Source organism: Ptychodera flava, chromosome 13 (genome assembly GCF_041260155.1).
Source record: "Ptychodera flava strain L36383 chromosome 13, AS_Pfla_20210202, whole genome shotgun sequence".
Taxonomy (NCBI): domain Eukaryota; kingdom Metazoa; phylum Hemichordata; class Enteropneusta; family Ptychoderidae; genus Ptychodera; species Ptychodera flava.
The window spans coordinates 17,885,024-17,956,651 of NC_091940.1; the positions used below are offsets into that span (position 1 = coordinate 17,885,024).

Consider the following 71,628-nt stretch of genomic DNA (forward strand, 5'->3'; position numbering starts at 1 on the left):
ACAGGTTCCTACAGATTAACTAAATGATATTTATTGAAATTATGATGAAATCTGCAATTTTGTAATTTTGGGGCAATTTTTGCCATTTTTGGTCAAAACATGTATTTCTCAAAAACTACTGGTCTGATAGCTTTGAAATTTGGTATACAGGTTTCTACAGATAAGCTAAGTAATATATATTGAATTTCTGATGAAATCTGTAATTTTGTATTTTTGGGGCAATTTTTGCCATTTTTGGTCAAAAAATGTGTATATTCAAAACTACTCATCTGATAGCTTTGAAATTTGGTATACAGGTTTCCATAGATGAACTAAATGATATTTATTGAAATAATGATGAAATCTGCAATTTTGAATTTTTGGGGCAATTTTTCCTATTTTTGGTCAAAAAATGCGTTTCTCAAAAAGTACTTGTCTAACAGCTTTTAAATTTAGCATACAGGTTTCTATAGATGAACTAAATTTGATCTTTTGAAATTATGATGAAATCTGCAATTTTTATTTTTGGGGGCAATTGTTGCCATGTTTGGGCAAAAAATGTATTCTCAAAAATAACTCATCAGATAGCTGTGGTTGACATGTTCCTAGGGATGATCCTATGTGATACATTCAAAGTATGATGGAATCTTCAATTGTGTATTTTTGCAGCTTATTTTAGCCACTTTTTTCTGGCCACTGCATCGAGCTATCAAAGATTTCCACCTTCTTCATCAACATGTGTCAAAAATAGTTATTCTCTACATAAACACAGCGGAGCTATATCGGCCGCTAGGTCGCTTGTCATTATGTCACCAACCTCGTGACAACCATCAAACCTAATAATAGTGTCATGACAATTAATGCCAGCTTTCATACGACAAACGATAATTTTTAATGGGCCAAAATCATAAACATAGTTGGAGTTTTTAATTTCAATAAAGAGAAAGGTAGTGTCCCTGTCCATGTCCAGTGCGGGAACTAATTCAAAGATAACGGGAATGTCAATTTACTTTACTTGGCTTGAAGGGCCCTGTATTTTTAACTCTCGATAACATTAACTGATTTTGCTTTACCTGTCAAAGATAGTTTCTATTTCTGCTCCCAAAAGTATTTCGAGATACATAATATTCAGCTTGTTACCTCAGCTTGTACATTTTATTTTTACTCTTGACAAGGAAACTATTGTCCGGCCCATGATTCAAATGTAAATAATGTGATTAAGAAAATAAAAGTATTTACCTCTACATTTAAGTGAAGTAGATAGTGTAAACTTTTTAAAAAGTTTGTCACAATTATTTATCACATGAACAAGTAAAATGGGTCGTTTCTGAACAGAATACCCTGATTTATACTCTTCGTTCTACGTCACGAACTCTCAAACTTTCACAATTCTTTTCTGATATACCAGTTGTAGTGGCTCTTTTAAAGCTCTTGGTGTAAGAAAATTTTTCACAGTCTTAAATTTTCGACGGAAAGATTTTATAAGAGACGGTAAGTTGACAAGTCCTTGACCTCCTTTGTACACTGGCAAATGTCTGTATTTTCTCTGCCGGAATCCAGTGCCTGTCTTGCCATAGAAACCTAAGATGAGCGCCAGAACGAACAATATTGTGCTATTTGAGGGATAAAAGCAATGTTGCAGTGACCGAGGACCGTAGCTTGCAGCCTGTGGGTGATATGAGAGAAACACCCAATTCTTTGACACCACACTGCCCGTGAAACACACATGACCACCTCTACTAGTTCTTTAACCTTTCAATTAGTCCTTGGCAACTTTTATGCGGACAATTTTCAAATAAACCGGAGACATTAGGATATTCTTGCATGGACAGCGTAAATATACACGATGTTGGCGTTGTTCAGTGTACACACACACACAGAGTTTGCAAGGGACACCAACCTGAAATCGATTGCAAAACACGACACAGCAACAAACTTTTTGACGAAGGCTGATTTGTCGTTCATTTCTATTTAAAGAAAGCATGGACTCTTTTTCTGGAATTTTCTGTTTTGAATACATTTCAGTATCCAGATCAGGTCCCATCGTATATACAGGGGACATTGGCTATCAATGACTATGGAAGAGCTATAAATAAGACATTAAAGAACATCAGTGACTATGACTGGCACGTGCGTACGTTCATGTCACAAATCTACTGTTAGCGAACCTTACAGCGCTGTTATTTTTTTCCCTGTGTAATCTGATCGCTGTCACGTACAAGCGTCTCCATTGGTCTACTCAAAAAGTATATTTTGACGTCATTTGCATGTACATCCGGGAACTCTGAGTCGAACAGTCAGCCCGATAGGAGATTTCTTTAACAGAGTTATTGCCAGGATACTTTTCGTTTCAAAGATGGAAGATGGTGAGCATTCAAGGTTGGCTGCAGCGACCGATATAATCGGCCACGCAGGCACCAGCATGAGTACAAACGACGTGAGAGATTTCTATGACCAGTGGTCCAGTAGCTACGATGAGGTAAATATTGACCGGGTTTCTTGCTGATAGTATAGATTTATTAAGCCTCAGCGCCTTTTTTTACTTTGCTGTGGAGAAAAGTATTTCAAAGTAGCATTCAGATTATGAATGCTTTCGTGTTTTGAAGAAGAAGAGCCGAACCGGTGAGCAAAGCAAACTGAAAGCGCATCCGTATACTTGTAGTTGGACGTGTTGCATCGTTTTCACTGTTCAAGGCTAGCTTGCAGGATGGTAACGATACTGATACAACCTGTTTGGAAGTTTTTAGCAGGTTTTTAGCAGGGACCGTTGCCATCGCACGGCACTTGTCTACAGAGATTACAGAAAGAAGGACATAATTTACAGGCGTGAGGAGGGCCAGTGTTTTTCAAAACGAATAATAGTGACCACTTCAGTTTTCATGTGCAAAAAAATAGTTATCCTTCCTGCGTGCCACAGTCCATATCAATAGTATTTTAATTCACATTTAATTTCTCATTTGACCTGTGATCTTTCAAAGAACTCTTTTCAATTTTTGCAAATTAGCACTTTTATGGAAGTTTTCAATTCGATGGAAATGAGGACACATTTCACTTCTATTAACTTCTTGAAATACAATACAAATACAGCTATTCAAAATTTTAAAGGACAATAGCTGAAATTACCTTCATGTAGTTTGGCTTGTAGTTGCTCATAGAGCACTATTGATGTCAAGAAACTTACTACAGCGTAACAGACAATATGTAACAATATATGCACATATGTAGCAAGTTTTGTAGGGGGACATTGTTCATAATTTACCACTAGACTACCATGTACAGTGATTTGATAACTTGTGGTAAAATTCCAATATCATATTTATTGTTCACATCTGCACTTTCAATCACTCTATTCTGATTAAAAAATCAACTGTTAACATCTATTAATGCACAAATTTAGCTAATTTTGTCTTGTAAAAAAATCATTCATAGTTCGCTCATACACTACCGTATGCAGTGAATCAACATTTTCGGTTAACTTTCAAATTCATACTTCTTTATGTGCACTTGTAGCCAACGTATTCTATTAATTCAATTCAATTCAATTGCCAAGCTTCTACAAATGCACTTTGCTAGTTTCATGTTAATTTAAATAATTTTCTAAGAGATTGCCGTGTACATTCAATCAGTATTGTCCCTGAAATTCCAAAAATGAATGAATGTATGTATGTATGTATGTATGTATGTATGTATGTATGTATGTATGTATGTATGTATGTATGTATGTATGTATGTATGTATGTTTGTATGTATGTATGTATGTATGTATGTATGTATGCATGCATGCATGCATGCATGCATGCATGTATGTATGTATGTATGTTTGTATGTTTGTATGTATGTATGTATGTATGTATGTTTGTATAATTACAGGGAGGAGTTTTTTGATATTTGAGTTTGAAACTCGTTTTCACCATATCGGCCACATCTTGCTTCCTTAAAGTTGCGCTAAAAAAAGATGAACCGTCCAAAAACGCTTGACGCAAAATTTCATGGCACTTCAAAAATGCTTGCACGAAAATTGGCGACCCATTCCCGAAAAAAACACCACCTTCTGTAATTTCTTTCCAGTCCCTAATGCGTGTTCTTGCAGATTTGGAATTCTAATTTGAAAGCAAAGCTAAAGCATAGACGTTAAGCTTGGCTTTGCAGTCTCAATTGTGGGTTGACTGAACCGAATATGTACGAACATTCAAAGATGTATGACCGTCATGACTTTGACTTTCAATAGCCTGCATATATTCAAAAAGCGCTCTTGTCCTTGAAGTGACATTCTTCAGTGAAGGTCAGTAGACACATGCGACCTTCCCTGGCGGAGCCACAGGTGGATAATATCAGCTGAGGTAGACTGCATATGGAAAGAACCGTGGATCAGTTAATTCATTCTTCACTGATGATCCATATACACTGATACAACCTCACCATGAGTACGTCTTATTGGCGTGCTGATCCATCTTTTTTTTTAGCTCTCCCGTGAAAACGTTGAAGAATAATGAATGTTCTAAATTAAGTCAGAAGCATATGCTTTTGCTCGTATACAAAGCTATTGAGTGATTGATTAAAAAGTGCTCAGAGGGTAGATTTTAAGTAAATCTAGTCGATTCTATGTAGAGTATTTGTGTGCCTTTCAACAAACATGGAAAACTTATCAAGCGATTTGCCCAGCGATTTTTCTCATTAACGAATTGCGAAAATCACTGGGGATAATTGATAGCCATGCAGCTAGAAGAAAGGCGCTTGTGGCACACTGTCAAAGTCTCGGCCACAGATCGATAGCAAGAGCTATCTCGGAACTGAAGGCCGCACCACAGTCGCGAATAGAGGGACTGTACGTGGCCGCACTGAGTAGACAAGCCTCGTAGCGCATTGAGCTATGTGTGTTGTTTAGAGTGGCAAGAAGCGTTCTTGTCGAGGTGACATTCTGCAAGGTCAGTATAGATATCAGATGACTTTCTAGTTGACCTGAATACCTGGCGAAGCTACTGGTGAATTATATCAGCAAAAGTAAAGAGCCGCGAATCACTGAATTCTTTTTTTAACCGATGATCCATATATATTTATACTGTCACACTATGAACACAACCTATTAGCGTACCGATCCATCACCTGTTGGCAGTTTTTGTCGTATAGACGTTGAAGAACTGATGTTGAATAATGAATACTTTGACTTAAATTAAAAGCAAGCCTTTCAAAGTAAAATAAGCCAGAAGCATGCGCTTGCTCTAATGTAAAGTTATTATGTGATTGGCCAAAAGTGAGAAAGGCGTAGATTTCCAGTCACTTGTTTGCAGTTTTCTTTTATCAAGGTTGGATAATTGATAGAGTAATATTAAATGCTTGCATTGATATACTAAAGAAGCTTTTCAAATTGAATGAAGTTTAGCGTGTGCTTACTCGTGAGCAAAGCTTCCATTTTTGTGATCGGCTAACAGTGTCCACGGGTTAGATTTTACGGTATCGGAGATAGTTTCTAGCCATGCTGTTCAAATACGGTCACTAGAAGCGAGACATTGCACTTTGTGTGAGTAGACGAGCCTCGTACAGGTCGTCAATGTTCGATTAGTCAGAGCGGTGATAGCCATTCAGCCTTGATCATCAGGGAGTCTCATTTCTTCACGAGCATACATGTATACGGCATATTCCATGGTAGATCTGTAAATCAGAAAACATATTTTCAAATCAAGGATATGATTATTTTAGCGAGCATAGAGAGAGCGGCCGCAGACCGCTCGTAAAGCGAGCATTCAGACTAATGTGTGTACATGAAATTTAGAATGGAATCTCTATATACCTACGAGTTTGAAAAGATTGCACTTCCGGTTGTTTACGCGGAGGTGGCCATTTTGACTACTTTTACACGGATTGCGTGGAATTAAAGATGTCCTCTACCACAAATCCTACACGAAAATGTGTTTTTCCGACAAAAGAATCTCTCTGTAAAAAGAAAGGGGGAAATTTATTTCAAAGTGATCATTTTCGATCACTTTTGAAGGCCAAAATCGGTAATCGCTGTGCGCTGCCATCTTTAAACAAGACAACTCTCGCGAGAACGAACGGTCAACTCACGCGGGATTAAAAATCGTGTGCTTGAGAGCTACCAATGGGAATAACAAGTATTTGTTTTGCATCAGGCGGCTTCTGTTCCAGGCCCTGTTACAATAAACTTATGTACTTTACCTGTTTTAAATGATTTTCGTTGGTGAACTTGGCATTTCCTAGTTAAATTGCTGTAATAATCTATCATTGATATTCTAGAAAATAATTGACGGCATTGTAAACTTGAGACTTTGACGCGGCCAAGTTTCCTGGACCGGCTCCGGCGACGCTATCATTTCCGTACTTTATTAGGCTGAGCATGAATTAATGCGATTCTAGGGAGTTTTGAGCGCGGTGTCTCACGAACAGACGACCGAGTCGAGAGGATACAAATATCGCACCTTAGTTTCGAACTAGCTTTAGGTATCATGGGCGCTGCTGACGTGTCTGTTATTGACTTTACCATCTTTACTTTGGCAGACATAATTTGAGTGGAAGCCTGGTCCTATTAGATTAATTGATAACCTGACATCCTTTCTGTTTCAGAGACTAGAGAATGTCTATTGCGCACCTCAGGACGCCGCGAACGCCTTGATTGAAGTAGTCACAGACAAAGCTGCAGCCATACTTGACTGTGGCTGCGGTACTGGACTGATCGGAGACACGGTAGGGTAGAGTGCCCGTCACTGTTTCATATAGCCCAGTCTGTCTGACTGTCTTGTCTCTGTCTCTGTCTCTGTCTCTCTGTCTCTCTGTCTGTCTGTCTGTCTGTCTGTCTGTCTGTCTGTCTGTCTGTCTGTCTGTCTGTCTGTCTGTCTCTCTCTCTCTCTCTCTCTCTCTCTCTCTCTCTCTCTCTCTCTCTCTCTCTCTCTCTCTCTCTCTCTCTCGTACTCCTTCCATTAGTTCGCGTTTTTCATCAATTCTGACCAACGATGTCATTGAAGTGCGTTTTTCATCCGGATTACTCAAACTTGCTCATCAACGGAGTAAAGAAAGCTTCGAGAAATTTTGAAAACGATGAATAAGAGCTATCGCTTCATTTATTGCCCACATCATCCCTGGTCCTCAGTTTTGTTTTACAAGTTGTGTCATTTTTATGATTAAACTGTGAAGAGTGTTTGGTTTGATGGGTTGTTATTATGGAAAGACATACAGAAGTTTCAACGATTGACTTAAGTTTTCAACTTGAAGGCGGTACATCATGGACCTGTTTGCAGTAGTGTGTTATGGCTCCTACCAGAGTGACGTTACACCTCCATCGGCCAAAGTATCTGCTTGCTAGAGTCAGTAAACTGACACTGATGGCGGGTTGCATGACAGAATATGAAATAGCATATTGACAAAAGATGTAGGATAAAATGCACGCTGGGTGCAGATTTCTCCCAGATTTCTTGAGTCTCATATTTCTTGATTCTCAAAATGATATGATTCCCTGGTTGCCTAGCTTGTAGAGACACAGCTTTGTTTTGTGAAATTTCAAAATATGATGTTTTTGCATTTACCCATTAGTGCAAGATACGGGGCAGATTAGTATTAATTTATACAAATTATATTAATGAGCATTGTTTCGGTATTGAAATTTTATGCTAATGATTCTTTATCAATGTGGAATATTCATCTGCCCCTTATTGTGCATGATATAGCATTTACATGTCAAAAATTGATCGCCTTCAGGTAAATTGTTCTCTAATCTAAAGTGTTCATGTAGACCCGTTTAGGAAATAATAGACGAGATTTGTTTAAGGAAAATTATATCGAAACACATTTTTAACAATATTAAAAGTCTGATTTTAGGGAGTGCTTTCTCTTTCATTGTAATTCAATATTTTCTTGTTTCTTTCTGATATTTTTTCCTTTGGACAGCTTCATAAACGAGGATATGTCAACATCCACGGCGTTGATATGTCAGAAAAGAGCCTTCAGGTTGCACGTGACAAGGGGGCATACGTAAACTTGATGGCCGCTAAGATGGGACCTGAGCCACTTGAGGGAGTCAAACAAGGTGATGGCAGGCATAGCGTATTTGCTACAATGGCGATCTTGATACGGATGAGTTTTATTTGAGTTGTACCGTAAAAATGTAACTCACGCGTTTTAGTCGTGTTTCCTTTGCTATAATTTGCTCTATTTCTGTGCCCTTCACAGTTATTTGGTCAAATATGTGCGCTTTCATTTTTTTAATGTTTGCCCCATACCATCCGAGACAGTCGTTTGGCTTTTCTCGGCCATCGCGTTTACCCCATGGCCATGATCTGCGCAACAGCAAGAGTATAATTGCTTCAATTCCGCGGTCACCTGACCACTGACGCGTTATTCTGCTGAAGTTTTTTTCCTTCAATGTCATTCTTTATATATTTACTGTATTCATACGCCCACAGACTTATGGCAAATCTGATGAATAGCCTAAGGGCATATGTTCCACGCCATGCGTGTAAGTTGCACTGCAACGGTTTGACCTGATATTGAGTAAGATGAATACTATTCTACTGTTCTCGTTGTCAACGAGTATGATTTTGTGTTGGACCAATTTCCTAGAACATAAATTAAAGGCACTCTGCGTTCTACGGACTGAGTGACCATAGACCTTATCTACGGACGGGTTGAATTGCTGTTGATTTGCTTTAATTTTGTAGATAGTTACGATGCTGTTGTGAGCAGCGGTTGCTTCATTGGTGAGGGTCACTTTGACGATTGTGTTCTGACAGAATTGATGAGAATCGTCAAACCAGGTATGGCTCTTGTTTCCGCTTTGTTCTATTTCCTCAGAGTGGTTAAAATTTCAAGCTCCTCACTCGTATGAACTGAGAGAGAGAGAGAGAGAGAGAGAGAGAGAGAGAGAGAGAGAGAGAGAGAGAGAGAGAGAGAGAGAGAGAGAGAGAGAGAGAGAGAGAGAGAGAGCATACTATTACGAGAAACATAAAATATACTATTTCAGAAAACGACGTCCAAGCAGAAATTTCGTGAGGGGACAGGTGTATGGAAATGTGTCCTCCCAATTTTGCGAAGGACTTTATTAAAACTGTTGCAAAAGGGGTCCATGGTATGACATTGAAGTGAGCATGTCTCATGAAAAGTTGTCGACGTGTAAATAAAGGTACGGCAGTACTACCATAACACCAGTTCAAGTTGGACGACACAGTGATTTTGAATGGGAAAAAACACGTTGGAAAATGAGAACTATTAGTCCTAAAGCGTGAGTGTGACCCACATTGTTGTCAGATTGTGCATCTTCTAAAGTTCCTTCACGTGATAAATTTCGGAAACAGTGCACTGCAGACTTCTTCCTTTCCGTATTTACTTTTTTCATTAGGCGGCTATATTGTCATCGTTAATAAGCCTTGTCCCAGTTCCGTACGCCATTTTGAATAATTAAGAGGTCAAGAGGTCAAGAGGTAAGAACCATAACAAAGATTGCGCAACACGTACGTAGATCTGTGCAGCAGACAGCAAACCCGGAAGCAGAAATTTGCCGCTCTCAAAATTTTTTGGGTAAGTGTTCACTGTTTGCATTCTACAGCCAGTCTTGCTTGTCAGCTAGCATAGATAACCAGTTGTCGACGTGTGACGATGAAATTTTTTGATATTTTTTTCTGGCGACTGAGCTACGCTATGTGACTGGTACAGCCTATGAGCCGCTGGATATGGCAACGGTACAGCCGTACCAACATTGAGTAAGGTTGCAGATGTATATGTCCCGCAATATGTATGCAACACGGAAACAAGATCTTGGGAAACTATGTCAGTTATTGAAATTTTAATTATAATGGTTACGTTTTTTTTTCAATCCATAAACTTGAACAAGTGTAGCTTCATCATGGTAAATATTGAAATTCGTTTAATAGCAATGTATGTAAGTTTTGCATGATTGTTCATATGTGATGTCAAACATTTACAGCAAATGATCTTCATTTTGTTGCACAAATGTTTGGTTAGGTGCAATATAGTTTTTCTAACCTTTTTATATCTCACATTTGCAGGATTTGGACCAGAAAGTTAGTTTCATAGCTATCTTCAGGCAAGCTATAGCTGCAACTTGTTACAGGTAAGCTGTTACTTCTTTAAATTTTGCAATTGAAAGATTACCCAGAGTTGCTAAGTTTAGAATAATTTTCTAGTTAAACATACTCTTGTGAAGAATTATTGGTGTGTAGATGTAGTATGGTATATATAGATATGGCTTTGTTCAAATGAAGATGATTGTTCCAAAACATGCAAATTGGGGAAAATATAAATATCAGCCAAAAGTTGGTAATCCAGCAACTGTTTGCCTGAACGTTTATGTATAGCAAGCAATGTTTCTGTTAAAAACTGACTTAACCCTTTCACCCATTTATCTGTATATTGGTCCAACTTGATCACTGAAAACGATGGGATAGGGCCAAACCATTGCATGAAAAGGGTTAAAGTCAATGTTAAATTCTTCAGTCAATAATACCAGTTGGCTTAGTGCATATAAATAGACTTTTTCTGCTTGTGATGCTGCTCCTTTAGCTAAATATTGCATGTCAACATATACTGGTGAATTTGACGCTGATACATAGTACGTATACAGATATATTGCCAAAAAATAATCACAAGTTTACAGTTTTGTACTTTTCAGATGACAGAGACTTTTTGCTGACTAAACTAACAACATTTTCTTTTCTCTTAGAATGCCAACCTGTTCCTGTTCAGTGTATGGTTGCACAAACAATACCTTGAAAATCAGAGCATGGAAAAGCAGTTTTGTCAGAGACATCAGATTCATCATGGTGTTGGTAATTGCTTCTGTGCACCACCGTTTCAACTTTTCACATTCCCATCAAAGGAAAGAGAGTCTGATAAACATAAAGAATGGATTAGGCGTATGAATCTAATGGACTTTCAGACAAAAAAGAATGGATGCCTGACAAATACAGCAGAGTCTGTTCTGAACACTTTGTTGATGGGAGACCAACCACAGAAAATCCATACCCAAGCCTGAAATTAGGTTACTCTGCAAAACTTAAAGCACCAAGAAGGAAATTCAGAAGTTTCCAGCGGCAGTTCCAACAAAGAGACAAAAAGCTTCAGATAGTGAAGATTATAGTGACAATATGACCAGTGATAATAATAACTGTAATAACAACTCACAACAGTACATACACAATGAACATCCATTTGACTTCAGTGTTACTGATGAGCATAGTTACTCTTTTAAGTGTAAATGTGTTACCAGTTGCACATGTAAAGGTTGTGAAAAGAAATCAAAAACTATAAAATTGTTGCTGGAACAAATTGACGAGTTACAATCAAAATTTGATGATAAACCAAATCTGTCATACGTGAAATGTAGACAAAAATCAATGTGTGAACAACTTCTAACAAGTGATAAGAAAGTGAGATTCTATACCAACCTACCTAGTATTGCAATGTTTGATTTACTCTATGAATTTATAGCACCAAAAGTAGACAAAATGAGGTATTGGTATGGGAAGAAGGGTTTTGTTTCAACTAAAGTACCAAGGAAATTTTTACAGTCACCAAAGAAATTTGGACCAAAACGAAAGCTAAGCAGAAAAGATGAGATGCTCCTTGTTCTAATGAAACTTAGGCTTTGTCTTTTGAATGGCGATTGAGTGATAGATTTCAAATATCCATTAACCATGTAAGTCGTATTTTTAATACATGGATTAGGGTTCTTTCCACTGAGCTGCGACCACTGATATCATATCCTCCTAAAGAGTATATTCTGCCAAATCTACCTATATGCTTCCAGCGTCACTTTCCTAGACTTGTGAGCATTTTGGATTGCACAGAAATGTTTATTGAACGTCCCAGAGATCTTAAGCTGCAAGCAAGACACCTGGTCTGATTAAAAAAAAACATAATAAAGCTAAAGTACTTGTAGCGTGCACCCAAATAGGTTTAATAAGTTTCATATCTGAAACATGGGGAGGGCGAGCTTCAGATGACCATATTGTCCGCAACTCAGGCTTTCTTGATTTAGTTGAACCTGGAGACCAGCATTTGGCGGACAAAGGTTTCAGTTTGACTGGGGACTTTCTTTTGAAACAGGCCCAGTTGGTAGTTCCTCCTGGTCTCAGAGGGAAGAACAACACACTGAGGTGATGTCAAATTGACAAAAAAAATTGCAAATCTCAGAATCCATGTTGAACGAGCAATTAATCGTTTCAAGGATTTCAGAATTTTACAGAATATATACCCAATAAATATGATACCAGTGATTGATGATGTGATTACTGTATGTGCAGCAATTTGCAATCTCTTGCCAGCTCTTGTCAGGTAATTTTTTGGTTTTACTTGATGTAGTTTTCAATTAATTTATCAAACACCACAAATTTCTGTGAATTTAAATGGACTTTGTCCAATATATTATTTATTCTGTTAAGATAAGTAATAATAATGATAGAATTTTCTATGGTATTTATTATAATCAGCCTAGCTGATTACAATGTCAATAATATATATACAACACTAATATTTATTCTGTAAAGATCATAAATTATAATGAAATTTAGTGTGTGGCATTTACATAATCAGCCCAGCTGACTACGTCAATATATAAAGTTACAACACATATTTATTATGTACAGATAATGAAGTATAATGATATTGTAGTGTCTATGGTATATTTTAATCAGCCCAGCTGATTTCTATGTCAATATATAACACGGTGAAATGATTAATTTAAATAAATGTTTTCAATTTAACAAATATTGGCACCATTGTCTGATGTTCCATGCAAATCAATTCATTAAATGTAATCAACAGTCGTTAACACATTGCACATTTTAATTGAACTATTAATGAGCATTATTTGATATCTTTTGTTGTATTCAACTTCCGCTAGTTGATATGTAAAACATAAACACTTCTGAGGTGATAGACTGTTACACCCATTGACCTGTGAAGGCTATTCCAGTTTGTCTTCACAATGTAATATAGACTGTCAACATGAACACAGTGTCTATACACACAAAATAAATTGTTCCTGTTTAGGGACCCTTCAGTTTTTACTGCCGGAGGGGGCCGGCAAAATCCAGGGGGTCATCGTAAGTTTGGAATCTGCGAAAGGGGAGGGGTGGGGGTGTCATCGCTTTTTAACTGGTAGGAAAGGGGGGTCAGCACATTTTCAAAAACATAATACCTACAATTAAGTTCACTTTATGCCGTGGCCATGATCGACCCTCTTTACCGGCGGCGATCCACTATAATAAATTGACTTTTATGTAATAGCCCATGACCCTCTTAAAGGTATACTGTCACCTGTTCCAATTTGCCACAGTTTCTATGGAAAGAAAAAATCTAACCAATCACAGATTTTAAGCGGGTGGCAGCTTATTAAAAACAGCGCCCTCACATGGGTATTTTGAATACAAAGGAATGCCCCTTTGGCCATATATGCACATATTTAGATTTCAGGTGATTGTATACCTTTCATGGGCAGACGCCTTAAGTGGCCGACTCCAATTAGGTTTACTGCATGCAATGGCCATGATCAACCTTCTTTACCGGCTGGCCACCTTCGGCGGCCCACTACAATAAATTGACTTTATGTAATGGCCCATGACCCCATAAGTTGTTAAAAATTGCCTTACAGTTGTCCTAATTAACAGACGTTTGCATGGACGTGACTGAGAAGTTTGTGCACTAGTTTCTCTGCTACATGAATAAAGTGCGCCGCGAACCGGAGTTCAAATCCAAACCATGCGGGTAAATATGACATATGAGATTTGGTTATTTTCCAGCCGCGGGGGGTGATCAAATTTTTTCGTCTGACAAAGGGTGGTCATCTTTTTTCACGAAAAATGCAGGGGGTCTATATTTTTTTGACCGGCAACAAGATTTTGCTGCCCCCCCCTCCCCGGCTGTAAAAACTGAAAGGTCCCTTACATTTGAATTCACTTGTCAACAACAAAATTTATAATGCAGTCTAAACATGTACAGGCATAGGTGACAAGATGAATACTGTATATCTCAACATGCTTCGTAGAGTAGAACAATAAACTATATGAAAATCAAACAGTAAAAAAATATCAAAAGTCTAAGTCACTGGCCCTTTAAAGGACTAGGGTGTTTGAACTTTGCAATCAATGTCAACTAGCTTCTCTGACTGTATTGAAATGTGTGTTTTAGTTTGACCACTTGCATGAATGAGACTTTAATTCAGGTAGCATATAATGGTCATAAAAATATCTCAAATTACTCTTGACAGATTTCCAGTATGAACTGTCAAAATCAATTCTCTCAAAGTGAAATCCGTATGATGAATACACAAAAAAGTCACACCACTGTTTTTGTGTAACAGCCATCTGGCCCTGTACCTGGGTATAGTAAGCGTGGTTGCGTTTAAGTTTTGTAATACCATCTGAAATTACAAGGTACTGTGAATTTTCAGCACTTGGTGATGCATGAGAAATGGACAATGGACATTTACATTCAAGCAATCCACAACAATCACAATTTACAATGGCATCTGGGCTTGCACCAAGATAAATATCTGACTTATCGATGAACAACCCACAATCATAAAGATTTACATTTTTGTGTCCTCTTTCTTTCATTATTTGAGATACTCTTCCTTTGCTATTGGCTCCATTCTCCTCCCATATTTCAAAGCTGAAATTTCAGGATTAGGAACGACACATCCTAATAGTTTACATGTTAAGGACTTGGTGTTAACAGACTCAGGGCTTTCAACACTTTGAAGTGTTTCACTTTTGTGAAAACTGAATGAAAGTTTGAAGCTGTAATTCGTCCATTTCTTTGTTCAGTCCAAAGTTCATTGTCATTCTGTCCTAGTGTGCTTCTTTCTATGCAAGTACCCATCTCACTTGTGTACTTTGGAAAATCTGCCACACTCTCAATATTTGACTGTGAAAAAATAACACTAATTGTTGGTGGAATAGGAGCTGGGAAAATCTGAGAGGCTTTAGATGGACTGTCAAATGCTGTATTTCGCTGTGGAGAATGTTCTGCAAATATGACTGATAAAGGTGACAACTCTTCTGCTCTCTCAAGAAACTCAGTGAATGTCATTCCTTTGCTCTTATTTCTCTTATGAGGCATAAACTCTGTCCTTTCTGTTGGGTTGATGACCTTGTTATGATCTGTTGGAAAATATGTTAATAAAGTTTATGCTATTAATTATGTGTACTTCTTCCTGCAATTGCTTTAATTACTGTATGAGGAAAAATTTGATCAGGGTTCAAATATCTAATATCACTCAAATTCCAGAACTTGCCATAAGTTTCTTCTGAGGGTATTTTAGATCAAAATTCTAATTTTTCATAGGAATTCCATAAGCAGTAAACATTCTAATCTTCCACAATATATCACCTTTTCAGTGTTGCAAAATATTTTCATGGCAATCATACTTCATCACTTACATATAAATTACAGTAACGGTAGAAATTAATGTCTTCCTTAGATCAATTCATTTTCTTAAAATTTCCATGATCACAATCATTTCTTCCTGGATTTTTCAGAAAGTCTAGAGATTTGAACAAACTCGAGGACTCTCCAAGGAGTCTCAGTATCATTCAAAAGAGTCCCAGAAACATGTAAATGAAGATATGAAGATTGCATTAACTAAGCAGCTTCGCCTCACTCTCTCTCTCTCTCTCTCTCTCTCTTTCTCTCTCTCTCTCTCTCCCTCTCTCTCTCTCTCTCTCTCTCTCTCTCCACTGTACGTGTGTATAGGTATTGCTAGGTGTGGAACTTAGGGCGTCATTTTTTATTTTTGTGTTTCTCATCTCCCGACTGACATTAAATTTCAGCTCCGACATGAAAATAAAAAATACTTCTTTATTTGCGCCGCGTCTGAGGTGATCATCATAGCACAGCACCACCATCATCAAATTGTGAGATTGCAGCGACTCAGACTGAAAGGACAGAGAGCACAGAACACTGAACTGAAAGACAAGAAATTGCAGTGACTGAATGGACAGAACATTGAACTGAAACAAATACCCCTTTTGTAGAGAATGAATGGACAGAACATTGAACAGAAACAAATACAGGTTTTTTGTTTTTTGGTACTTGTTTTTTTTTATTTCGACCGCCCGCCCTGCCCGAGTATTCCTCTGGAGATGAGAAACAAAAAAAGTTAACGGGTCACCCTTATTGCCATTATTTCATAGTTTTGGCAATGCCAGAAAGTTCGTAAATTTTAAGCATTTTGGGCCACAATTATGGATAATCGTATACATTATCAGTAATAGTCTTGCAATGACGTCACAAAATGTACTAGTATTGACAAAGCTTTATGATAGTACTGGTCAGAGCTACCAGTCCAATAAACCTCGTACTTTGATCGTCAGTGTGTGTCATCTCTTTGTATCCAGTCGATATAACACATCTCAGCAAACGGATACCCTGCATATGTCAGCGAAAGGCTAAGTATTCCAAATAAAGATGATACTAACTACAGAAGGAAGGCAGGGCCCGGATGTCTATCAACATATAAGCAAATCTCTACGGCCATCTTACAGATGGTGAGTGTTAATTGAAACAGTAAGATGGTGCTGGTGTCATCATAGGCCACAGGCGACCCAATAAGTTCTGAGTTTTTCACACTGTTTTCTCTATCATTTTCTCTTCTTTCTTCATGCTATGAATGATCGGAATAAATAAAATAAATGGTTTATATAACCTAACCTAGCCTCTGTGACTCTTTATTTATTTTACACTCCATTACAAGGATATATATCTCTCATACACACATGCTGTAATTAATTAGTCAACACAACTAATTATGCTAATCCGTGGACTTATCAGGGATTTTGGTCAACATCGCGAAAGAAACCTTTTTGATGTTAACCAACCTCTGATAAGTCCACGGATTAGCATAATTAGTTGTATTGACTAATTAATTACAGCATGTGTGTATGAGAGATATACGTCCTTGTAATGGAGTGTAAAATAAATAAAGAGTCACAGAGGCTAGGTTAGGTTATATAAACCATTTATTTTATTTATTCCGATCATTCAGAGCATGAAGAAAGAAGAGAAAATGACAGAGAAAAACAGTGTGAAAAACTCAAAACTTATTGGGTCGCCTGTGCATAGGCGTGAGAGACCGTGATATTCTTATTCACCGACAGTATACCACCTCCTTCATAGTGATATAATTTCAATTGGTATAGTTTTAAAGAAGTTTGATAAGATGTTTACGGTATACTTTCTTAATCTCTTAGAGCTTTTTTCCATATCATTCGTAATTTTATATTTTCTTTATCGATCAAATATTTCTTCGTTTTTTCTGACGATTAGCGATTTGAATTCAGGCCCAGAATACCTCTTGAATTCCAGTCATACCATTTGTTCACCAATGGCCTTCCTAAACTCTCAGAAGGTCATATTCCTGATTCAAAGTACAAATTCACTTGAACAGGAATGGCGCCCCCGGTGATTTTTTGTCCTGAACTTTTATTTTCACCACATGTGTGAAGAACTCTTGAGCACCATGAAGGCATAGAGATTGCGAAGTGGTAGGTCAAAATGTATCTAATGCATAATCATGGTTTCAGTGTCCTTTCTAACGTATGAAAGTACTACTGATTGTAAACCGTCGCAAGCCGAGTTTTTGGTCGTGGACATAGAACACTTTCGCCCCTAAGAAGCGCTATCTGGTTCCTCACTACCGTACAATGTTATGGCCACTGGCGGCGTTTTGCATGGGGTAGTATATCATGTGTCACTTGCTTCGAGGAAAACCAAAAAGTGCATTAATATCTTCCCGTTCAAAAGAGCTCAATAGCACAAATCAGGACCAACATCACAAGGATGCATCACCATTTTACATAAATGGTCTTACAAGTCTTTGATTTTACGTTCAGGTGAAAGGAATACATAAGAAATCTAATTGTCTGTGCAAAGATTATTTCAAAGAAAATGAAATGTCAAGGTTAAGGCCTATTAATAATTAGGGTAAAGTGCGACGAATTCGGACGCGCACGCGCTTTCGAACGTTTCTGCGCAGATTTAACTCCAGCCTGCCGCAAATGGGTTATTTTATAGCGCATGTATTTAACATCACCTGTCATTGTTGAAATTGCGCTTTTACGTAATTTTTTGACCCAGTCTCTTAGAAATACATGTGACCTTTAACCTTGTCATATTTTGACCCCGTAGGAAGCTGGTTTTTATTCAATATGAGCGAAAAATTAACATTTATCTGTCATTACATGGCGCATATTACCCATTCACCTGGAGATATTGTAAAAAGTAGCGTGGTGACACCCTTTTATTAAAAGTGTAAACTAAATGGTGTTATGTCAGGATTTTATTCGCCAAGTTTGGTCAAAATGACACCATTCAAAGCGACAGGAAGAAAGTTCGAAAATTATGTAGTGATATAATTTCGATATCGTCATTTTGTAATCGATAATTATGTTAAAATTTCTTTACAAACATCATGAAAACTATACATTCGATAGATATGGATCTTAAGTCTTGGTATTTATTAAAATTAACTCATTTGCTAAGCGTTTTATAATTGCTTTCTTTAGTTTAGGTGAATTATATCATTTTTATTTATTTCTAACGACGCCATTTTAACGTCCGTTTCCATGGAAACGAGCATGGTGACCCCCATTTTTTATTTCATTGTTGCACTTGCACAACTTCCAAGAATATGTGTGCAAAGTTTCAAGAAAATGACACCACAACCTAATTTTGACGTAATTTGTAGTACTTCACCTTAACAGGGGTAGGGAGGAGGGCAGTGCTTTTTACTTCGTAAATTTATTTTTCGGCTGGACGTTGACCTTCTTTTGCATATCTTGATATCTTTCACACGCATATAAGCACAGGGGATGTAGTAATCCGGTGTTTAATGTTTAAGCGCGCGTAACGGCCATGACGTCATAGCTGGCCAACACAATGTTTATGGGTTATGTGATCGGCCCATTTAAAATCGTAGAGTGACGTCGAGCCCACAGTCATGACCGGATTATGGACTGAATTTATCTCGGTAAGTCGTGAAAACCATCTTTTCCCGACTCATTTGCTGGTGGTGGGTAAAATTTAAAATGAAGCCCAGATTAGATCAGTTACGATAATGTCAGGTCTTGTGTCATACCGTTTTTAAGTCTATCGCTTGCGGATGGGGTGTTTTTTCAATGCCTTGAAGATTTGATAGGTCTGCACTATCCAGTGGAAGCTTTTAATTTTTGTGTGCATATAGTAAGGGAATGCATGAACAACGGCGCTGCACTCTATCTCCTTGGCACCTCACAGCCTTCGAAAGCTCTATAATTATATTTTCCTTTACAGTTATTGAGAAGTTTCACGGAAAAAATGAATTAACAAAAAGAAAACACTTTTGTTCTTCAATTTTATCACCCAGCAGCAGCAGCAGCAACAACAACAACAACAACAACAACAACAACAACAACAACAACAACAACATTAAACACGCCGGTTACTCTATCCCTGTGCTTTGAGTTTCTACAAATGCCACACGCAGCTCTTTCCTTTTCGACTCAGTTCCTTTTAGCAAATACTTGACTCCGTAATGCTGCTTCAGGCTTAAATGATTTGTGGTTTCCAGCTTATAAAGAAAGCAAATCAAATTTATAAAATGTAAACACTGCTTTACAGATGCATGTTCTAAACATAAATGTTCTGGGACACATAAACGTCACAGAAACATTGTCATCGACGGTGACTTGTACTGTACCGAGCGTCTCTGTCTGACCATTCAACTGCTGTTACTGTATAGTGACATAGTCTGCATTTGTGCACGGAACTATGCATGCTATGAGACGAATGGGAGGCCCAAAGGGCAGTGTCCTTGTCAAAGTTCAACTTCAGATCAATTGAATTTCAAAGATGGCAGATCTTGAACGTTCCAGTTTGGCAACTGCGGCGGCCGATCTAATCGGCCACGTCGGCACCAGCATGAGCACAAACGACGTGAAAGACTATTACGACAAGTTATCGAGCAGCTACGATCAGGTAAACATGAACCCGGACTCCTTGCTGATAGTCTCGTTTCGTTAAATCTCAGCGTCTCTTGCACTATGTCGTATTCTTAGGAATCGCAGCCAACCCCGTGAACATAGCCAAATCAGATCATATCCAAGGTGAAATGTGTAGGGGTGTTTTCAGTATTCAATGCTTGATTTGCATAACAGAGATGGTACACTATTCAACGTGTTTCGAAGTTTTGCACTGTGCAACTGCCATAGGGATTTCAATGTGCATGAGACTGGTCAACAGTAATAAGCGTTCTTTCTGATTTCAAATTCTAAAACAAAAGCATTGAGGCTTACCTAAAGTTTTGACGTATTTTAGTACTATCGTTTTGTTCCGCAATCAGTTTATATGTTGCTCTTAATGAAGCTTGTTTGTTCAGAGTAGCTATGACAGGTTTTATCCGATTCTTTGCTTGTGAATAGCGTTTGACCTTAATACCTGGCCAATAAAAGAAAAGATGTGTTCTCACTCACGCTTGCGTCGATCTACTCCAGACGTGTCGGTCATTTTTTGTACAATTGCTTGAAAAAATCATTGCGAATACCTACAGTTTATTATCTGATCATGAGTAAAACAATTTCCCTTGTGATGTAAAATTGAAAAAATAACTCCCTCGCGTTACTTTTTTCGAACCAGTTGGGACTAGAATTTTCTTTATTTTCTAGTCACGTGACGTTTTCTGGTGAATGGCCACACGGAATGAGCATGAGGAATGTAAGATATGGCAGTGCACATAGCACATTAGAAACTTTCTGTGGGATTGCACATCACGCAGTGAACAGTTAGGCCAAAGTAATTAAATTCTTTGTTTTGCGTTCCTACCCGCCTAGGTTTTTTTATGAAAAAAACACAAAGTGTATTTGAAAAGGAAATTTTAGGACATGACCGCTTAGCTTTTCTGAACTGAAATTTTTATACAATTTTGTATTTGCTGCAATCAAATTACATTGTGTTAATTTTCTTGTGTGTGTTTTTCAGCCGCTTAAACGCGTACCTTTTCCCATTTAGAGTGGACGCAAAACAAAGAATTTAATTACTTTGGTCTTATGAACAGTCCATATGTCGGAAGTCGGATCTTGCCAGGTAAAAAATAAGTTTAAAAAACCGCGTCGCCGCATCATTTTGCAACAAACCTTTGATATGAAACCTATCACACCTACGTATGCAACTTGCAAGTGCTAAACAAACCGTGACGTCATATGTGCACAGTTTTTGAGTTCATGAGATCTGCAGCTTTATAAATCGACACATGTAATTTGACCGGAGGGTAGCTTTTATTCAGGGGCAGCCAACAACTTGAATCCCAATTTAGAAATTGTAACAAAGGTACTTTACATGTTAACATGCTTTGCAAAGGTATCTTGAACAAAATGAAACTTAAAAGGGGAAATAAAGGCAGTTCGCAAATGGCCCCCGCTATGATTTGAAAAATTCTCTTCATTAGATCAACCTCTCCAAACCAACTCCACACCTTCGAAAAAATCCCTCTTATTTTCCCCCGCCAAATAATTTGCCCCTCATATCCTTGAATCCCTGTAACAACCATTCGTTAGCTCGTAATGAACCGTCAACCAATCGCCGTTTCTGTTTCAGATACTGGGCAACTACTACTGTGGATCACAAGATGCCGCTAACGCTTTAGCGGAAATCGTCACAGACAAGGCTGCATTCATTCTTGACTGTGGCTGTGGTACTGGACAGACTGGAGAACTGGTAGGGTAGAACTCTCCCCCCCTCTCTCTCTCTCTCTCTCTCTCTCTCTGTCTGTCTCTCTCTCTCTCTCTCTCTCTCTCTCTCTCTCTCTCTCTCTCTCTCTCTCTCTCTCTCTCTCTCTCTCTCTCTCTCTCTGAGCTATTGAACAAAATTGTATCAGTTGCAGAATTCCAACGAAGGTTATAATTGAAGTTTCAGAAAGTAGTTTCACAATGTTGTGGAGAAAACCAAGAGTTTATCATGGTTTGAGTTTATCATGGTGTTGCTTTTTTGGTGAAATTCCAAAATTCGTTAGACTCAACACAGACATGTACCTTAGTATTTCATATTTACGCATCAAAAGCAGGTAAAATTCAAGAAATGTTTTCTTTAGTCCAAAATGTGTATGTTAACCCCTTAATAGTATCAAAAGAGAGCGTTTTAAAGAAAATATGAAGCAAGATTATAGTAAGAAAAAATGGTAAAACTCTGCTTTTAAAGTTAGCGAGCGTTCAGTTATAATGGACGGGGTGGGCTGGCAAATTCTACCTGAGCATCAGTCAAACTAAGTTAACCCCCTACCCATTGCACCTAAAAATTGATGACCCCCCTTTTAAGACGACAAAAATTTCATGACCCCCCCCCACATAGCTTGAGTAAAGTTGCACACACATACACCTCTGGAGGGGGGGGGGTTGAATCAAAAAAAATTCTCAGATATTTTCAAATGACCCTCCGTACAAACTCACAAGGTCTTAATGTTCAAATTTTCCCCTCTGACTTGCTATAATTTTGAAATTACCCCTCAAAGGGATTGGACAGAAATTACAGGTGGATCACAATATTTTTGCACAAGCATGTGTGTACAAAATTTTGATATTTGGATTTAATTGATAATCAGCTGTTGATAATGATGATTCACTTTACATGGTAGTCTATGAGAAAACTATGTAATACTTTTTCAATACAAAACTATATCTATGCATTTATAGATATTTGATAATTGAAATAAATGTACTTAATTGGAATAGGGTTGTTACAACTGGTATGTGGACAAAAAATTTGACTTTAGAATTTCACCAAAAATGTTCATCCACTATACATGGGAGTCTATGATAAAATTGTGAATAATTTTTTTCCAATGAAAAACTTGCTATACTTGTGCATATACAGACGTTGAATAATTAAAATAATTGTACTTGATTAGAATATGATGGTTAAAGGTGCATATTATGTGTACAAGAAATCTGATTTTGGAATTTCACAGAAAATGTCCATCCACTATACATGGGAGTCTATAAAGAAACTACGAATAATTGTTTTCAAATACAAAAATAGGTAAATCTGTGTATTTATGTACTCTCGATTATTAATATTAATGTACTTGATTAGACAAGGGTGGTTACAAATGGATATGTGTGCAAGAAATTGGATTTTAGAATTTCACTGAAATGCTGATTCACCATACATGGTAGTATATGATAAATATGAATAATTTTTTTCCAATTCAAAACTATCTAAATCTATGTATTTATGGACGTTTGATAATTCATTTTAAAGTACTTAGTTAGACTATAGGATGGTTAAAAGTTGATATATGTGCAAGAAATTGGATTTTGGAATTTCACCAAAATGTTGATTCACTATTGGAGTCTATGAGAAAACTATGAATAATTTTTTTACAATGCTAGACTAAATTAATTTTTGCTTTTATAGGTGCCTGATAATTGATACAAATGTACTTGATTCAAATAGGGTATTTGAAAGTTTAGATGTTGACAACAATTATGATATTGGAATTTCACATAAAAGTATAAGTTCACTTTTCATGGTACGAGAAGTCTACAGGTAAATGTTAAATAATTTCCCTGACAAAACTTGCTATATCTCTAATATGTAAGTAATAGGAATTATTCATTGCCCTCATTGAGCTCGATTTACAATAAGACAAGCCTCAGAGTTGCCAGTCAAGATGTTCATGTGACAGATTATTATGCTTTTGTTTGGATTTACAGTTAAATGACTTCAGAGAACGCAATCATGCAGCGAATCATTTTCATCTCTCAGAATATTTCTGAAAACTGAAACTGCTATTTGACGGGACAGATACTTAGGAAAATTACGTGACTCTCCCCTCTGAGCTGTTTGAAAAATACATGACCCCCCTTTGCAGTTTTCAAATTTTAGGTGACCCCCTCCCCCCCCCCTGGATTTTGCAGGCCCAGGCCCAGCTGTAATAACTGAACGCTCCCTTAGTGTAATACTACTATATGAACTCACATTCTTTGTCCAATCGTAACACACCATCCTCTATTGTTTCTTTCTGATATTTTATCCTTTCGACAGCTCCATAAACGAGGATATGTCAACATCCATGGCGTTGATATGTCAGAAAAGAGCCTTCAGGTTGCACGTGACAAGGGGGCATACGTAAACTTGATGGCCGCTAAGATGGGACCTGAGCCACTAGAGGGCGTCAAACAAGGTGAAGCAGTCTAGGCGTCTGTGTTGTATCTCGATATAGATTAGCTTGACTTAGGTTGTGCCGTTTGTGTTTTCATGTATAAAACTAATTTCTCGGGTAAGAGGGGCATAGAACGAAGATAATGTGTGTTATCCATTTTTATTCGGTAAACCTAAAGATAGGTCACGTTTCGCTTTTATCACAGGCACCCTAAGTAGTCGTTAGGATTAGGGATAAATTTCATGGAGAAAGGTAGACGACTTTTATATCCAAAGGTTTGCATCCACTGTTCTCCAAATCGCGAATTTTAATCATTTCTTATTTGTCATTATAATTTGCTGTACTTTTTTTGCTCTCCAGAGCCGTTTAATCGTTACCCCTCCCCACCTTAAAAATGGTTTCCCTATAAGGTATGTCTTCCAACCACTTTGAGAGTAATCAGATACAGCCCTTATCATTGAAAGGAAAGTTGAATTTATTCAGTGCAGAATATGCATGTAAGCGCCCTCAACGGTTGGCCGACTTGCGCCGGCGTCAATGATGTGTACTGCTGTGTTGATCGAACATGAGAGCGTAGAAGATTACATGCTTTGAACCCAAATTCACACACTTTGTGTTCTACTATACCTATATGTACAGACTGATCATACTTTGCTTTGCTTTTGTAGATAGTTACGACGCTGTTGTGAGCAGCGGTTGCTTCATTGGTGTGGGTCACTTGGACGATAGTGTTCTAACAGAATGGACAAGGATAGTCAAACCAGGTATGGTTGTAACTTTTAGTCTTGTTTTGTGTGAAATGGAGAGAGAGAGAGAGAGAGAGAGAGAGAGAGAGAGAGAGAGAGAGAGAGAGAGAGAGAGAGAGAGAGAGAGAGACAGACAGACAGACAGACAGACTGACAGACTGACTGACAGAGCTCTCGATTGAAATGTTTGCATAACAATTCGAAAGTTTGATGTGGTCAATAATATGAAATTGAAGTGGGCGTTCGTATTCTAAAACTGCTCAATAAAATATACGAGAGCGCTTGAATCGTCAAACAAAAGGCACGAGGATACATGGATTTTTGGTGAGAAAAATGCCACGTCTAAAAATGGAAAACGTTCAGCTTTCGAAAATGTTTTGAAATTGACCACCTTTTATAATTCTGTCAGTTGATGACCATTGGCTATACACAAAAATTGTCTTTTATTTACCACATTCTTTCCACAGGCGGCCACATTGTCATCGTTAATCGGTCGACACACGTAGCCACACAGCTCTTGGAGGGTACCACTTTCAAACAGCTGATCGCATCCGAGAAGTTAGAGCTTATCTACAAACGCAGCTGTGATTATTACGTTCCGGGTAACAAAAAGCAGGAATGGGGCAGTGGTTTTGCTTATCTGCTGAAAGTAATGCCGTAATCTTTGTCGTGAGAGGGTACGATAATTTGTACAAGCGGCAACAAACCATATGTCGTTACTGCTGTCAGTCATAAGCATCGGAAAGTGATTATGGGGTTGTGTACGTAGCAGCTGGCAGTCGAAAGTGGAATAAGCAAATATATTTTGTAAATTAGAGCGTAGATTATCCACCAAATCTCGGACATTCTTTCGAAATTATCAAAATAACACCCCAGGAACGTAATAAAAGTTATTTATCGAAATCCTGATGTTGGTCAGAGGAAATGAAAATGAGTCACCAATACCGGAGTTTTATTGAAGAGTTTCGTCGACAGTAAAGTTGGATGTTGTACACAATGGGGTTTGTTTGCCAGGTCATAGCTTAATACGTCTGCATCAAAACATCGAAAATATTATCCAAAGCTACCGCTTTTATCACAATACTATAATTTATGTATGTCTACATGTTGGCATAGCGAGAGAAGACTGATATTTTGTTGACGATATACTAATTTTATTTTCTCGAGTTTGTTACTTATCGTTTACAACCCGGTTATACTTCATTGCTCGATCAAACATCTGACTGTTTTAGCATTAGCCAATCGCATTTGTGCCCAGGAAAGCTGTGAACTCCAATTACATCATCGTTGCAGTTTGCTTTCTGTTTAAGTAAGTAAATTAACAGCTTTTTTAAAATTATGATCCTAGGTACAACCGAGTGAACTAGAAGTAATCTTTACCTGAGATATACGTCCTAAACTTTTATTTGACATTACTTCGTGAAGAGCTCTTGCACAATTGAATGTACGTAGACTGCGGGGCTGCATGCATAATGAGCGCTTCAATGTCCGTTAAAACGTGTGAAAGGACTGCTGATCGTAAACCGTGAACAGCTAAGGCTATTCGTGGTTGATACAATACCACCAAAAGTTTCAAATTTAGTTTCGCGAAGAAGAGTCCCACGAAGACACTGAGTGCCTGTAACATACAGCCTCGAGTGCCTGTGACACACGACTCTGAGTGCCTGCAATACACAGACTCAGAGCGCGTGTGACACACATACTCTGAGTGCGTGTGACACACAGACTCCAAGTGTCTGTGACACAGACTCTGAGCATCTGTGATACATAATGGACGTAAAATGGATACACAGACTCCAAGTGTCTGAGACACAGACTCTGAGTGCCTATGATACACATACTCAGAGTGCTTGTGATACAGATTCTGACTGCCTGTATTAAATTCCGAGTGCCTGTGATACTCAGGCTCCGAGTGCCCGTGACACAGTGCCGGTGACCTGTGCAACGAATGCTCCAGTCCTCTAAGTGTCATATGTTAATTTAACGTACGTTATCGTTGAAGTTATGCACAGGGGGCGCTATAAGGGAACCATGTCGCTATCTTCCTGGAAAGTCCCTGTGGCAGGTTATCTTTCTGTTGAAAAGTTGCCAAAGTGAAAATAATTCTCAGATGACAAATTAAAAGAGCGCCATACCATTGTAATTTGGCGATCTGTAAAGATTTGAGATTTTAACGTTCAGATGAAATTATATAAGAGTATAGTTTGGGGATGAACCAAGACACTTAAAAAAACCAGAAAATGGTCGCTTTCACTTTGAGAATTACTTCTTCGGTTGGTTGAACTTTGCAAATACTCGGAATTGGATGAGAGCTTCTTGAAACCAGAGACGAAAGATTGAATAAATGCAGAGACATTGTCACTATTCGCAGCTCAGTTAGTTGCGTAAGGCTAAACTCAGAGTTTAGGCAGTTACAGACGCCGTCGCCTACAGTATCAGAGTTACAATGGAGTACAAGTACTTGACAACGACAGCTCCTCCATTGGACATCACGTGCCGAAAAAAGTGCAAAATAATATCGTCGACCTCGTGACAGCTATTCTGTAAGTACCAGTGTTACAGATGCATGCATGATTTTAACCAATGAATATATTCCATTGATAATGCATTATTGCCAGTTGGTTTTGCATACTCAGATTATGCCCCCTGATACATTTTAGGTACGAAATCAGGCATGAATAGACAAGACCAGGGTCGCTCACAATGTTTTCGTGATGTTGGTCATAAAGTGGAATCCCAAAGCTCTGTAAGCTGTAACTTTGATGTATTGTACAACATTTTTATTCTGTTTGTGAAATACTTTTTCTTGCTCTATTCCAAAGATTGCGTCGGAATGCCTGCTGTGAAACTTGTCAACATATTCAGTACGCATGTAACGTTCAATTTCATTGTTTACAACTGAATTTTATAATCCGGAAGAGAATTCATTTGTCAACAATACTATGCCATACTTCGTACAGTGAGCTGTGTTTGCAAAATTAATTACCTTGCATTTTTGGAAAAAAGACCCTTTTCAAAACAGAAAAAAAGAAAACGCGTGTATTATCAAAAGTCAAAGCAAATAATTCGATTAATGATGGCGAGATCACGTGCATCGACTTTTCTTTAACAGAAGTCTCCATCAATACTATGATTTAACGCCGTCGTTGCATTTTTTCGGTCTGAGGGTACGTGCTGGCTGCACCCTGTATAATAGTCCGTGGGCTGGAGGGGTCCACCGTGCACCCCCCCCCCATAAACACTACTACATGGGTATTTTTTTGTTCTTGGGATCTGCTGAACTAGAAAAAAGATGTTAACATTGGATATTTTGGGATGCACTACCTGTCTGCACTGGTTTTTGATTTGTATGTACCACAAAAAATGGCGAAAAATGGGTAGGGGTAGGGGGTACTATATCCTCCCCTAAATTGAGTAAACTAGCATGAAATAGCACAAATCTTATATTTTTGGAAAGCTCAGATATTGCTCTTTCTGAGGAATACAAACTTTAGCAAAATTAATTTGTGTACATAGAATAGGACGACTTTCAAATGAATTTTTTTGACAATTTTGAAATTTTTTACCCAAAATACCATGTAACAATTGTGATTTACTTTTTATTAAGCAAAATTTTCACAACTTTTTGTGTTTAAATTATTTATTCCGACATATTAAACAAGAAAAAAAGTGTTAACATCAGATATTTAACTATACACTACTTCTCTGGCGTCAATTTTGAATTGCGTGTATCTGTATGGGGTGTGCAAAAGCTAGGGGTAGGGGTACAACATTCTTCCCTTGATGAAGTAAACTGGCTTGAAATGCCATATACCTTATAGTTTTAGAAAGCTTAGATACTGGTCTTTCTAAAATGCATAAGTTTTAGTAAAAAAATATGACGTCATAGAATTGGATAACTTTAAATCGATTTTTTCTGGTAATTCAGCATTTTTAACCGAAAGAAAATACGATAACTATTGTTTCCTCCCATGAAGCAAATCAAACAGATTTATGGATGTTATTTACTAATTGCAATGTGCTGAAGAAGAAAATAAATGTCAAAATTGGGTATTTACAATGCATTATTGTCTCTACTCACTAAAATTGCAAGTTTTTCCTACATTGGTATATCATGAATGGGCATTTTATTGTTATGCAATGAACTAATGCACAGCCTTAAAAAGAAGACTTTAAAACGCACACACATAGTCATATTGCCATTTTCTCCTTAAAGTAAATAGATTGTTGATGACTGTATATTTTATAATTTACTTTTAAATATTTTTTATAAAATAATTTTGATAAAATATTTGATAAGCGTATTTGGAAAATTGTCTATGCCTCCTTGTCTTACTTATACAGCAAGCATTACTAACAATCTATTAGGCCGTGGGCTAGAGGGGGCGTCTACGTGCACCTCCCCCCCCCCCACCCGCACAGGATAAAAAACCTGTATTTTTCAGAAGCCTTGGGATCCCTAGAATAAGAAATAGGATTTTAACAGACAAAATATAGGGACTCAATAGCTGTTACGGTCATGTTTTGAAGGGTACCGCAAAATCACGATTTTGTGACCCACATGGATTTTTGTCAAACCTGTCTTCATGTACGTCATCTGCTGAGCTTACTGTTTAACATGACCTGGCTTATGGGGTATCATTAGAAAGGTGATTTATTCTTCTTGAAAATGGTATACAGCAATATGCAATATCTTCTATAGTTTTTATGAAATAGGGCCATAATTTACCCCATACCCCAAAGTTTATGTCGCAAATTACTGTCAAAACTAATCTAAATTCTACCAATTATTTACCTAGACATAATACAAAGGGCAATGCTGTGTATTAAATTTGTGTTATTTGCTACAAGTACATGTTAGAAATCTGAAATAAACTTTTAACAGAAAAAATATTGGGATCCTGTAGCTGTAACAGTCATATTTTGAAGGGTTCCGCAAAATCACAGTATTACTGAATCACATTCGTTTTTGTTAACCTGTCTTCTTGTAAGTCTTCTGCTGAGCTTATTTTGAACATAAAGAGGCATATGCGGTATCATTTGAAAGTTAATTTACTTTTCTTTAAAATGATATATTGCAATATGCAATATCTTCTATAGTTTTTATGAAATGAGACCAAAACTTACCCCATACCCCAAAGTTTTATGTCGCAAGTTACAGTCAAAACTAATGTCAAATTCTACCAATTATTTTCCTAGACACTTTACAAAAGGCAATGCTTTGTATAAAATATATTTTATTTGGTACAGGGACATGTCAAAAATATGAGTTAGACTTTTAACAGACAAAATATTGGGATTCAATGACTGTTACTTGCATGTTTTGAAGGGTACCGTGAAGTTAGAGTATTACCGACTCGCATATGTTTTTGTTAAATGTGTCGTCTTGTAAGTCATCTGCTGAGCTTACTTTTTACCATAACCTAGCTTATGGGCTGCCATTAGAAAGACAATTTATTTGGCTTTAAAATGACATATTGTAATATACAACATCTTCTATAGTTTTCATGAAATAGGACCAAATCTTACCCCATACCCCAAAGTTTTATGTCGTAAATTACTGTCAAAACTAATCTTAAATTCTACCAATTATTTACCTAGACATTATACAAAAGGCAATGCTTTGTATCAAATTGTTTTATTTGATACAGGTATATGTTAGAAACTTGAAATAAACTTTTAACACAAAAATATCCGGATGCTGTAGCTGTAACAGTCATATTTTGAATGGTACTGCAAAATCACAGTATTGCCAACTCGCATACATTTTCGTTAAACCTGTCTTCTTGTAAGTCGCCTACTGAGCTTATTTTTTAACATAACGTGGCAAGTTGGGCATCATTAGAAAGTTAATTTACTCTTCTTTACAATAATATATGAAATGGGACCCCAACTTACCCCACACCCCAAAGTTTTATGTTCCAAATTACAGTCAAAACTAATCTCAAATTCTGCCAACTATTTACCGGGACATAATACAAAGGGCAATGATTTGTATTAAATTTAGTTTATTTGCTACAGGTTCATGTTAGAAACTTGAAACGAACTTTTAACAGAAAAAATATTGTGATGCTGTAGCTGTAACAGTAATATTTTGAAGGGTACCACAAAATCATGGTATTGCCAACTCGCATACGTTTTTGTTTAACCTGTCTTATTGTAAGTCATCTGCTGAGCTTTTTTTTAACATAAGTTGGCTATTGGGGTATCATTAAAAAGGTTTTTTTTTTCTTTGATATAACGTATTGTAATATACAATATCTTCTTTATTGTTCAGGAAATAAGACCAAAACTTACCCCATACCCCTAAGTTTATATTGCAAATTACTGTCACTACTGATTTCAAATTCTACCAAACTTTTACCTAGGCATATTACAAAAGACAATGAGTTGTATGAAATCTGTTTTATTTGCTACAGAGACATATCACAAATATGAGCTAGACTTTTAACAGACAAAATATTGGGGTTGAATGGTTGTTGCTGTCATGTTTTGAAGGGTACCGTAAAGTCACAGTCTTGCCCACTCGTATGTGTTTTTGTTAAATGTGTCATCTTGTAAGTCATCTGCTGAGCTTACTTTTTACTCTAACCTATCTTATGGGCTATCATTGGAAAGACAATTTTGCCAGAAAGCGACCAACATATCGTAATATGCAATATCTTCAATAGTTTTCATGAAATAGGACCAAAACTTACCCCATATCCCAAATTCGCAAACTGCAAAGTTTTAGAACAGATGTAGTTTGCAAATCAAACTAAGGGCTGGGGTGATGAGGTTTTGCTATTTCATTACAACTTAAGATGATAATGCACTTTATGATATGCTAAAAATAAGAGTGATAAAATCTTTGTAATGATACCCTACAATCTGGGTTACGGATAAAATAAAGGTTGGCAGATAAATTTCATGGAAACCTGTTTAATAAAATTTCACGGGTTTCAGCAACATATCCTGCTATCCTTCAAACCATGATGCTAACAGCTATTAAATCGCAATAATTATCTTGTTAATGGTATCTTTCATAGTTGGAAATGTCTCTGTAACAAAGCAAATAGGTTTCATAACAAAGTTGTCTTTTTTAATAGAATTTTTCAAATTAAATGCTAGTTTTGACAGTAATTTACGACATAAAACTTTGGGGTATGGGGTAAGATTTGGTCCTATTTCATGAAAACTATAGAAGATGTTGTATATTACAATATGTCATTTTAAAGCCAAATAAATTGTCTTTCTAATGACAGCCCATAAGCTAGGTTATGGTAAAAGTAAGCTCAGCAGATGACTTACAAGACGACACATTTAACAAAAACATATGCGAGTCGGTAATACTCTAACTTCACGGTACCCTTCAAAACATGCAAGTAACAGTCATTGAATCCCAATATTTTGTCTGTTAAAAGTCTAACTCATATTTTTGACATGTCCCTGTACCAAATAAAATATATTTTATACAAAGCATTGCCTTTTGTAAAGTGTCTAGGAAAATAATTGGTAGAATTTGACATTAGTTTTGACTGTAACTTGCGACATAAAACTTTGGGGTATGGGGTAAGTTTTGGTCTCATTCATACTCATTCATAAAAACTATAGAAGATATTGCATATTGCAATATATCATTTTAAAGAAAAGTAAATAACTTTCAAATGATACCGCATATGCCTCTTTATGTTCAAAATAAGCTCAGCAGAAGACTTACAAGAAGACAGGTTTAACAAAAACGAATGTGATTCAGTAATACTGTGATTTTGCGGAACCCTTCAAAATATGACTGTTACAGCTACAGGATCCCAATATTTTTTCTGTCAAAAGTTTATTTCAGGTTTCTAACATGTACTTGTAGCAAATAACACAAATTAAATACACAGCATTGCCCTTTGTATTATGTCTAGGTAAATAATTGGTAGAATTTAGATTAGTTTTGACAGTAATTTGCGACATAAACTTTGGGGTATGGGGTAAATTATGGCCCTATTTCATAAAAACTATAGAAGATATTGCATATTGCTGTATACCATTTTCAAGAAGAATAAATCACCTTTCTAATGATACCCAATAAGCCAGGTCATGTTAAACAGTAAGCTCAGCAGATGACGTACATGAAGACAGGTTTGACAAAAATCCATGTGGGTCACAAAATCGTGATTTTGCGGTACCCTTCAAAACATGACCGTAACAGCTATTGAGTCCCTATATTTTGTCTGTTAAAATCCTATTTCTTATTCTAGGGATCCCAAGGCTTCTGAAAAATACAGGTTTTTTATCCTGTGCGGGTGGGGGGGGGAGGTGCACGTAGACGCCCCCTCTAGCCCACAGCCTAATAGATTGTTAGTAATGCTTGCTGTATAAGTAAGACAAGGAGGCATAGACAATTTTCCAAATACGTCTTATCAAAATTATTTTATAAAAAATATTTAAAAAGTAAATTATAAAAATATACAGTCATCTACAATCTATTACTTTAAGGAGAAAATGGCAATATGACTATGTGTGTGCGTTTTAAAGTCTTCTTTTTAAGGCTGTGCATTAGTTCATTGCATAACAATAAAATGCCCATTCACGATATACCAATGTAGGAAAAACTTGCAATTTTAGTGAGTAGAGACAATAATGCATTGTAAATACCCAATTTTGACGTTTATTTTCTTCTTCAGCACATTGCAATTAGTAAATAACATCCATAATCTGTTTGATTTGCTTCATTGGGAGGAAACAATAGTTATCGTATTTTCTTCCGGTTAAAATTGCTGAATTACCAGAAAAATCGATTTAAAGTTATCCAATTCTATGACGTCATATTTTTTTACTAAAACCTTATGCATTTTAGAAAGACCAGTATCTAAGCTTTCTAAAACTATAAGGTATATGGCATTTCAAGCCAGTTTACTTCATCAAGGGAAGAATGTTGTACCCCTACCCCTAGCTTTTGCACACCCCATACAGATACACGCAATTCAAAATTGACGCCAGAGAAGTAGTGTATAGTTAAATATCTGATGTTAACACTTTTTTCTTGTTTAATATGTCGGAATAAATAATTTAAACACAAAAAGTTGTGAAAATTTTGCTTAATAAAAAGTAAATCACAATTGTTACATGGTATTTTGGGTAAAAAATTTCAAAATTGTCAAAAAAATTCATTTTAAAGTCGTCCTATTCTATGTACACAAATTAATTTTGCTAAAGTTTGTATTCCTCAGAAAGAGCAATATCTGAGCTTTCCAAAAATATAAGGTTTGTGCTATTTCATGCTAGTTTACTCAATTTAGGGGAGGATATAGTACCCCCTACCCCTACCCATTTTTCGCCATTTTTTGCGGTACATACAAATCAAAAACCAGTGCAGACAGGTAGTGCATCCCAAAATATCCAATGTTAACATCTTTTTCTATTTCAGCAGATCCCAAAGAACAAAAAAATACCCATGTAGTAGGTTTATGGGGGGGGGGGGTGCACGGTGGACCCCTCCAGCCCACGGACTATAACGAACACACCTGTTCAATAGCATTTATTCCCCCTTTTGTCCGTTAATACTGAAAACAATACAGACATTGTGTTTATTAAGAACTACGCCATTTATTTAGTAATAAATAACTCTAAATATTACAAAAATAACAAAATCCCATATTTAGGCCTAATTGGTGTTGGACGCTTGTTATACCTCTAAAAACGTGCTGAAAGCCACCAGTCAAGAACTAGACAGACAAAATTGTATGAGGGTCATTAAAGGAACAAAGTCGCTCTATTTTTAGTTTTTTTTAATGAATATGATTTGATATGAAGTGCATAGTGTGTGTTGTTTGCCTTCTCCAAACATGCTGAAATTCTGGTCAACTTGCACAATCTCAACTCTGCTTGCAGCCATACAAGATTTAAATTCAGTGACAAATGACAAATTTTACGGTCCGTACCAAAACATCAAGTTCAATAATTCAAGTGTACGACTTCCATAGTGCATGGCTGAAGATATACTGTTACATATAAAGTTGGACTTCGTGAATGCTTTTGTAACACTATGAAAACTAATCTAGTTGTGCCTTTCATATTTGTCTGCATCCAGCAAAGTGGTATTGTTATATACTTTCCTACTTATGTACCGTCGTCATTTGTACCCCGAGAGACTTTCTGCAAGTATTCCATGTTTCCTTGATATCACGAAAAGGTAAAAAAAGAGCGACTTTGTCCCAGTACTCAGCTGGTTTTACGTTCCTTTGAACGCTATTTTCTATATCATATATAGTGTATCACAATGCTACGACTCACTTTCTGAGATTCCCTTGTAATCCTTATCTTCCGAAAACAAAATTCTCGTTTCCATCAGCCGTACTTAATCGGTCAGTTATATAGCTCTGTAACTCAGATTTCGGAAGAGTAAACCAGCTTACGGAGTTCAGTTTAGACTTCATTTCTCACAACCAAAATACTTTAATTTCTTACATTCCCTTGTTCACTTACATTCTATACCTATCTGTAGTCTATATAAAGTGCGCTACTTTGTTTTTGAAAACATTTAACAAGATTCTTTCTGCATAATTCTAAGAACAGGCACAAAGAAGAATATTTTTATTTTTGTCTTCTGCGAAGGCGCCATTGAAACTGGCGTATGGCGTCGGACACGGTCTTGTAAGGCCGTCTAACGCGTGGTGGGTTTCTTTCTGCGCTGTGTCGTCTTTGCCCTGACAATGGATCATGGTGTGCGTTTCTTTCGTAGAATCAATCAACAGCACTGAAACAACGAAATAAAATGCAATCATAAGTATTTGATTATGACATCGCCTCTAACACTCCGCATCGCAAATGTAATGGACAATGGACAGTAATCTATGTTCACCACAATATCGCCTCATAAAACTAACAATTGGAGTAAAATCATTCTCGAGTGACCTTTAACCTCTTGTGTTGCTGTCAGTTCAATTCAGCTGACGTAGGTCAAATGACGAAGACGAAAGCGAAAGCGCAAAATTTTATTTGTGATTTATTATAGAGTAAAAAGATGAAATGTTTCTTCTCTCCGCAGTAAGATCGCTTATTTTTGTTTATTTCGTCCATTGTTGCAGCAGAGAGAATGCAAAAGAAAGGAATTGTTCGTATACAAAAATTCATGCCGAGACCTATTCACAGGCGCTTGGCACATTGCTGGGATAATAATCGTATTTAATATGTAGAATGTCTATATACGACTTGATTATTCAATAAAAGAGAATGAGCTGCATTCAATGTACGCGTCCAATGAGAGAAGAGCAATGACGTCATCTGCCAAGGGTTGTATGCAAGGTGTATACATTGCGTGCAGCTTATTCAAAATGGCCGTCGCTGGGTTGGTGTGTCCAGCCGATTTCAGGACGATTTCTCCCCAGTAGCATAGGGTAAGGTATGATTTAGGCAAAAGAAGCCAGTCGATCGATTGTTTATGCAACCATCTTACCGTTGACCATTTTTTATCACCGGAAACGCTCAGAGTTCGTGAATTTCGCTGATTTATGAAATCCGGTTGTGAATTACTTTCACGCCTTGACTTCCTGTCTGTGCAGCAGTGGACAACGGGCCAAAGCCGGGCCCAAGCCCTGCAGAGCTCTACAGCCGCTCGGTTAAGCTAGCCGACATGTACAGTAATATCACGTACAGTTATTCTTTAATAAATAATGAAGTCATGTAGACATTCTACACATTGATAATGTAGTGCGTTCGCCGGGCCCGAGCCAGGCAGCCATAGGTACAATGCCAGTCAACGTGTAGGCCTATAGGCCTACACTAATATCGCGTAGGGTGATTCTTTTATTGAATAATCAGGTTCAATATAAACATTCTACATATTAAATACGATTATTATCCAGCAATGTGCCAAGCGCCTGTGGACCTATTAACAGTAACCCGTCATAAAATGCACTGAACATAGTTAACCTTTAAAATTGCCATTAAAATTGCCTTTGAAATGTACATAAAACATCAAGACTGGCGAGAAATTGAAAGCACCCTTTCAAGTGTAGTTGGCCTATACTATTTGAACTTGAATAAGACAATCATCGTGTGTACTCATCAATCATCAGTGAAAGACGGAAAAGTAATTTTTGCGTTACAGCAAAAACTGTTTACTCACCTTCGCTGTAGAAAGTGCGACTTTTTGACCTCTGACCTCCAGCCTTTTGTCGACGTCCCTGGTCGCACTTATTCTTCAGTAACCACGGTACTACCACTAAACCTAGCACAGCGACGCAGAGACCTGGGACCGTGACTGCCAACCAACTTAATGAAACCACACAAGGATTACCCACGTAAATCGCTACTTAAAAAGGAAGAAAGAGGAAATTTTTGCCTTGTTCATTTCTGACAAGCTGTTTCTTTCGGTTTTGTCTGAACAGAGGGTTCAGGGTTATATGCGTCTCGATAGTGAGAAATAATTTTTTGCTTAAACTCGCCTCAATCAAACTTCCAACAATTCTCTCGCTAAATCAGGAATAAAAATCAGGAGTCATCGTGCAAAGTTTGGTATGGAGAAACAAATAAACTTTACCGACGGACATTTGCGATTCAAAATTGCCGCCATCCCTGTGTTAACTCTGTGAGGAATCAAAATTGCCTATTTTCGAAAAACTAACCCTGTGATGAACATTTGGACTCTAAGAGCTTTAGAAAGACCCCCACCCTAGTAGATTAGTAAATAATTTCCCAAAAATGACAGGAGTCATATATATGATGGGAAAAAGACCGATATTTGTAATATCGGACTCGGTAAATACTCACCGTTGTAAACTTCAACGGTTGTAGACATATTGGAGACCGTGGTGACATCGGAAAGTAAATGACTTGAGTTTAGGGTTTGTTTCATCGTCACGGTGTTGTCAAAATTTGACGTGTCGTTGGATTCTGTAAAAATAGCAGTAACAAAAAGAGTAAAAGTGCTTTCTTACTGTCTATCGACCTAAGGTATTTTTTTCATGTTCGCTGCATGTATTGTTATACTTTTTTTTTGATTTCCTCCCATCTGTCGTACCCTTTAACGCTATATCACACATCATGAATATGTGACATTCACCTCCATATGGTTTGACCTAAACTTTCTTTTACCCATGATCCTTGTAGACCCGTTTACTGGAAACTACAGCGAACATGGTTAAAAGTGAAACATACCACCACAGTCCGTGATGACAGTGATACCATGTGCATGGCACTTACTGTGTGAACGCACATCATAGATGGGATGATGATGACGTGCCGTGACATAAATTTTAAGGCCGGACTCAAATTTATCGATGAAGAATAAAGACAGACGCTATACCCCAAACCACGAAAGTTTCACAATGTTTAAGCATCCACGAAACTTTTGTGCAACGCCATAATATACTCATTTTGAAAATAAAATTATAATAATTGAAACAATTTGACGATCACAATCATCCACTTAGGGAAATCCTTAAATTTGAAATGAGTTTACAAGCTTCTGCAAAACATAGCGTAGTAGGATTAAAATCGTATTTATCGTGGTTTGCACATTGATTAAAGTAACTACAGCCCTGATACCTAAAGTTACCGACAAATAGACATCAACTTTGTACATGTCAAACAGGTCTTCTACATTGTCCCTGAATATATTCGCCTCGACGTTGCATCGCGACGTCCACCAAAGCCAGTCGCTGCAGTACAGAGGGCGGTGTCTGAAAACGAGAATCCACGGGACCTCCGCTCTGTTGGCGTCGGCTTTTCTCAGATCGTTCTCCAGCCACCGATGCTGCACCGAGCCCGGGCTGAAGTCGTGTTCTGTCGACATTGAAGCAAAATGGACGCCCATGTAGTCGAACCACTAATAAGATGGGGACCCCGAATGGCTGGCGTTGGTAGGCATGTGGTACCAGTTCCTGGAGGCGGTAAAATTGTACTGCACTTCGGGGCCGCCGGGTCCGCCGACCATATAGGGTACGCGTGCTGCAAACGGCTCCACCCTCGCCATGCATATATCGGTCCATACGAACGAGTTGTTGCTCATGAAGAGACTGAAATCGTTGGCGTAGCTGATGTCACCCGCGTGCACGATCAGTTGCACTCCTTTTTCGAGGTGTCGAGCTATAGATTCTGTGGTACGCTTTCCGAAAACAACACCCATATCGGCGACCAGCGCAATCTTTCCCCGTTCCCTTTCCCCGAACTGGCATGGTACTTTGGCGCTCTCGTCTTCGCTAACTTTAGACCACCAGGTCTTACCGTTAAATCGTAAGACCTTGTAGTCCTAGAAGTTAGAAATTATCTATAACAGCTGCGATAATTGCTTTCCGAGTAACAAAAATGCAGGAATGAGGCAGTGGCTTTGCTTATTTGTTGAAAGTATTGCCATGATATATTTTGTTGTCAAAGTGTACAATAATCTCTACTAGCGGCAGCAACCCCTACTATCATCATACGCAATTGAATTGAGGTTCTGATAATACAGTGGCATTGGGTTGTGTAATAAGCGGCTTGTAGTCAAAAGTAGGATAAGCAAATATCTTATGTAAATTAGAGCGTAGATTTTCCACCAATTCTCGGACATTATCAGTATAGCACCTTAGGCTAACTTTTTACAAGGTGTGTTAATATAGTGTTACGATGACGCCAATGATTGTGGGGGTTGTGGAGATAAGTGGCGTTCTTGTATTTTTAAAACTTTTTTCGTTATTAATACTATAGAACGTAATGAAAGTTATCGAAACCCTGATGTTGGTCAGCGAAAATGAAAATGAGTCATCAATACTGGAGCTTTATTGAAGAGTTTCGTTGACAGTAAATGTTGCATGTGGTACACAATGGAATTTGTTTGCCAGGTCATATCTTAACACGTCTGCATCAAAACATCGAAAATGTTATCCGAAGTTACGGCTTTTATCACAATACTGTAATTTATATATGTCTACATGTTGGCATAACTAAAGAAGACTGATATTTTGTTCTGTTAATTGTATTTTCTCAAGTTCCTTTACTTATCGTTTACAATTAATACGATCAAACATCTGTTTTTTCGCATTAGCGAATCGCATTGTGCCCAGGTGAGCTGTGAACGCCAATTACATCATTGTTCTTATTTGATTTCTGTTTAAGTATACTAACAGTTTTCAAAAAAAATTAAAAACTATCTACTGTTGATTGACAAATCAGAGTGCTCAATTCAGGGTGTTTTATCTACTCGTAAAGCCTTGGTCACCTAATTCCAGAAACGAATGACAGCGCCGTAGTAAAGTACTGTCAGATCAAAAGTGAACATGTCATATTCTGTAGACATCTGGTACGTTTTAATATTAAAATTTGGTAACACAGCGGAAACCAGCTGCAACACAAAATCTGCTGTGGTACTAACACAAAACTAATGTGCCCTAGGGCATTTATAGGATGTTACATTACATTGGAAGGCAAGTAAAAGTTTTAATTCATATCCTAAACATGTTACATTGACAAAGGGGACGGTTGACGTAAACACATTGAAAACGAAAATATATCAGTTATATACTATAGGGGCGATAGTTTTTAAGTCGGATAAAACCCTTGTACTCGGGCTCTTCTGGTATATAAAGTCCAACCCGCAGGCCGAGACATTTTATCGTTGGGTTGGACTTTATATACCAGAAGAGCCCTCGTACTCGGGCTGTATCCTATACTAAGATCCCAGGTGCAACCTGAGTGAACAAGAAGTGACCTGTATCTGAGATTTTTTCTAAACTTTTATTTGACATTACTCCATAAGGAACTTGTGCACAATTCGAATGCATGTAGACTGCAGGGCTGCAAGAATAAGGAACGCTTTAATGTCACTCTAGGAAAAAGATGCGAGACTGGAGCGAGAAAGTGACGCTTTCTCGCAATTGGTGAGAATCTCTTGTTATTCTCACCGCTCTCAGTGAGAATTTTTTACTTGTCACTTGTGAGGAGTGCGAAATGCACTCCTTGGTGAGAATCAAGAATGATAACAGATTCTTACCAGTGAGACTTGAAATTCTCACCAAGCATAGTGAGAAGGGTTATTTTCATGGTGAGAACGAATCATACTCTTCATTCACTGGTGAGATTCAACCAGACTCATCGTGGCATGGGTGAGAATCAGCTAGACTTGTAGTTCACTGTTGAGAATCAATCTAGTTTGTTGTCACCAGCTGGCCGATGCTCACCAATGAACGGTGAGTCTGGTTGATTCTCACCAGTAAAATTACCATTCTGACTATGCTTGGTGAGAATTTCCGGTCTCAACGGTGAGAATCTGTTACCATCCTTAATTCTCTCCAAGGAGTGCATTTCTCACTGTTCACCATGCAGAGAATTCAAAATGTCTCACTGACAGCTTTAAGAATAACAAGACAATGTCACCAATTGCGAGAAAGCGTCACTTTCTCGCTCCAGTCTCGCAACTTTTTCCTAGAGTGTGTCCTTTCAAATGTATGATAAGGATTGTTGATCCTAAACCGTGAACAGCTAAGGCTATTTCGTGTTGGATATAATACTATTATTCTAAGCGCTTAGAGTGTCAAATTTACAGTTTCGCGAAGAAGAGCCCCACGCAGACTCCGAGTGCCTGTAACATACAGAATCCGAGTGTTCAAGTTGTGACACAAAGACTCTGAGTGCGTGTGACACAAGACGCCGAGTGGCTGTGATACACGACTCGGAGACTCACAGTGCCTGTTTTAGAATCCAAGTGCCTTTGATACTCAGGCTGCGCGTGCCTGTGACACAATGCCTGTGACCTGGGCAACGAACAACGCTTCTGTCCTCTCTGTGTCATCTGTAAGTTAAACCTATGTTATAATTGAAGTTATGCACAGGGGGCGCTATGAGGGAACCAGGTCGCCATCTTCCGGGAAAGTCCCTGTGGCATGTTATCTTTCCGTTGAAAAGTTGCCAAAGCGAAAATAATGCTCAGATAACAAATTAAAAGAGTGCCATACCATTGTAATTTGACGATCTTAAAAACTTGCGATTTTAATATTAAGATGGAATTATATAACGAGTAATTTAGGGATGAATCTAGATACTTAAAAACAGGAAAATGGTCGCTTTCACTTTGAGAATTACCTCTTCGGTTCATTGACCTTTGCAAAAATTGGATGAGAGCTTCGTGAAACCAGAGACGAAAGATTGAATAAATGCAGACACATTGTCACTATTCGCAGCTCAATTAGTAGTGTGTGGCTAAATTCAAAGCAATACTGGTCCGGCAGTTACTGACGCCGTCGCCCACAGTATCAGCTACAATGGAGTACAAGTACTTCACAACGATAGCTCCTCCATTAGACGTCACGTGGCGAAAAAAGTGTCAAATAGTATCGTCGATCTCGTGACAGCTATTCTGTGAGTACCTGTGTTACAGAATGGACCATTTTAAACCAATGAATATATTCCATGTCTGATGCATTTTTGTCGGTTGGTCTTGCATACTGAGATTATGCCCACTGATGATACATTTTACGAAATCAAGCATCAGGTTACCATGGTTGCTCATAATGTTTGTCATAATGTGGACTTTTAAAGCTCTACTAGTTGTAACTTGATGTGCAACATTTTTGTTCAATTCGAAAAATACTTTTTCTTGCTCTATTTCCAAAATTACATCTGAACACTTAGTGTTAAAACATGTCCATAGATGTTGTATGTACGTAACGTTCAATTTCATCGTTTACAACTGAATTTTAGTCCGGAAAAGAATCTACATGACAGCAATAGCAAGCCAAACTATGCCAAATGAGCTGTGTTTGCAAAATAATCCCTTTACATTTTGGGGGGATTTTTTTTCAGAACACACAAAAATCAAAAACGCGTTTATTATCAGAAGTCAAAGCACAATAATTCGATTAATGATGGCGAGATCGCGTGCATTGATATTTTTTAAACAGAAGTTTCCTTTAGTACTATGTTAACGCCGTTGTTGCGTTTGCTTCGGTCTGACGACACTGACTGCACCCTGTATAACAAACACACCCGTTCAATAGCGTTTACTCTCGCAGCTTTATGGTGACAAAGCGAAACAGGAACATTTTCCCCTTTGTCCGTCATGTCTAAATACTGAAAACAATACAGACATTGTGTTTTTTAGGTCCTACGCCGTTTATTTAGTAATAAATAACTCTAAACATTACAAAAATAATAAAATTCCACATTTTAGCTTCTTTCAAGAACATTGTTTAATATTCAGTCACAGAGAAACATAGACTGTCTATACTATTTGTCTGTGATTAAGTGTAGTGTGTGTTTTTTGACTTCTCTAAACATGTTGAAATACTTGTCTACTGTGCACAGCCTAAACTCTGTTTGCAGCAAGACAAGATTAAACATTCAGTGAAACATTTTATGGTTCGTACTAAAACGTTAAGTTCAAAAATCCAAGTGCACGAGTTTCATATTGCATGGCTGAATATACACTGTTACATATATAAAGTTGGACCTCGTGCAAACGTCTGTGATAGAACCCTTAACAAGCTGTGCCGTCCTATATCTGTTTGCATTCAGAAAACGGGTAATGTTAGACATTTTGGCATTCATGTACCGTAATTTTGTACCCTCAGTAACTTCCTTCAATTATTCCATGTTTTCCTGATGTCACAATAAGGTAAAAAAGAGCGACTTAAACTCTTTAATCAGCTTGTTGGAAGTTCCTGCCGACATATTTGTCTATATCATCATTGGGTATCAAAATTTAATAATATTCTATCTGCATAATTCTTAGAACAGGCACAAAGAAGAAAAATTTTATTTTTGTCTTCTGCGAAGGCGCCATTGAAACAGGCGTATGGCGTCAGATTCGGTCTTGTAAGGCCGTCTAACGCGTGGTGGGTTTCTTTCTGAGCTCTGTCGTCTTCGCCCTGACAAGGGATCGTAATGTACGTTTCTTTCGTGGAATCAATCAACGGCACTGAAACATCGAAATAAAATGCAATCATAAGCATATGATTATGACATCGCCTCTAACACTCCCAATCGCAAATGGACAATTGACAGTAAACTATATTGTTCACCACAATATTGCCTCATAAAACTAACAATTGAAGCGCAATCAATCTTGAGTGACTTTTGACCTCTTCTGTTCAGGTCAGTTCCGACGCAGGTCAAATGATAAAAGCGAAAGCGCAAAGTTTTGTTTGTGATTTATCGGATAAAGGATTTTTTTCAGTCTTCAGAAACTGGTGATTGCTTGCGATAATTTCTAATTATCGACGTGAGGTAAATGTCAAAATTGTTTGTATACAAAAATTCATGCCGAGGCCTGTCATTAAGGGTAAACTGTCATAAAATGCAGAATACGTACACAAAATATCAAGATAATGATCGAGAAATTGAAAGCACCCCTTCATATTCAGTTGGCCTACTATTTGAACTTGAACAAGACAATTGTCATGTGAACTCATCCATCATCAGTGAAAGACGGAAAAGTCATTTTTTCGGTAAAGCAAAACTGCTTGCTCACCTTTGCTATAGAAGGCGCTATTTTTTGACCTCTGACCTCCAGCCTTTTGTCGACGTCCTTGGTTGCACCTACTTTTCGGTAACCACAGTACTGCCACTAAACCGCCGGCAACGACGCAGAGACCTACGACCGTGACTGGCCACACATAAGGATTCTCTTTGCAGATCGCTACACAGGAAAGAAAGAAGAAAGAAAATTGCTTTGTTCATTACCAAGGGGCTGTATCTTTCGGTTTTATCTGAATCGTTTAGAGTTATATGTGCCTCGATAATGAGAAACTTAAATTTTTGCTCAAACTTTCCTCAATGAAAACTCCAACCATTCTCTTACCAAATCAAGAATAAAAATAAGGGTTTACCGTGCAAAGTTTGGTGTGGAGAAAAAAGTAACCTTTACTTATATATATATATTTTCAAAATAGCCGCCATCCCTGTGAGGGAAATCAAAATTGCCTATTTTCGAAAACTGAGATGGTTAACATTTTTCTGACTCTAAGGGCTGAAAAACGAGCCGCCCTCCCCCGAGTAGATTAGAAATTAAAAGAATTTCCAAAAATGACAGGCATTGTGTAAGCCTTTTGAGTATGGAGAATTTCCGGTACAAATCTGACAGGTGTTATTTTGTCTGAAAATTTGATTATCTGCATCTTTGACAATTAAAGTATAAACGGTTGGAAAGAGACTGATATTTGTAATATCGTACTCGGTAAATACTCACCGTTGTAAACTTCAACGGTTGTAGACATCTTGGAGACCGTGGTGACATCGGAAAGTAAATTACTTGAGTTTAGAGTTTGTTTCATCGTCACGTTGTTGTCCACATTTGACGTGTCGTTGGATTCTGTAAAAATAACAGCAAAACAAGAGAGTAAAAGTGCACCCTTACTATCTATTGACCTAAGGTTATGCGGTAATTTTTTCATGTTTGATGTATTGCTATACATTTTCGACCCCCTCCCCCCAGTGTCGTCCCCTGTTACGCGATACCGCACATCCTGAGTATGTGACATTCACCTCCATATGATTTGCCTAAACTTTCTGTTACCCATGATCCTCGTAGACTTATTTACAGGAAACTACAGCGAATAGGTTCAAAGTGAAACCTATATACCACCACAGTCCCATGATGATAGTGATACCACGTGCATGGCACTTACTTTGTGAACGCACATAGTAAGGATGATGATGACGTGCCTTGACAGGAATTTTAAGACCGGACTTAAAATCATCGAGAGGCCTAAAGAACTAATAGGAAAAATCCTTAAATTTGAAATGAGTTTACAAACTTCTACACAGTGTATAGAATTACGATCGTATTTATCGTAGTTTAATGTGTTTAAGCCGTTGCTACCAACATGGCGCCGAGTCAGTAGTTGGTCAGCTTGTCCTGTCAAGTCGCTTGTCCTGTCACCAAGAATTTTTTTTGCCCCGCCCGGTGAACCACTTATCCCCAGATAGATTTTCCCCTCTTCTGACTAAACAGCTATTTTTAGCATTGGAGAAGCAATTTGCAGCCGTTTTTCAGTGTCAGGACAACAATCGGTTTGCGTCAGAGATTGACCTGTCAAACGCCAGGTTAGATCGCGTGTAATCAGGGAAAGTCCCGGTACAATGACTTAAAGACTTTAAAGTATGCCAAAAACCGACCGTACCTTCCAACGAATGTATTCAACTTGATTGGAACAATGATAGTATAATAGCATAATATAATGTGGTATAGTATATTGCATAGTGGGGAAAATTAATTTTGTTAAAATGTTTAGACAAACGAAAAGTGGCGATTGACGGTTGATGGCAACGAGTAGAAGGGGAGTCGGTAAAATGTGTTAAAATCGGTCAAAATTCATTTTAACGAATGATATCCTAAAATACTTCCAATTCTGTTATCTTCAATGAATTCCCCTGTATTGAATATCGAATGCGACAGAAGTTAACGTATACGTACGTGACCACTTTCACTTTAAAAATATATATTGAAATGTGTAGCTATACTGACTCTGCCTGGAGATTACTTTCAGAAATAAAAGGTGAAACGTAAAGACAAGAATTCATTTATACCTGGAATGGTTCTGCAATCGCTTTGGCATGCATAGTTGTTTTCAACTTTGAACATTCCCCGGCAGAGATCACAGGACCAACATTGTCCTGTCGATGTTCGGAACTCATCTGGGTCACAGCGTCGCCGAAGACGGCATGTCTTACAAGCGCCGTTGACTACAGCCCCTGCTGCGACAGCATCGAAGCAATGGTGGCAAGACCGACAGTGGCCGTCCCGCGTGCGGTATTCGTCGGGATCGCACCGTCTCCGAATGAGTCCCTTCCGAGGTGCCGACGTTGTTGTAGCGTCAGACACATCGGCGCCGGACACCAAGAAACCCAGAACACCCAGAGATACTAGAACAATCCTCCGTAAAACCCGTCCCTTCTGAATCCCTCTCATCGTGTTGTCTGTGTGGTCGCTGTCGTCTACTGCCGTATAGAATGGTCGCCTGCTATTTGGCGTGAAAGTTTGAGAAAACTCTCAGCGTTCGTCAACAGCTACAAACAAGGCTTCACGACACGTTGCAAACTCTGATTTGATATTGAATTGTTTGTATGCTGAGCTACCTTTTACTGGGTACGAGGGAAAGACCCTTTCTAACTAAAAATAGACTGGCCTTCTCGCAGGATATATCACAATGAAGACGCGCGTTGAATGCAACATCACGTTCATTTGCTTGTCTTTATATACAATGTCAACATCGCAAGCTCGATTGTTAAAAACACCAGTATTTTTCTTTAACACATTGAGGCATCGTCATGTACTCTAGTTCAACTTCAAGAGGCCTAAATTTCTGGTATTTTTATCTCAAATAGTTCGGGGTGTTTTGGTATCAGAGTTCAGTTAAAACCACCCTCCACAAACTGCACTGGTGGAGAGACTGTTGTAAAATAGAGGCTTCGTCTTGCATTTCATGAAGCGGCAAAGATTCGATGATTTTTGTTCTGTCTCGAACTTGGCGAGGTGATCCCGGTTCAAATTTATAAAACACATAAACAAGAGCGTGACATGAATTTTACTCTGATTATGAAAGATAATTCTTTAAAAATTTTCTTGGGTAAAGTTCGAGCTAGCTGTGGAAACGCAGCTATCTGTTGGCGGGGTTGCGTGCGTCGTTATGTGGGTCAAAGGTCAACCCCGTTCCGTGGCGGGGTTGACCTTTGACCCACATAACGACGCACGCAACCCCGCCAACAGATCACGTTTCCACAGCTAAGTTCGAGCAAACGTTTTATGACTTAAGTTTCGATGCACGCATTACCGTAATTCCTTTCTGCCCTTAGAATTATCACATTACAAACGGTAAGTGGTTTGTCGGGGTGCAGCCGAGTCGATTGGATGCACATATCGCTGCTGACCTTTATGATCCTAGGATGAACTCGCAAATTGAGCAACGATGCGTGCGTAATCGTGGTCCGAACTGGCCGCGTAAATCATTTTACTATAATGACAATGGCGCAATGCACCCCCACCCGGTCGCTTGGCTTTTCTCCAACAGCAGCAGTTACTGACCAACCCCAGCCATCGCGTCACCCCACGATCGACGCAACAGCCTACGACTAACGCGACAGTCCGCTGAAGTTTACTCCTTCAACTAACTCTGCTTTGATATTTAAATATCCACTGACTTTTAGCAAGTGTACCTCTAATGTTCCACAAACAGAAATATTTCGTGACTTGTGATGAGTATAGGGCCTTCGATTCACTTCTCAATCGGAATACACACATCGCATTAAACAGTGCCATACAGACTTGTACTGACATACAACACACTACCCCGCAAGATTCGATTCGATGGGAGTATATGTAACACCAATCAACGATAGGCCACTAAAACACTTTTAACATGTGTAAGATAAGTATAAAATTCACATCAAAGACAAACTCAGAAATACACAGTTGTATTCATGTACCCTGAATTTATCTACACATGCGGGAGGCAAATATACTCTTAATAAAAGTATTTTTTCAGAGAGCATTCTTGAAAATATTGGAGAGAGAGAGAGAGAGAGAGAGAGAGAGAGAGAGAGAGAGAGAGAGAGAGAGAGAGAGAGAGAGAGAGAGAGAGATATAAAATACAAATATTTAGAGTTTATTACCCAATATCGCCTGTTCCTGTGTCCGTATCAGCATTCGTGCCATTTATGCTGAGTCATGCAGACACGAGACGGAAGTCGAGTGTCTGACGCAGCACAAATGACACGAATGCTGATACGACACAAGGAACAGGCGATATTGGGTAATAACCGATTTATCATATACCCATGCCCAGAATTTTACTAATAGTACGAAAAACCTTAAATTTTGAGGCTTTACTTTATTACGCCTTGCGCATAAATATCGGAATATTTATGTGAACAGGCTTCATTCATAAAGTATACGACGAAGTCAACATCACGCGCGACATCGCTGCAAGTCCTCCATATCTCAATGAACCCCAAGAAGAAAGACATCAGAATTCAAAAATCGTCGTACAGGAGGAACTTTTGATGGTACAATATGCTATTACAATTGTAACCGATCAAAAGCTGTCTTTTGCTTTAAATCTCTCATGATTTCGATCGCGCTCGATCGTCGTACGTCACGGAGAGGAGCCGCCATTTTGTTTGTTTACACTGAAGAGTTGCCATGTCAACAGGTGTCGCGCTCGCGCTACCTCTTCGGAGGTAGACCGTGCCGTGCGAATGGCAGAATGTTTTCTAGAGCTTGTTTAAAAAATACAAAAACTTTAACAGAAAAATCATAGAAAAACGTACAAACCTCAACATGTTATTTCCGTACTTAGCAACCCAGAATACCCGCGTTCCTCAAAAGCCCGGCCCTTAAAATTTTTACATCGGCGACATCGCTTCGCAGGCGAAGAGCGGCAGCCATTTTGTTTGTTTTCGTTGTTTACCATCAAATTGCAAATGTAGTTCGGGAACACTTCAAAACCGATGACGTTTGTCGTACATATCTCTACGTTTACCGTGAAATATCATATTTTACAGTAAACGTCACTAGGATGAAGCCGACATGAGCATGGGCATATGATAAGTGGTATTTCTTATATATTGTGATCTGATCAGCGAAAACACGTGTCAAATATATTAAAATATCTCCTGTAGCAAGATGGGCGTACTTCGACAACCAGTGTTGTAGACCGTGTGTTCCTAACTAACATATCGACAGTCCGACATCTTACACTGTAAATTGTCGTATTCTGACTTGACTGTTCTCGGATAACAGATGTTCCTTTTTTCTCGCTTTTAAAAACTTGTGGGTGTAATTCCATATGGAAGAAGATCAATGACTTATTTTGTCAACACTTTGAGCGTATCCTGAGTAGCTGAACAACTAAATGCAAATTAATTTGCGTTTCCATGGAATTTGGGCGGTTTCACGAGCTTTAACTGCAAGCCCTGCCATGGTTTCGCCTATGGATAGCAACAAGGAGGTCTGAAACTTTCGATTTTTTAACAAATTTGTTCTGAGAGGCACCAATGTTCACACGGCGTCTTTGATGATGGAAAACCTGTCAAAGACTTCGTCGTTTTCGCTGAACAGGTACGTAAAGTCCAGCGATGTTGCATTGGCTTCCAGCAACAACCAGCCGTACTTTACTGTAGCTGCTTTGTTGGCTCGCCAAGGCGCCATAGTTGAGTTCACAAAGGTCGGATCGTTCGGTTCCGGATTTCCTGAAAGAAAACAGTTTGGATTAGGAACCAGTCACTGGTTAACGTTTGTATAGACCTTGGAGCGAAACCAGGGTCTATGGTTCAACCATTGACAGTCCCCTTTCCGTTGTCTCTGGTTACAACGCTGTGGTTCAACCAGGCAAATTTTCGCCGGATTTCACGACATCTCACGTGGTTATGGTGTTTGAAGAAAATTGTCTAGCAAAACATGGGCATGTTTCATATCTAATTTTTACACTAGTCAAATACAGCACTGTCCAAATCTGGCTTTTTTTTACAGAGACGGATCCACCATTTCCGCACAAAGATTGGCCGCTTTCATATGACTGGCGACCAGTTGGTATGTAGACAACCAGAGTCTCGTCATTTGTCCAGAAATGGGCGGGAAAACACCACGTTTTTCAGTTTGAAATTAGGTGCATTAATGGATGCCTGTTTAAAGCAATCATCAGACATAAATGATCAAAGTTTAAAGACCTGGATTTACAACAAAGAAGAGACTCCTCCCTCGAAAAACAGACCTCGAGCTATTGGCGGGGAAAACGTTCTTGTCGATAAAAGGTTTCGGTGATGACCTAGATTTCGGCCATTTACGTTTGATTCTGAGCTCGTGTGTACTTTGGAATGACATACAGACAAATGCATACTGCACGTGACAAGCGAGACTCAATAGCACAAACAAGGAAAGTAAAAAATATGTCAACCACAGCGTACATTACGGTGCAAATTGGAGCTCGAAATGGCTAACAGACAGACTCTTGATTAAAGTGTCAAACTTTTAAAAGATTAACATTTTGAAATTGGGAACGAAAGTGGTGTTTTTCGCCCATTTCGACTGTGGACTGTCTTCAACCGAAAATTGTCTTGTTTTAATTAAACCTTGCCAAGAGCGTGAAAGCAGCAATTTTGTCAATGGGAATTTTTGAGGGACCGTTCAAAAAACCATCACTGTTGCATACACATTTTGGTAAAAACAGTTTCCAGTAGTTTGCTGTACATATAATATTCCGCGTATTTTTTTACAGTGGCGGCTTCTACATAGTTTAATGCGCGTGTTTTGTGTAGGCCACAGACATAAACACACCTGAACTCAATGTGTCCGCTAGTTTTACAGTGTGTGTGTTCAGATTTAGGTATAGTAGATACAATGCAGTGTACGCTAATTGTCTGTAGAGAAAATTAAAAACTGAACAATTGAATCTTGTAAAGGAGGGGACCGAATGAAATGTTACACATTGTTTTGTTCATGTTTTGTTTTCGGAGAGGTGGGTGGGTGGGGTAAAACGTTCACTTCTTCCTATGTGATAAGCCAAGCATTCATATTTTCTGGTCACGAGGATAGTTTTTAACTGGAACGCGGCACATCAAATTTCTATCGATGATTCTTACTCCGCACAAATTCCTCACTAACATGGGTCCTGGACGTGAGGAATCAGATCTGAGGAAAATTCTCTTTTATTAACTTCCCAGTTTCATTTTTGATAGTTAACATATCTCAATATTGGACTCGCGATGATCTAAACGTTGCAGATGAGCGACAGCTTGTATATAGAGTTCAATCATACATATTTTGTGACACTGAAACAATTAAGAACTTAAATCCTACTGTCGTAATGTAAATGCAATCTATAGGCCTACATGTCTCAGCAGATCGATTTTTTTCTGAAATACAAGCTTATTACCTGCAGCTCCGTTTACGATGTAAATGGTCGCTGGTGGATTGCGGTAACTCCTACTCGTGACGGTCATGTTGTAGACTGCAAAAGATCTTTCGTATTGGTGATTGTGTCCCGACAAATAGACGTCAACTTTGTACTTGTGTAACAGATCTTCTATATTGTCCCTGAATATCTTCGCCTCGACGTTGCATCGCGACGTCCACTTAAGCCAGTCGCTGCAGTACAGAGGGCGGTGTCCGAAAACGAGAATCCACGGGACCTCCGCTCTGTTGGCATCGGCTTTTCTCAGATCGTTCTCCAGCCAACGATGCTGCACCGAGCCCGGGCTGAAATCGTGTTCTGTCGACAGAGAAGCAAAATGGACGCCCATGTAGTCGAACGAATAGTAAAAGGGGGACTCTGAATGGCTGGCGTTGTTAGGCATGTGGAACCAGTTTCTATACGCGGTAAAATTGTACTGCACTTCGTGGTTGCCAGGTCCGACCATGTACGGTACTCGTGCTGCAAACAGCTCCACCATCGCCATATACTCGGTCCATACGAACGAGTTGTTGCTCACGAAGAGACTGAAATCGTCGGCGTAGCTGATGTCACCCGCGTGCACGACCAGTTGCACTCCCTTTTCGAGGTGGCGAGCGATAGATTCTGTGGTACGGTTACCGAACACAACACCCATATCGGCGACCAGAGCAATCTTTCCCCCTTGCACTTTCCCCGGACGGGCATGGGACTTTGGCGCTCTCGTCTTCTCCGACTTAAGACCACTGGATCTTACCGTGAAATTATACAAAGGACTCCATCCGCCGAGATTGGGGTTGCAGCATCTATAGTACACGTCATCTCCGTGCTCAAAGTCGATTTCCTTGAGATTCATAGTCACCTTGTTCAACGTAGAGTCGAACTCCCCCGCGGTGTACGTGTAAGCCTCACCCGAGGCGATGGCCGTGAATCCGTCCGGCTTCTTACCGTAGGCACATATCGGAGGCTGTGTTTCTTGCTGGAATCGCCCTACGTTCATCCACGAAGCAAGCACTTCAGTATCACCGGCCAGGGCCAAGTGTAGGCCCACAACGGGACTGCGATCAAACTTTGTGAAGTCAGGTCTGGACTTTCCCCATATCACATCGCCTTTCGACGGCGAAGTGAATGCACACAAATACAGCAGCAGAAATAACCCGCTATTCAGGCTATTCGAAGTGAGATTCATCGGCATGATCTACAGGACCCGTAAGCTTATGGATTCCCCCGCCAGGACACTCTCTGTCTCTGGGCCAATGCCTCTCCTTGTTCTATAAAACACTTTTAAACACGGGTATGGGTACGGAGGCAAGCGCGCGCCCTTGTAGTCCCTCGCTTGTCGTCAAGTTCTGAGTTATACTGTGCTGCTGACTTCCGCGTTCCCAGGGCACAAGCATCATTGGGTCAAAGGCCAACCTGCTACCGTAACTGTGAGAATGCCTGGTCTTCCTGAAACGCCCTCACGTGTCTGCCAAGGCTTTCCATATTCCATCATCTATGAATGCTTGATCATCAAGCATTCATATGTTTTAGTCGCCCGTAAATATGTCAAAAGTGTACGGGAGTGATCCCGAAATTCCTTGTGTAACAGATTACGCAATAGCAACCGACTAGCAATAGCGCCAGCTATAGTTCGAAATGAAAGCCTGTAAGTGCCAATGTCATCTTATCGTGATGCGATGTGTTGTTTTATTTTTCAAAGAACAGCGTTACCCGGTGAACCTAGTTTTGACTTAATTTTTGGACAAACGTTCGATCAGTGTAAAGTCGTTGTATCAGACGGGAAGCTCTCTCGCTCTCCTCGGTCCGGAATGCTTGCACAAACCACAGAGAGGGACTGTGCACAAACACTCTGTTGCGCCAGGTGTCATCGGAACAACTCAAGGTCGCGTGGGATCCATACGACTGATGCAAAGGCATTGATGAAAGTCAAATTATGTTTGCCATAATGTATATTGTAAAATGTAAATGTTGGAGCTATATATGATGATGCATCTAGATATATCGTGTATATGTAATACATTGTTTGTAAACCAGAAGGACACACAGGCGCATGGTTCCGGCGATCCCTCCCTCACATCCAGGGAATGACGAACAACAATAAACGTTGTTGCATGCAACAGCAATTGACGTTGTTGCATAGCTAATCTGACCGAAAAAACGATTTGCAAATCTCTCCTGATGTATCTGATTTTATATATATATATATATTTTCCTCTGTGCATCATACCGCAGAAAAGTGATGTTTTTCTGCCTCAATTTCCAGTTCTCCTTCAACAGCCTGAGTTTGGCCAAACTTACAGATGCTTGTGCGACATAAAGCCTATTATATCTGAAGTGAATTGTCTACAGAGATAGCATTTTAATCTGCTTCAATATGTATTCTGCATATACCACTAATACGAAAATAAAACACTAAATATACCGAAACTTAGGTCAAGCGAAAGCGCATCTACAGATGGTAAGTGTTATTATCTACCAAACATTTTCAAACACCTTAGAAAGATGTGACAAGAAATTATTTACATTCGCGTGTACTTAGGCCAAAAAAAAAAAATTGTGTGTTTCCTGTAACATGCTCTTCAGAAATAGGGTAGGTAGGTAGGAAAAAAAATTTTTTTTGGTAATTTTTTTTTCTCTACAAAAAGAAAATGTGAAAGTTTTAATACCCTTCGACAAGGGTCAAGGCATCGTCATTGTCAACACAAAAGATTACATACACGAATGCAAAAGACAATTACGCAACACTCAGTATTATACACAACTAGACAGTGACGACACAGAACAAACAGTAAACAAAGTACACGAACTATTAAACAAAATGTACGAGAACAAACACATCGACCATGATACTTATAAGTATCTCGATCCAAAAAACATAAAAATCCGTACCCCGCATTGGTACTTATTGCCTAAAATTCACAAATCGCCGCCTGAAAACTCAACGTTTGCAGGGAGACCAATATTTAGTGGCTGCTCCGGTCCCACTAACAGAATTTCAGAATTCCTGGATTATTCATAAAACACTGGTCCAGCAACAACCGTCAAATATAAAAGACACAACAAACTTCATACAAGAAATAGAAAAAACAAATTTCCCCAACATGCATTTCTTGTAACACTCGACGTGGTGTCGATGGACACAAACACAATTCACGACGAAGCGATTCGGCTAGTCAGTGAAACATTAAACTCACAAACCTCGCTTCAAACAAATTACGGCATCAAAAAACCACCCACGGAAGACTTAATAGAAATGCTTTCACTAATTCTAAAACACAACAGTTTTGAATTTAACAAGCAATATTTCCGCCAACACCCGGGCTGCAGCATGGGATCGAATGCCTCGCCAGAGATAGCAGACATTGCTTTTCATGAACTTGAAAAGAAAATAATCGTAAACAACCGCAACAACATTCACTTCTGGAAAAGATTCAGAGATGGTGTCTTTGCAATCTTTCTGGAACACAAACCGAACTCACTAACTTCACTCAAAAAATCCACACAATGCACCCAACGTTTAAGTTTTCATACGAAAACTCAACACAAGAAATTACATTCCTAGATGTAGTAGTTTTCAAAGGTGCAAGATACCACAAAGAAAATATCCTCGACATCAAAACACATATTAAACCAACAGACACATTCCAATTTCTACATAGAGAATCGTGTCACCCGACAGCAACATTTGATGGCTTTATCAAAGGTGAAATCCTTAGATACGCTCGCACTTGAAACAACAATGACGACTTTACTAAAAAAGTCGCTTTCTTTAGAAACAAACTACTCGACAGAGAATACAAAAACAATGAAATCACGAATATAACAGAAAAAATAAACCACAGTATTCGTAATACACTAACAAACTTTACAAGTACACGTAAAGAAGCAACAAACAAACTCATCTTCAGTACAACATACAGCCCTTACATAAAAACAAAAGATCTTAAGGGAGTCTTTTGAAACATTGGCTGAACTGGAGAAGGACTCAACACTATAAGGAATCTATTCCCAGAATCACCAATCATTGCTTACAAGAGAAACAAAAACCTAAAAGACACACTAGTCAAACAAAATTTACAGAAGTAAAGAAACAAAAAACAAACAAACCAGACCACCAAACGGACTCACAATGAGACCCAAACATTGATATTCTTGCCTCGCAATTCGAAGAGCAAGACCACTAAAATACATTAAAAACAAACACAAACTAACGAAAGAATCTACATTGCGACTGATGAGAAACCACACTCGGGTTTCGAAACGCAAGCGTCAAAGGGCCACTCATCAACTTTGTAACACCATAGGTCCGGCTGCGTCTCGCCATAAGCTTTCCCCACACAAACAAAACATTACCGTACACACTAATCCAAACTTCCCTACAAATATCCGAGGCGAAACAAACATTTTCATTAACACAAAAAATCGGATAAAAATGTAGGAACACATTTTTGAAACGAATCAAACACAAACTCGACACAAAATCAGGTGGGGAGCCTCTTTCACACTTTTTACAATCGCCATAAGCTTTCCCCACACAAACAAAACATTACCGTACACACTAGGGGCCTAATCCAAACTTCCCTACAAATATCCGAGGTGAAACAAACATTTTCATTAACACAAAAAATCTGATAAGAATATAGGAACACATTTTTGAAACGAATTAAACACAAACTCGACACAAAAACATTTTGGATAGTTAGGTGGGAGCCTCTCACACTTTTTACATTTTTCTTGAACGTGATCGCATTTCTCACATGTTACGGAAAACACGCTTGCACAAGCAGTCGCTATTGTTGTTTAATGACGTCATGAAATCACGCGTGATTTAAACTTTTCCCAGCCAATCTCCCGGGATTTGTTTTCAACGTCCAAAAAAAAGTTTAGGGTCGGTGGGTTTGAACTAGGGTAGGTCGGGTTACCGGAAACACACAATTTTTTTTTTTAGGCCTTAGTATCACAAGTCAGTGGCATCATTGTGTTGTGATCCGGCGCAGCTAACCAGTTTATCCATTTTTACACTCTCTGGTTCGAACAATTTTAAGGTTCCGGAGTTTCTTTCAGACTGTTCTACGGTGTTTGGAGCAAATCATGTGTGTAAGGACGCAAACTATTCTTAATTGCCCTACCGCTGTAAGATTTAAACAGCAATCCCTCCCGTCCATTAGTTTTCTCCTGTCCCCCTTTCCCCTCCAGGATAACACACGGTAACTCCCACCATTACAACAGCTCCCACTTGTCCTGGCTTGGTTTATATCTCCCTCTTTGCTATCCCTAAACAACATAATCCTTCTTCCGCCGCAGCCGTATTTTTCCATGCTGTTGACGGAGCGCTTATGACAAGCTACAACAACCGTGTCTGCACAAGGCCCTGATGCGAGGAAAGAAACTACTAACAAGGATAGAACTATCATGTTCACCTGTGATAAAGATTGACGGCCCTCTAGGCCTTAGACTGAAAGATTCATTCGCGTATGGGTCTCCGCCGAGTCCAGTGGTTTTGGGTAGAGAGCTGGTGGAGACCCGTGCACTACCGAATCTTTCAGCCTATCCGCCTTTGATGCGTAGAACAAAACTACTTGCTCAGCCGCTCACCAAGACACCGCTTTTGAATATTTTTTACGAAAACTGCTTTGTTGATTGCTTAGATCTGAACCCAGTGAAAGAAACTCTAAAGGGCGCCACCATCAAAGCTTTAAATTTTGATTTCTGCGCATTAGTATTGCCAAGTTTTCTGATCGATTGGTCCAAAATATTCCCTTTAAACCTTGTCCTTAGTGATGGTGAACCTGTCGAATACTTCATCGTTCTTGCTGAACAGATATTTGAAATCGAGAGCTGTGGCGTTGACTTCCATCAACATCCATCCATTATTCTCAGTGACCGCATTTTTAGCGCGCCAAGGAGCCATCGACTCCGGAACGAAAGTCGGGTCATTCAATTCAGGGTTTCCTGAAAGAGAACAGAGGTATAGAGCTGTTTACAGTGTTGCGTAGCATGATTAAAATCTTGCAAAAATTTAACACGCCTTACACGTTTAAAATCCCAAATTTCAACATGATTTTAAGGATAAGAATCGTCACAAACCTGTAAGAGCATGGTAACCTTAGAGCGAGGCGTATTTTGAAGATGCACTTCAGCCGAAATTCTGGGATATTATTTGTTAGTTTTCATTGCAAGGTCTAAGAAGTTAAGTGCAATGTTTAACTATCCCTGCTGATCGATCGATTTGTAGACTGGTTTGCTGAATTGTTCGTCGATCGATTGGTCTATCAATCGATTGGTTAATTGAATGGTTGTCAAATTATAAAATTTCTTTCTCAAATTATTGGTGTAAGATTTTGTTCGCAATCATGCAGTTTTCATTGTCATACAACAAAGATATCTCAGCACATCTTAGCCGGGACAAACTGAATATGATTTTTGATGTCACATTTATTACAGCATGTGTCTTTGGTATCTATATTGTACTTCGTTCGCAGTGGTCAATTCGGCAACTTTTAAAACATTCCTTATTATTCTGTACTCCAAATTTAAAGCTTTGTCAGTTATCAGTTATAACTGTTGATGTACTTCCTTGGGTCTTGTGATGTCTTGTGTATGAAATATGGCTTCTTGTTCTGCTCAAAAGTACTCGATAGAAGATGTATAAATGCCCGATGTTCTATTTGTCAACACCTGTGTATGTTTCATGCCAAAGTTTTTGTTGACAACCGGACTGGAATTCATTTGTCAACAATAGCATATTGTACACGATTCCTTGTGTATGTTGGCAAAGCAAATACATTCCATCCAGGGAGAGAACAAGACAATCTATTTGTTTTTATGGAACAAAGATAATGACAGTATGATCTATTGTCTCTTTTATATTATTGTTAATTTTCATTTACCTGCAGCTCCGTTGACGATGTAGACAGTTGCCGGTGGATTGTGGTAATTTTTGCTCATGACAGTCATGTTGTAAACTGGGTACGACCTCTCGTATTGATGATTGTGTCCCGCCATGTACACATCGACCTTGTACTTGTGGAAAAGACCTTCCATATTTGCTCTGTACCTGGGAGCTTCCACCGTGCACCGCGTCAACCATGTCAGTATGTCACTGCAGTACAGCGGGCGGTGGCCGTGCACGAAGATCCAAGGGACGTTCGCTCTGTTGGCGTCGGCTTTTCTCAGATCGTTCTCCAGCCACCGATGCTGCGCCGAGCCCGGGCTGAAATCATGCTCCGTTGACATGGAAACGAAATGGACGCCCATGTAGTCGAATGAGTAGTAGAAGGGGGACTCCGATTGGCTAGCGTTGTGGGGCATGTGGAACCAGTTCAAATAGGCGGCAAATTTGTACTGAGCTTCGTGGTTGCCAGGGCCGACCATGTAGGGCACGCGTGCTGAGAATGGTTCTATGATCGACATGTACTCGGTCCACACGAAAGAGTTGTTGTGTTGAACGAGGCTAAAATCATCGGCGTAGCTGATGTCACCGGCGTGGACGACTAACTGTACCTCTCCGCTCTGGACGAACCTCGTGATCGAGTCCACCGTACTCTGGCCAAACTGGATACCCATGTCAGCAATCAGGGCAATCTTTGGCCTGGGCTGGGGCCAAGGTCCGTCCTTCGGAAGACTCCGTGCTGGACCATCATCACCACGCCCCTTGGCGTCCAGCAGACCGCCTTGTCGCACTGTAAAACTATACAGAGAACTCCATCCACCAAGGTCAGGGTTACAGCATCTGTAATAAACCTCATCCCCATACTTGAAACCAATTTCCCAGAGATCCATTGTCACCTTATTCAACGTGGAATCAAAATCCCCCGCCGTGTAAGTGTACGCCTCGCCCGCTGTGATGGCCGTAAACCCGTCTGCTGTCTTACCGAAGGCACATATCGGAGGCTGCTTTTCTTGTCTAAATTCGCCAACATTGAGCCACGAGGCGAGGACCCTTGATCCTCCGGCAAGGGCCAAGTGGAGCGCCACAACGGGACTCTGATCAAATTTTCTGAAATCAGGTCAGTCTTTCCCCATATCACATCACCTTTGGTCGAAAATGCACACACTATCAGGAAAGTGCGACCGACTGCAGCATTGTCGATTTACGACTATGCATTCTCATGGATCCGCAAAAATATGTGCGTTTGAACTGACAGTGGCAAGAGGTTTTGTGATGTCGGTATGTTATTGATACTGTTCAAAGAGTAAAGGTACCTCAGATGAGGCAATGCACTTTGGGGTCAACATATATGTCCATGATAAGGCGTCAATGAATGATCCACTAGTCTGTGTTTATTGTGCATGGAAAGTTTCTGCATAGCTAGTGATGATGATGATGATGATGATGATGATGATGATGATGATGATGATGACGATGATGATGATGATGACGATGATGACGATGATGATAATGATGATGATGATGATGATGATGATGATGATGATGACAATGATGTTGATGATGATGATGATGATGATGATGATGTCATCAAATACGACGACGATGATGAAGGCGGCAACAATTAAAGAACAGGCGAGACTTAGGAGTGGGGCCGTTCGATGGGGGCCTTGGAAGATTGACTCTGAAGCAAATTTTTTTGTTTTTCCCCGCTTCACCTGGAATTATTTTTTCCAACCAATTAAATTCTGGCATCTTTTTTTTCATTTTTCCTCTCAGAGGATATTTTCGCGCGCATAAGCACTTCACTACTTAGTGTAAACATACGCAAAGAAATAAAAAATGCAGCTTCTGCATATGTACTAGTAAATGATAAGAAGTGCTTGGGATTTCTATTTCAAAATTTTATGTGATGCATTGTTTCATATTCAGGGTATGGCTTTTCATTTTGAAATGCAGCTTCTATATTTGAATATTAACATACATTTGTTGATAAGTCATGGTAAGCCTGGCACATCATTGTAAAGGACAACAATGGACGGGCTATGTTGGCAAGCTGACTTGAGTATTAAAGTATTTTCGGGTATAAGGATGAGATACTGTAACGGAAGCATAACAATTTTTAAAACTGAAAAACTGGGTACATGTAAAACAACAGCACAAGTGTGTGTTAAAATATTAATAAAATCAGCTGGAGCTCAATGAAATGAAATGAATTGAATTTAAATTGAATGTAATAAGTTCAGATGTTATGAAGATGTGACCTAAGGGTGACCCGAAAATGAAAGATGTTATAAAATGGGAAGCCCCGAAAATTTTAAGTAAAGACTTAAAGCAGCTGTTCGTGCATTATTTTTTACTTCATGTCTGCTGGCAATCTTTTTCATTTTGTCTGCCATCCTCGCTTGGATTTGCTTTTCAAAAGCAACCTTTCGGAATCTTTTTTTCCCTCGAAATCTTCCAAGCCCACAGGATAACAAATGGTTCACTCCTTATTTTGTATAAATAGGCTAATCGTTATTGCACTTATACATATACAGTATTGTGTGTGGATTTATATTTATCCGTGGTTTTGGTGTTAAAGTTACCAAAATCCTTTTCGTAATATCTCTCTCCCTCTCCCCCTGTCTGTCTGTCTGTCTGTCTGTCTGTCTGTCTGTCTGTCTGTCTCTCTCTCTCTCTCCCTCTCTCTCTCAGTTATTTTTGTTTATAATTATTTTGTAGAAATAATAAAAGATGCGGAAATGTGTATGTAGGTGACCAACATATGGTATAGATTAATTTAATCGACATGAAACTCCTTACTTTAATGATAACCATAATATCGGTTGAGAGACAAATATCGTTCCTCCGGTTTGGAATCATAATTTCAAGAATAAATTACATTCCACGTCAAAAATAAGTGAACACAGTAAAGATAAATTAAACAATGTCAAATTGTATTCTTAAAATTACCTGACCCAACAAAAGTTTCTTTAACGTTAAAGTTCGCATTACGTTTTTCAAATAATTTCTTAATGTCTTAATGATTGTCAGGATTAAAATTGGAAAGATAATACAAGTCGTAAACAGATTGAAATTTATACATCCCGTATTTCATAAAATATCTCTCTTGTGAAAGGGGAAGACGGAGGGTTTATTTTTCAAGAAAAGATTCAATTATATACGTTATTGTAGGGTGCATATTTATCTTGCTGCTGATGAGAAACATTATTAGCCCCCAACGCGAGATTGATGATATTCTCTTGTTTTATCCTTCCTTACAGTCGGATTGCCTTCAGCAGTATGGTTTAAAGGGTCACACTGGATACCCTAGCAATCAAGCACCCCTTTCAAATGTTTGACAAGTGTTTTCAAGTCAATGTGAAATCATGAGAGACTTCGAAAAAAATTAATGTAAAGAACTTTCACCCTTCGAGTATAACATCGGAAAAAATATAAATAAATTAACGTAAAAAGAATAAATATGACAGTAGACTAAAAATGACAAACATTGTAACCTATAATTTTCAGCTTGACTTTGTCAAAAGGGTGGGTTTCATATTACCAGGTCATCTCTTTCAAATTATGCTGATTATAAACATTTTCATGCATGTAGGCAGGGTCTAGTGAACCGAGAGAAATGTTCTACTTTTCTTCGAGTCGGAGTTCCACGTGATCCGAAATATGCGATTTTAAAATAGGTCCCCCTCAAAAGTCCTTTCAGAATTTTGTCATCGAACGCTGAATTTTCCACTTTCGATGAAGGGATGGGACTGGACTATCCCTTTAAATAAATCGTTCTTCTTACAACTTCCACAAACACTTCGGTAAAAGTCATTGCGTCGCAAACTATATATTTAAACACAGTACAAGCTGGTAAAATAATGCAATTTTACATATTCATGAAGGGACAGATGCAAAAGAGGTGAATTTCAAATAAATACTGTAATACGGTATATAAATTCAGTAAGGTTATGTAGGTATGCAAAAGTGGGGAAAGAAAACTATGCTTGATTCTAAGTACTTCCCTTCATGAGGGTGAAGTCGTGTGAAATGAGAAATATTGTGCCAGATTTTTACAATTCCTTGAGTCAAGGTCTTCGCAAAGTGTACAATATTACAAAAAATGTTCCATTCTACTAGCCATGTACAGAATCTAGGTCACAGAAACCTCGTAAATTTTAGTTTATTTTTTCTAGAACAATAAATGTTCAGTATCCCAACACTATTTTCTACACAACTTATAATTACAAAATTTCATCATGATGACGATTAATCCCTATTATCTGTGTTTTCAGTAACAAAAGGTGACCTAGTTTCAAACAGCCATCAAAATGTCACTATACCAAAAAGTATTAGCTCTTACAGCATATACGGTATATTCCGCTTCAACAGGAAGACATATCGTACAAGGCAAAAAGCATGACAGAGTTTGGAAACAGTCAAACCTGACTCGTTTAGTTCAACTTTATTACACGCGTACAACCTCATCATGAAGAATTGTCCTGTGATTGTTATATCCGCATTTTCCGCTATAAGAAAATTAATATTAATACATCATCATGGTTTCAAATAGCCGTCCTATTTTCACTAATGCAAAAAGTATGAACATATCCCTTACTGTATGTAAGATATATTCCGCTTCCGCAGGAAGACATACGATACAAGCATAGACAGTAGAGGGGGTGCCCCTCTGCAATCTACGGCACAAGCCAATAATAGAGAACAAAACTAGTTCATTGACAACAAGTCACATATGATGGACATTACAGTCACAAAACTTTTCAAAGGAGAAGTTTTCAAAGTAAAGGGAACGCTAGTGATTGGGAGATTATGGCGAATGAGGGCTGAAAACAAAACAACCTATACACTTAATCGGTCATATAACAGTATTTTAGATGGGAAATCTCTAAGGTGATTTTTCTTATTTACAGATAATTTACCAAATCACTTACGTTCCCTTTACTTTGAAAACTTTTCCTTTAAAAATTCGAGTAGAGCCAATATAAAGACTCGGGACGGCTATTAATTAAGATAAAAATCAGACCTATTTAACTACTGCTCTTCAACTACTGTAAATATGGGAGAAAGGTTTGACTGTTTTACCCGTGATTCGGTCCAACTATGTATTATCTTGGTCCTTAGAGCATTTGTACGACTCTTGCGTTATTATAGCCCACTTTTTATGTAGGATAATTCGAGTTTCATAGTTTTTTATGGGCAATTTTTATGTAAACTCTTCACTATACTTTATCAAATATCCATTTCTACCTGTTTTATCATATAAGTTGTATTTTCACTAGTCGTAAGGGAATCCATCGTTGTGATCATAAGAAGACAGTCCGCTCACTGCCGAAACATTGGTCCAATGAAAAAGATCTTTCAAGATGGGAACTCGATCGAGATCACTTTCATCCTCTAACATTAATGGCATCAGAGTACTCCGGCAGTTGATTAGGGTTACGGATGTGAGAAATTCGAATAAGTTAAATTGCTCTTCACAAATGCACAAAAATTAACACGATTGGAACTAATTTGGGATAATTGGATTTTCATATTTTTCAAATTTCTCAAAAGTGTTAGGTGCCCTATAGCTGAATATTGCAATATTATAAATTACTCATAAAAACAAGTGTGTAGCGTAAAAAGAAAAGTAGATGAGGTTACATTTGCAGACTAAATCGGCATTACTTCACCATCCAAATATCCCGAATTAGTTTCAATCGTTTTATTATCTTACTGTAGTCTTTTGGACAAAAGGTCAATGAGTGTTAAATTTACAAGTCCGAATTTCACGATTCGCCATACTTAGAAATTAAACACGAATTTCATTGCTCTGTTATCACATGACAGAGTGAAAGTTGTATGCGTGAATAAAGTTCATCATTGGAAAAAACAAGACGGTGTCTGAATAATTCGACAGTGTTAACCTTTCCGTCTGTAGAGATCGTTACATATCAACAACGTCATTATTCTTCAACCTGCTCTCCAGCCTCGAAATCATGATCTCCCGGTGTTTCAGAGTGTGGGTTGTGTGTCTTGCATAATAGGTTTTGCATCCTTCTCTTCCTGATTAGTTAGGGGGATTTTTGTGTAATCCGTCCCATCTTCACAGTAAATAGAAAATAACAATAAAAACCATCATTATAATGGTTATTATTATTATTATTATTATTATTATTATTATTATTATTAGTAGTAGTAGTGTAGTAGTAGTAGTAGTAGTAGTAGCAGTAGTAGTAGTAGTAATAGTAGTAGTAGTAGTAGTAGTAGTAGTAGTAGTAGTAGTAGTAGTAATTTGCTTTCCCAAAAAATAATGTTACTTTGACATACCGCACCAGACACCTATTCGCAAAGCGGTTGTATAGTTGATGTCGATTAAAACTGAGAAAGCTGACCTCAATTTAATGAAAATATTTACATGGTTTGTATCTGATAAAATCACATTGATCGATAAAAAAGGTGAAAAGCAACATAGTTTGTAAAAGTCAGGTATAAAGTAAAATAATGGATCAGTAGTGTAATAGAAAAATCGTAAAATTGATATACACTAAGTTTTACTCTTGGAAAACATTTCTAGGTCATGCACAAATGATTATTTCACCTGTACCTGAAATGAAATGCCCCGTCAACTTGAAAAAATATTGCATGAGGAATAGAATGTCATTCAAACACGATTGGAACTAATTTGGGATTATTGGATGGTGAAGTAATGTCGATTTAATCTACAAATGTAATCTCATCTGCTTTTGTTCTTATATTACACACTTGTTTTATGAGTAATTTACAATATTGCAACATTCAGCTATACGGCACCTAGCACTTTCGAGAAATTTGAAATGTATGAAAATCCAATGATCCCAAATTAGTTCTCATCGTGTTTTCAAATAAAGTAGCCCTCTCCAGCTCTTAATTATTTCTGGACCCTAACCACCCCGGCATTGCTTGTCTTAAATAATAGGCTCTACCTATGATCTCACGTAAAAGAAACACAATAATTGGTTCTGAACAAGAATATGCAAAAAGGACGTAGACTTCCACTGATGTTGTTATCATTGGGGGGGGGGGGATGTACAGACTACTTCTGAATCACATGGTACACGGTCATATAAAGTGCACTTTCCCTTATTTCATTGAAAGAGATTCCAAAAATTGTCAAGGTACAAAGTAAGACATCGTTTAGCATGTGGCAAAAAACTAATGGTTTATGTTATAACGTAGACTAGGTTGCATTTTGCAAGATTACAGGCGTACTTGTGGTGCTACATGTATATTTACATTCACAGTTTATAGCTTGCTGATTTGCTTTCCACTGATACCGAACTTATCATAATAATGAATAAAGTATAAGAGCAAAATTAATAAAGTTTTTTAACGAAAAATAAATAAACACCTTGTATAATGGACTCAGCCCTGTAGAGTTTCGAAATATAACTAATTTCATTTCTGTTCAATAAATGTTAACGGCATATTGCCCTAAACCTACCTACCTCATATCAACCTAAATGCAATGCACGTACGCACATAATTATATTATACATCATTTTGCTATCTTGTAATGTATTTTTCGACAAGATAAACAAACTCTGCAACCTTTCCTCTTTATTTCCCATACATCCCCGTACCCCTTTCTCCGACAGTTCATGTGACCTTCATCCGAAATATTAAAGTTATTACCTTGTTTTTGGCGTTGTTGTTGCCCTTTACCGCCCGCTGTATCGTTTGTATCATTCAGCCGTTTTCTCTTCCTTATTTTCTTTCTTCTGCAAACACACGAAATACCAACGAGCGACGCTAAGAATGCCAGTGCTATTCCTAAACTGGTTTCTACAATAATGCCATACCCTATTTTAAATAGAAATTGGTTTAGAAGCATCAGTTACACGATTAAGGTACGAAATGGTAATTTTTACCATGCATCGAGGTTGTCAGCTGTTGATCATCATTTGTTGGGTAAAATGGAAAGTTTCAGAAGCTTGCAAAGTCTTGATTATCAGTTTGTGGTTTCTATAAGCAAGACAAACGTTGATAATGGGCTCGTCTTTAAAACCGTAGTTTTTACCACTGCTTCTCAGCATAGTTTATTTTTGGAAAACTTGTCCGAAAGTTTCTCTCTTACATCTTCAGGGCACACATCCTACATCCGATTCATTGGATCGCTTATAAACAACGGACGTGTACTTTTCTTCTTTCTTGCTTATGTGATTAGCGTACTGACACAACATCAAAATGTTCACAAACCGAAAACAAGGGACCTACAAGCTTTGTCGGTGACCTGCGAATTGTGTTCTTTAGGTGGCGTTTAAACAAAGGGCGATGTTTGATTTCTAAGGTATCTTTCTTTCGTGTACCTTCTGTTTCAAGATTCTTTGCCGGCAATGTCGGAGTGTAGGTTTTCCTAGTGGCGTCGTTGTTTCCGGTACAATTAGTTTCTTGTTGTCTGTAAGGAACAAAATAAAACAGATGATAAGTGAATATAGTGTGGAATAATTGTATCAACGATAACCTTCGACCACTGCTTGCATTTTGATTATAACTCTGTGGCTATTCAATGCACCTATACAAAGCTTTCATGCCATTTATCAGACATTAAATAGAAGAGGTGAATAGGTTGCTGCGATATCTATCTGACACGAACACCTGAGGGCCAGAGTGTTCGATTAGACCTCAGTGAAATACCTTTTACTGCACCTCGTTGCTCAAACGTTGCCTCGATACTATTATTTTAGCTTCCTATGGGATGTGGTTTTCGGTCGACTTTCAGCGGATTTCTGTTTTGGACTTTATCCCGTTGCTTTCAACTGGTACAGAAATTTGGTTTTCACAGAATTCTTGGTAATCTTTGCCACATACTGTACAGTAGAGCAGATTTGCTATTCGTATTTTTTTTCGCACGATCTTTGGTCCAACATTTTGGTTTGGCATTTAATTATTACATGTACAGTACATAAATACTAAAAGATCATCAAAACAGCAGCTCCTGCCCGATAATGTGATATCGTAAGCTACTGATCAGTATCATTAATCATTATAATGATTATAAGGAGAGCGGCGAAGAAGAAGATGAAGAGAGGGAGGAGATGGAGGAAACAGAAGGGAGAAAGGACTGTGATGATTAATAGGACATTGGTGACAGTGACGACTGTAGCAGCAGTTCGACGCTGCTGAAAGTGATGGCGGTGGTGGGTTATGGTTGCTATACTTAGAGAGACTGATTTTGTAAATTCAACTCACTATTTTTAGAAGTAGCAGCAGCACAGAGACTAGTTTCTTTCCTCATGTTTCATTTTGTTCACTTGGTCAACATTGCGAAAGATAGAAGTGTAAATGAAAAAGGACCCCTTTCAGTAATTTTTCCTATCTTTCGCAATGTTGACCAACCGATAAAATCCCTGATAAGTCCACGGATTAGCATAATAGTTGTGTTGACTTATTAATTACAAGATGTGTATATGAGAGAATAAACGTCCTTGTAATGGGGTGTAAGATAAATAAAAAGTCAAAAGGCTAGGTTAGGTTATACAATCATTTATTTTATTTACTCCGATCAGTCAGAGCATGAAGAAAAGGAGAGGAACGGATGGAGAAAACTGTGAGAAAAAATTAATGATAACTCAATGCGTCTGGGCCGCCTGTGGCCGGACGCTTTACTACACAATTAATTCTGAAAAATATTGTCTGGCCAATGCCCCTCGACCCTATTTGCTTTGCTGTCCAATTTAGAATAGTTTCACACTATTTCTGTAATTTGTAAAGAAGTGTATTTGTTCTATGTGGACTTTACCTTGTTTTTAATCGGGAACTGATTTACTACGTTCAGACAGAAAAAATTGGAAACGTTTCTGTGACACTATTAGTGATTTGCAAACACAAGGGATTAATTGTTTGAGTCCGCTTGTGTCCACACACACACACACACAAATTAAGTCTTTGTTTTGGTCCGTCTCAAGTTCAAAAGGTGTATATGGCCAAGCATACAGCATTGTGACATAATGGCTGACATGAACGATGTAGTCCTGTCGCTCCGCCTGTTGTTGTCAACAACTTCTCTGTACTTCAGTTTTAGTGCCTTTATCTTGCGGTGGCAATGATCAGCTATCTCTTTTGTAGAGCCCTTTCGGCAATTTTTTTGTAAACGAGGCTGTCTCTACAGGTTCCATTCAGCATTCTCTGCTCTGTATACTTTCGTCTGCCCAGACTGAGATAAGCAGACTGATCTGATCCTCGGACCAATTATTGCCACGAGATGTAGTGCTCTGTTTGGCAGCCATGACGAAAGGAAATTTAATGTTGCACAGTAAGTGAGGTTACCCACAATTCTCCATGATCTGTACACACGGAGATCACTCTCTGAACTGAAGCAATTTTTTCTGTACACAAAACAACTCGGTCCATATTTCAAAATTTTGGCAACATAGTTCTGATAATCATAATTTTCTGATTTCACATCGTGAATAATGAGAAGATCAACCCCTTTTCCGCGGAGGAGAACGCAATTTTGTAATTTTGTCGACATAGATTTTTGGCAGTCATACACAATATTTCAAGGAAGCTAAGGGAATAAGTTGCATCTGTGTTGGCAAAAGAAAGGTATTGATTTTTTTTAATGTTCGTAACAAAGGAACTTTGCATGTCTAACAGTGGCATGATGAGACCATCTTAGTTGCTGATAACTTTATCTTGACAAGTGTGCAATTTTTAGCACCTCCAAACATCGACTTCTCATTCAATTTACTCTTGAATGTTAAACATAATCGATTTTGGAACACACATTTTTAACAAATAATCCTGAACTTAAATTGTAAGTTAAAATTGTTAAGAAACTGATAAAATTGAAAAAGCCTTTAGCAAAAAATGTCTGAGTGAACAATAGTCTGGTTCCCTGACCCATTTGCCCGGTAGAGGGCGTGGGGAAATATAGGGTCAGGTACCGGCTAATGTAAACATGGACACTATTGGTTAAAATAAAACAAGCTGTGATTGGATGAAAGTAACACTTGTCACTTTTTCTCATGTTTCTTGGGTTTCGCACTTTCAGGCTCACTTGACACCAACTTCTTGTTTGTACCACAAAGCCGTGGAGGTAGAAAGAAAGACTTTCTACCTCCATGATTTAGCCACTGTGATTTAGCACACCTCTTGATACTTTTAGAACGTCGACATGATGCCTTGCATTTTTCACGAAATTCGGACACCATTCTATCCATCAAAATCAATCGTCGTTCACAGTTCCAACAAGTTTGCTTTCAATTAGCTGTGATATCGCAGCGGTACTTGTGGCGTGTATCGAACGTGCTAGGGTCATTGGGGTCACGCCACAGTCGGCGATGACCTCAATGACCCTAGTGCGTTCGATACACGCCACAAGTACTGCTGCGCACAGCCAGCCTTCAATCACCTCTATTTCCCCGTACTTCTGGATAAATCCTTTCAGTTTATGTTTCCCGTCTCGTGTGCCAATGTTTTTGGTTCGGATACCAGTGTTCGAAAATAATTCTGATCCAGTCGAATTTGACCGGCGTTTTCATTGTAGTAAGCCATATTTGTTGTAGTATGTTGTGTCAGGTGACTAACCTCCGCCATCTTGAACAAAATTCTGTTCAAGATGGCTACCCGGTACCTGACCCTATATTTCCCCACGCCCTCTACCGGGGAAATGGGTCAGGGAACCAAAGTGAACAAATCAAGGGGAATTGTGGGTAGCCTCACTTACTGTGTGTTGGTTGTTGTTTGTTATATGTTACAAATACCTGTCGCGCGAGGGCATTTAAGACAGCTCTGAAGCGGCTCGATCCGTCCACACGGCAAGTTGCGGACGGAGTTAAATCCCTACACCGGCTCAGGTCTAGTCGGCTAAACCGTCTCAAATTTGAAACGTTTCAGAACCACTTGGGAGTGTCGATACGTGTCCATACGTAACTTTTTATGCCAGTATTGGACCAGAGCCGTTTCACGGGCGTTTCAATGACCTATGTGTGAACGGCACAAATAATTAACTATTGTAAAAGCTTTCGTGCTGCCTAAAAATAACACTTGTGATCGTTTACAAGTATGTTCTCACCGATAAAGTCAACAACCGTTGAAACTTACTGGTTTATTAGTGGCGAGTGTTGTCTTTGTGAATTCCATTAACTCTACAACATATTAAGAGGAGAAGGAACATATAAAAGGTAACTTGGAGTTTCTAGACAAATGCACAATTACACTTAATTTGAAATGGCATCAAAGGATATTTCATCCAAAGTTATTTTCGCGCCTATTTTACTTAATAAGGGTGATTGTGTTAGGACTTTTCTTGTTCCAATTCCAGCCTTTTCGACGAATACACGGGGGCGCTCTAAGCTTCGAGATAGGACGCCCGTTTGTACAAAGCTGGGTGGGGCCACTTCTCTCAGACAAATAAAAAACGCAGTTTTCAAATTAAACGCTCATTCTCTAAAGCACTGCGGAGAAAAAGAGTGTAACCCCGGTGGGTCAAATCACGTGACTTACTTCGTAAACGGGGTTACTTGCGTGTGAAATATTTTAGGCTTTTCTTATTCTCCATTCCGCATTATGGTGACGTAATGTTTGAAAAAGTGTCGTTCGTAAACTGAAGTTTGAAGAGGGACACGTTCTAAAGGTCAGTGGCTTGAGCCTTCGAGGTAAAAAAATGTTTGAATGGCGGCCCGTTGTCAATGTGTATCTGTCAGATACATAAGCACATGAGTTCTGTTATTAATTGGAGGTTAAAAGGGCAATCGAAGGTTGCAGACCTCTAGGGTGACAATTAGCATATTTGACAGAAAAAAATATCCAGTCACAATGTGTCGATGGACTGTGAAGCGAGCGAAGCTAATTTTCACCCCACAAGTCTTATATCGACAACCTAATACCCGAGCGCACCGTTTAATTTATTATACAAGAGGGGACAATAAGGTTATTTTCGACGTCACGGTGAAGCTGGGACGAGGGTTCAGCAGCCTCAGCACAAAATTTAACGTCGGTAGAGCCACGCGCGTGTGCACAGTTGATTCTATTCAATAAGGTAACGGAACGCATCTGCGA

The 71,628-nt window shown here is 38.6% G+C and overlaps 6 protein-coding genes and 1 long non-coding RNA gene across 9 annotated transcripts in view; 3 read left to right on the forward strand and 4 right to left on the reverse strand.

Moving 5' to 3' along the window:
• Positions 1-1,948: 1,948 nt before the first annotated feature.
• Positions 1,949-19,411, forward strand: LOC139147035 (methyltransferase-like protein 27). Its single transcript, XM_070717887.1, has 8 exons — positions 1,949-2,458; positions 6,559-6,678; positions 7,876-8,014; positions 8,646-8,741; positions 9,323-9,363; positions 9,990-10,054; positions 10,664-10,769; positions 19,346-19,411. Exons 1-8 carry the CDS (start codon positions 2,336-2,338, stop codon positions 19,409-19,411), a joined length of 756 nt encoding a protein of 251 aa, XP_070573988.1. The 5' UTR covers positions 1,949-2,335.
• Positions 19,412-19,733: 322 nt separating this feature from the next.
• LOC139148696 (methyltransferase-like protein 27) lies at positions 19,734-25,801 on the forward strand. Its single transcript, XM_070720178.1, has 5 exons — positions 19,734-19,956; positions 21,571-21,690; positions 24,016-24,154; positions 24,802-24,897; positions 25,347-25,801. The coding sequence occupies exons 1-5, from the start codon at positions 19,831-19,833 to the stop codon at positions 25,538-25,540; spliced, it is 675 nt and encodes a 224-aa protein (XP_070576279.1). The 5' UTR covers positions 19,734-19,830; the 3' UTR covers positions 25,541-25,801.
• An 8,635-nt stretch (positions 25,802-34,436) lies between these two features.
• Positions 34,437-47,126, reverse strand: LOC139147647 (uncharacterized). 3 transcript variants are annotated; one of them, XM_070718795.1, is made up of 4 exons: positions 46,351-47,126; positions 45,011-45,133; positions 44,294-44,461; positions 34,437-35,605 (listed from the first exon to the last, which is right to left on the reverse strand). In XM_070718795.1, the coding sequence occupies exons 1-4, from the start codon at positions 46,730-46,732 to the stop codon at positions 35,415-35,417; spliced, it is 864 nt and encodes a 287-aa protein (XP_070574896.1). In that variant the 5' UTR covers positions 46,733-47,126; the 3' UTR covers positions 34,437-35,414. The 3 variants fall into 3 exon arrangements, 2 of the variants coding, with proteins under 2 accessions (XP_070574896.1, XP_070574895.1); XR_011555770.1 differs by lacking the exons at positions 34,437-35,605; positions 46,351-47,126 and adding exons at positions 42,897-43,741; positions 45,450-45,972; XM_070718794.1 differs by lacking the exon at positions 34,437-35,605 and adding an exon at positions 42,898-43,741 and having other exon boundaries at positions 46,351-47,122.
• Positions 47,127-48,630: 1,504 nt separating this feature from the next.
• Positions 48,631-53,254, reverse strand: LOC139147648 (acid phosphatase type 7-like). The gene is made up of 2 exons (XM_070718796.1): positions 51,693-53,254; positions 48,631-50,010 (listed from the first exon to the last, which is right to left on the reverse strand). Exons 1-2 carry the CDS (start codon positions 52,900-52,902, stop codon positions 49,820-49,822), a joined length of 1,401 nt encoding a protein of 466 aa, XP_070574897.1. The 5' UTR covers positions 52,903-53,254; the 3' UTR covers positions 48,631-49,819.
• Positions 53,255-56,660: 3,406 nt separating this feature from the next.
• Positions 56,661-59,743, reverse strand: LOC139147649 (acid phosphatase type 7-like). The gene is made up of 2 exons (XM_070718798.1): positions 58,601-59,743; positions 56,661-57,662 (listed from the first exon to the last, which is right to left on the reverse strand). The coding sequence occupies exons 1-2, from the start codon at positions 59,490-59,492 to the stop codon at positions 57,472-57,474; spliced, it is 1,083 nt and encodes a 360-aa protein (XP_070574899.1). The 5' UTR covers positions 59,493-59,743; the 3' UTR covers positions 56,661-57,471.
• Positions 59,744-64,294: 4,551 nt separating this feature from the next.
• Positions 64,295-71,628, reverse strand: part of LOC139147650 (uncharacterized) — a 9,006-nt gene continuing 1,672 nt past the window's right edge. Inside the window, exons 3-5 of the mRNA XM_070718799.1 lie at positions 66,933-67,021; positions 66,259-66,426; positions 64,295-64,688 (exon numbers count right to left, since the gene is read on the reverse strand). Of these exons, the coding sequence (XP_070574900.1) occupies positions 66,409-66,426; positions 66,933-67,021 (107 nt within the window). The 3' untranslated portion in view covers positions 64,295-64,688; positions 66,259-66,408. The remainder of the gene's footprint in view (positions 64,689-66,258; positions 66,427-66,932; positions 67,022-71,628) is intronic.
• The window catches only part of LOC139147651 (uncharacterized), a 2,745-nt gene continuing 2,506 nt past the window's right edge, over positions 71,390-71,628 (forward strand). Inside the window, exon 1 of the long non-coding RNA XR_011555771.1 lies at positions 71,390-71,608. This is a non-coding gene — a long non-coding RNA (uncharacterized lncRNA). The remainder of the gene's footprint in view (positions 71,609-71,628) is intronic.

Excerpts from the sequence above, each read along its gene's own strand:
- LOC139148696 (XM_070720178.1), top strand. The coding sequence starts at position 19,831 with ATGGCAGATCTTGAACGTTCCAGTTTGGCAACTGCGGCGGCCGATCTA. Across the intron at positions 19,957-21,570 it reads TATCGAGCAGCTACGATCAG|ATACTGGGCAACTACTACTG; the intron begins GTAAACATGAAC and ends TTTCTGTTTCAG. Across the intron at positions 21,691-24,015 it reads CTGGACAGACTGGAGAACTG|CTCCATAAACGAGGATATGT; the intron begins GTAGGGTAGAAC and ends TCCTTTCGACAG.
- LOC139147035 (XM_070717887.1), top strand. The coding sequence starts at position 2,336 with ATGGAAGATGGTGAGCATTCAAGGTTGGCTGCAGCGACCGATATAATC. Across the intron at positions 10,055-10,663 it reads ATAGCTGCAACTTGTTACAG|AATGCCAACCTGTTCCTGTT; the intron begins GTAAGCTGTTAC and ends CTTTTCTCTTAG. Across the intron at positions 10,770-19,345 it reads TCAGATTCATCATGGTGTTG|CAGCAGCAGCAGCAACAACA; the intron begins GTAATTGCTTCT and ends TTTATCACCCAG.
- LOC139147648 (XM_070718796.1), bottom strand. The coding sequence starts at position 52,902 with ATGCCGATGAATCTCACTTCGAATAGCCTGAATAGCGGGTTATTTCTG. Across the intron at positions 50,011-51,692 it reads CATCGTAAACGGAGCTGCAG|GAAATCCGGAACCGAACGAT; the intron begins GTAATAAGCTTG and ends GTTTTCTTTCAG.
- LOC139147647 (XM_070718794.1), bottom strand. The coding sequence starts at position 46,732 with ATGAGAGGGATTCAGAAGGGACGGGTTTTACGGAGGATTGTTCTAGTA. Across the intron at positions 45,134-46,350 it reads CGATTGCAGAACCATTCCAG|AATCCAACGACACGTCAAAT; the intron begins GTATAAATGAAT and ends TTATTTTTACAG. Across the intron at positions 44,462-45,010 it reads AACCGTTGAAGTTTACAACG|CGATCTGCAAAGAGAATCCT; the intron begins GTGAGTATTTAC and ends TTTCCTGTGTAG.
- LOC139147649 (XM_070718798.1), bottom strand. The coding sequence starts at position 59,492 with ATGGATCTCTGGGAAATTGGTTTCAAGTATGGGGATGAGGTTTATTAC. Across the intron at positions 57,663-58,600 it reads CATCGTCAACGGAGCTGCAG|GAAACCCTGAATTGAATGAC; the intron begins GTAAATGAAAAT and ends GTTCTCTTTCAG.